Below are 72089 nucleotides of genomic sequence, written 5' to 3'. Positions count from 1 at the left end.
TTACAGTCACTACAGTTGGTTTCAGGTGTTACACCCATCTTTCGTAGAATGTAACCAGCTACATATGCTAGTGCTTGTCTGTCATTTCTTACATCAGCCCCACCACTACCAGCAACAGCTTCATTATCAGCAAGGGCACAGTATAAAGCACTTTGATCCATAATGGAATGGTCTGTTGCGGAGTCAAGAAAAGTTGTCATCACTAGCTCCCAAAAATTGCCTTAAATTTTTTAATGACATGCGTCTATCATCCTCATAATTACCTAGTGAATTTGTAGTTAAGGGCATGTTATTGACTATCACTGTTTTCAATGCTGCTTTGAACTGAAAGCAAGTTGGGTTGGTGTCTGCAACACCATTCTGCCTCACACAACAAAATACATTCTCCACTGGGTCTTGATTGAAAGCCCTCATGCTTAAAAAATTAAAGCCATTATTTTAATCTGTTCCAAATGAACATCAGTGATCTTACTGTAGTTTGCCACCCACTTATGAAACTGAACATATTTGTCTTATCTCTCCCTGTGCCTAGCTCCAACACATTCGAATTTTCCATTTCCTTTAACAGACTGTACCACATTTCAATATGTGGGGACTCTGCAGAGAGGGCACACTTATAAGACTTGCCATCTTGTGGATAACAATAGGAACTGTTCAGTGAATCAAATAAAAAATTCATCTTTTCAACAAATTCTGCAGTGTATATTGCTTTAGCAGGTAAGATATTAAATGCCACCTAAGTTTCAATAACTGCAGCAACTGTATGAATAAGCTGGGCTGCAGCTACCTTGACTTTCATTTTAGTAAAAGAATCCTTTAATTCAAAATGATTCCTATGTAGTTTTGGCAATGTCTTAAACATCTTCTGCTGGTCCAGAAGAAAAGCCCTGTGAATATATTCAAAACTGGCCTTTTTTTTAAACCCAAACTGTATTTTATTTCCTAGCAGATCATTTCTAGTATTTTTTAATAGATGTGGGACATCATAAATGACTGCAATAGGTTCATCTCTTACTACAAAATGAAATGGACTAGACTCAGTAGATTTCTCACAGCGGAGTTCCTTCAGTGCTCTCTGGTTGGTTGCACCCTGGTCACAAACTGTACAAACTACCTTGCCTTATGCCATAGGTAATAAGACTTTTTAAAGTGATACTTGAAACTGATTTGTGAGTGAAATAATAAGCAACAACCTGCTTCCAGCTTTATGTATGCCTCTAACCATGAAAACTAATACATGATTTGCATGAACATTTGACGTCCCTAAATGCTCTAAACCTTGAAACCCTGAAATTTCTTGTTTGCTTGCATTATAATACAACCCTCTTTCTAAAGACATTTCATCAAACAACAAAGCACAATATTTGTCACTGTTGTTCATTACTTCAACTTCTGCTTTCAATACATTCATGACTGAAGTATTCAATCCTGGTTCAAAAGGTACAGAAGACAACAGACATTTCAGATACCTCACAGAAGGAAGATTAAAATGAACTGACAAATATATGTACAGGTGGGGACTTCGTTTGTATAAGGATAAAGCAAATACTTTGTCCTCCAGTGTCCATCACTTTGCTTTTGCTGATCGATGAGCATTTCGTAATTGGCTGTTTATGAAATTTTTGACAACAGAGTTTAAATTAGATTCTATGAAAGAGAAAGCATTGCTGTCATATAAATCTTTAAGTGCTATCCGTTCTGATTTTTCATGATGTAGCTTTGGTTTCAGTTTTGATAGCCTTGTTAACGTATTCCTATGAATCTTGTACATTTTTGATTTTGTTGGAGTTAAGTCTGCTTTTGAAACCCATCTACCTAAAACCCCACTTTCCTCATTACAAAATGTTTCACATAAGAATGTGTACTCACTATTTGCAGATTCATTTTGAGAGGAGATAAAAAATTTAAGAGGTGCATCACTCAATGGATTACTCTGCTCAGCACAACCAGTGCTGGGTAATTCTCTGACACCAGTTTCACCCCTGATATTGGGACCTGTATAATAAAGATTTTCTATGGTACCACTAGTGCTTGGTAAGTCTAATTCACTATTAACACCAGTTTCACCTGATCCACATATGGTACAAACACCTACATGAGAACTACTTGCCACAGCACAACTAAGGCTTTGAAGTTCATTAACACCAGCTTCACTTCTGGTATTGTTGTTGTTGTTGTGGTCCTCAGTCCCGAGACTGGTTTGATGCAGCTCTCCATGCTACTCTATCCTGTGCAAGCTTCTTCATCTCCCAGTACCTCCTGCAATCTACATCCTTCTGAATCTGCCTAGTGTATTCATCTCTTGGTCTCCCTCTACGATTTTTACCCTCCACGCTGCCCTCCAATACTAAATTGGTGATCCCTTGATGCCTCACAACATGTCCTACCAACTGATCCCGTCTTCTGGTCAAGTTGTGCCACAAACTTCTCTTCTCCCCAATCCTGTTCAATACTTCCTCATTAGTTATGTGATCTACCCATCTAATCTTCAGCATTCTTCTGTAGCACCACATTTCGAATGCTTCTATTCTCTTCTTGTCCAAACTATTTATCGTCCATGTTTCACTTCCATACATGGCTACACTCCATACAAATACTTTCAGAAACGACTTCCTGACACTTAAATCTATACTCGATGTTAACAAATTTCTCTTCTTCAGAAACGATTTCCTTACCATTGCCAGTCTACATTTTATATCCTCTCTACTTCGACCATCATCAGTTATTTTGCTCCCTAAATAGCAAAACTCCTTTACTACTTTAAGTGTCTCATTTCCTAATCTAATTCCCTCAGCATCACCCGACTTAATTCGTCTACATTCCATTATCCTCGTTTTGCTTTTGTCGATTTTCATGTTATATCTTCCTTTCAAGACACTGTCCATTCCATTCAACTGCTCTTCCAAGTCCTTTGCTGTCTCTGACAGTATTACAATGTCATCGACGAACCTCAAAGTTTTTATTTCTTCTCCATGGATTTTAATACCTACTCCGAATTTTTCTTTTGTTTCCTTTACTGCTTGCTCAATATACAGATTGAACAACATCGGGGAGAGGCTACAACCCTGTCTTACTCCCTTCCCAACCACTGCTTCCCTTTCATGTCCCTCGACTCTTATAACTGCCATCTGGTTTCTGTACAAATTGTAAATAGCCTTTCGCTCCCTGTATTTTACCCCTGCCACCTTTAGAATTTGAAAGAGAGTATTCCAGTCAACATTGTCAAAAGCTTTCTCTAAGTCTACAAATGCTAGAAACGTAGGTTTGCCTTTCCTTAATCTTTCTTCTAAGATATGTCGTAAGGTCAGTATTGCCTCACGTGTTCCAGTGTTTCTACGGAATCCAAACTGATCTTCCCCGAGGTTGGCTTCTACTAGTTTTTCCATTCGTCTGTAAAGAATTCGTGTTAGTATTTTGCAGCTGTGACTTATTAAACTGATAGTTCGGTAATTTTCACATCTGTCATCACCTGCTTTCTTTGGGATTGGAATTATTATATTCTTCTTGAAGTCTGAGGGTATTTCGCCTGTTTCATACATCTTGCTCACCAGATGGTAGAGTTTTGTCAGGACTGGCTCTCCCAAGGCCGTCAGTAGTTCCAATGGAATGTTGTCTACTCCGGGGGCCTTGTTTCGATTCAGGTCTTTCAGTGCTCTGTCAAACTCTTCACGCAGTATCGTATCTCCCATTTCATCTTCATCTACATCCTCTTCCATTTCCATAATATTGTCCTCAAGCGCATCGCCCTTGTATAGACCCTCTACATACTCCTTCCACCTTGGTATTAGCAGCTGTAAAATGAACAGTTGCCATAGCACCACTAGTGCTTGGTAGGCCCAATTCACTACTAACAACAGTGTCACGTGATTCACTACCGATTTTGGCAATTTCACCAGGAACACCTGTCACATGTTTTGGAAACACACCCCTGTTTAGCCTATGCCTACTTCTACTCATAAAATCTTCTTCGAAAAAATGATCTTCACAAACAAAATAAGAAGCACAGTTCACATCTGATGACAGTTTACAAACATTCTTCCACTTTAGAAGCAATTCTTGAGGTTGTTTTGGAAACCTGTAGAAATGCTTGTAGCAAATTTCCTCCGTTGAACCCACGTAATAGCCAGATGAACAGCTGGGGAACATGCAGGAGTATTTCAATGTCAATTTGTTGTGTTGAATTTTCTGAAAAAAAAAAACATAAAAGTCTTCATTAAATAAAACTACTACAGACATATCAACGTTATTTAAATAAACAAACGGAAACCACACTGCTTAATTCACGATAGAAGAGAATACATTTCATTTATAGGCTACGAGATTATTTAATGAAAAATTAAATGTCTTACCTTGCAATTAATTGTGGACATTTTCCAGCAGGAAATCTCTTGAATTCCACGGTGAACTTTATGAATTAAAAGTAAAAAGTATGTTTCTAATGAATATAAGTAGTATGTAAATATGCAACAAATACAAGGACGACTACAACCGAGGACCACAGACTTCAGTGCAGAGCAAGACGATATAATATTTCAAAACAACCACCATTGGAGTTTAGACAGCTCTCATTGGTCAATTCCAGCTTCGTTTGGCCCCTAGCGCCTGTAGTGGTCTGGAATGGAACTACGTGGCTTGTTGCCTCTTCGCCCATACAGCTTTCACCCCCGTGGGACGGAACTCAATGTGTGGATGTGCCTCAGCAAACAGTGGTCACCGACCCCGGCGGCAGGCGGAACTAAGTAAACACAGTAATGCACTTGAGTGGTCTCGCTACCGCAGCTTGCTGCAACCTATTTGACATTCAGCCGCACTTACAAACCGGAATCCCTATTACTCTTATGCTCACAGGTTAGCAACTACTGAAGTACAAAATCAACACCAGCGTACAGTCTACGCTGAACTCACAGCTATCATACCAAATGTTATCTGACCTTGTCCTTCAGAATGTGCGCCAAAACTCTATTATGAGCGATAACGATAACCAGAACCACATAACAGGAACGTTTCATCCTCCTTCTGCCCAAACTATGAGACCCATAAAATTATTGTAGTGGAGCCCGCCTGCTTCGCTGGATGGTAACGTGCTCGCCTCCCATGCAAGCGGGCACCGTTTCGATTCCCGGCAGGGTTGGAGATTTTCCCCGCTCAGGTACTAGGTGTTGCGTTGCCTTCATCATCATCATTTCTTCCTCATTAGTGGTGCACAAGTCGCCCAGTGTGCCGTCGACTTAAATAAGACAGACTTCGCGGCAGAACTTGCCGGGATGGGGCCTCCCTGTCAACGATTCCATACGCTCGTTTCATTTTTATTGTAGTGGAACGCTGTGTCATCTAATTCCAGTAGAGAAAGTTTGCAAACAGAATTACTTATTACTCTGCCAGGTACAATCCTTTTACGCGAAACATGGCTCAAGTCTCACAGACTGTTCACTTAAAAATTACTTCATAATAAGAGAGGACCGTCTCGACGGGAATGCTGGCGTTGCTATCCTTACATATAAAATTCCGTGTCACAGTGTTAGTTGCCATACTCCTCCGAAACGGCTCGATCGATTCTGGTAAAATTTTACATGTATATTCGGTAGAGTTGAGGATCAGTCGTCATCTGTTTTTCATACCCCTAAGTGATAAGGGTGATCCACCCCAAAAATTTTTTCTTATTTTTGGGACAGAACTTTTTATTTTTGTTTTTTTATGATGTGGCATTAAAAATCCACACAATCCTAAATTTTCACCCTTCTACCACTAATCTCTATTTTTAAATAGCGATTTTAGTCATTTAATAATTTTCAACCCCGATCGACAACTGATCAATTATCACTTGATCAGTTATCCCCGCCAGGTGTCTACCGGCGATAGTCTTTCATTATTCGATAGATAAGTAATTGAAGAAAACATACCAAAAGCAACGACTCGAATATCCCTCTTTCAATCGACGTAACTAGACCGAGAAGTTTAATTAGGTAGCTCGCGTCATTCGCCAAACCGTCATTTAGGCCTAGCGCACACGCATCCATTTTTATCGTACGGAGATATATCGTACGATCAAATTCTTTTAGTGGAACAAAGATGCTCCTATGCTCTCCTTTGTTCCTCTAAAATAATTTAATCGTACGATACATCTCCGTACGATAAAAATCGATGCGTGTGCACTTGGCCTTCTTCATAATGCTGGCGAACACATTTCGACACGAAATTGCCGCTATGTTTGAATGCTCATGGACGAGCCGTGTATCGGCTGTAATTGTTAAATCCGCGCGATCTACCGTAAAAACGCTAGAACTAATGTGGGCCGATACTGCCGGCCTTCCCCCTAAGACTTTTCTCACTTCCTACACAGTTTTCGGCCATTATTATTGTTTGTGTCACGAGCTACCGCCAGCAACGGCTATTGTATTACACTTACACATTGTGTTACATGTATACATTATTCTTACAGACTAGAGATAATTTACATGGCAAAACAACGTTTGCCGGGTCGGCTATAAAATATAAAGATTTTCAGAGGCGGAATGAAGTTCGTCAGGTATAGCTAGTAATGGTATAACATTCGCTGTTGCATCATGTATACTTGCTCAATGTAAGAAAAAACTACATCTAATTAGTTGTTGTGCTGATACAGTCTGTCCACAAAATCTTTACAATTGTCTCGATGTATAAAACGTCCTATTATTTTATAGAGCAAGACGAACGGCGACACTCAATAAGCCAGTCTCGGCATCCCTTTAGAGAAAGCTGGAGACTTAAATTCCCAACAGCTAGTGTGGGGAGGAGAAATGACAGGCAGAAACGGTAGGGCTTTGATAAATGTTATTGAAGATAATAACCTAGTGTTCGTCAATGATGGAGTACCCACCATGGTATTTTCATCTTTCAGTAGATGTTCTGCAATAGATGTAAACCTTTGTACCTCCTATTGTACTGAACTTTCTAACTGGCACATTAAGACAGGTTCCATTGGATCCGATCATCTTCTAATAGAGTTCAGTATTAGCGTTGACAGCACAAATATGTTCGCTAGTAATAAGTGTACTATTGCGGAAGTCAGCTGGAACAAATAAAATGGTACGATGACTTAATGGAAGACTCTGTTTGCCAAGCTTTCACAAATGCTATGGAATTGGCAGTGGAGATCAGCATTCTTAGGAGACAAGAGTTTACTGTTATGGAGCTGCATTCCCCTCCTAGGTGGAATCCCGAATTCTCTCGAATAGTAACAAAACAAAAACTTCCTTTGAAAACATAAAGCTAGAATTCTACACTGGATAACTTCTTGAACGTGCGAAGTAAATGTTCGTGTTAGCGTATTCCTCAAAAGGAAGAACAGATGGATTAAATTTTATTGTTTGCTTAATAAAGGAACAAGTATGACGAGCATTTGGTACAGTACAAAGGCTGTTAGAAATACCCGACTAGCCTGTCCCTCCTCCTATTACCACTGTGTGGTTGGATGAATTTATCTATACGTTCACTCCTCTCATGGTTGCTTTCCTACATCATCCGTTTTCTGTTCGAGGTAACCGGCATTATGTCCTACTTCGGCCTTTCTCTCAAGAACTCAATAAATGTTTAAATCATAGAGTAATTGCTTGCAAAACTGCTGATGGAAACAAAAGATATGCTCTTGTACATCGTTACTTGGTATTGGGTACAATACCACCACATGGCCGTATAAATGACGAATATCGTAATTAGAGTTCTGGGAAGTGGGAAAGATCCATATATTAGCTCTAACTATCGACCGATCCTGTTTCTTCATGTGTTCAAAACAAATTGTAGAGAATTATGAAAAGTAAACTGGAATTGTGGCTTGAAAATAGTAATTTAATGGTTTGGAGTCAGTACTGGTTCAGGAAAAGCAATCTGTATAGGCTCGCTATGGATATGACATGGGCGTTTGAAATGGAACTAACGGTTATCATCGTCTTTCTTGAGATTAAGGAACTTATTGTCACGTAAATATACCGATTCTCTTAGACAGGTTGGAAGAATAGGGAACTGCTTCAAGGATCATCTATGGTAACAATACCCTAATGGCTGAAGGAACAGATTACGTCAGATTCAAAGCCAGGGTGCTTGGAACTTTTCTTGTCTCCTTGGGATTGCACAGGCTTCTATTTCAAGCCCCCTTTTGTACATATATTTTGAATACTCTGATTTACAATGAGTGACCACTCCCTCAGCTAAAATATTACACTGTGCAAATAAGGTATGCTTCATTCCACTGCTGTGTGGTACCTTCAGGAAAGAACGTCCTTACTTACTACCGTAGCACACACTGATGAATGGCTGCATACTAACGGGCTGGAGGGTTCGGCTGAGAAACCGATGATTCCCCGTGTTTAAAAATCGAACGCTGTTGGCATTAATTGTCATGTCACGTGTCGAAAGTACACTTTCCAGGGTGAAATCTGATACTCTATTCCTAGGAATTATACCTGACTCTTGGATAATACTGTTATTATGTGTGAAGAAGGTTTAAGTGTAATTCGCTCACTCGGTCATGTGTGGTGGGAAGCACATGAAAGTATCTTACTTACCATTTACTGAGGAATTATTCGATCTGGACTAGATTATGGCTGCCTGCTGTATCAAAATGCACCTAATTGGATATTCTTCAATGCAGAGCCATTCGAACTTGTCTTGGAGTCGTGCGTTCGATGCACAAAAATGCCCTTTTAGGGGAGGTAGAGGAGGTGCCCTTGAGCATTAGGCGACAAAGTTGTAACATAAATTTTAGCCAACGTGGTCTGTTTTATGTATGAACGTCTATTATTTTCATACGACCTGTTCGAACAATATCGATAACAACTGCAACTTTAGTCATCTCGTAGCATGTCAGTAGCCCCATTACGTACGTATTTATACGAATGGATCTCAAGTTCCACAAGTTGAGTATAGTGAATTTACATATTATGCCTTCAGCTCCATGTCCGGAAACCTTTAAAACTGCTTAAAAGCGGTTCTATTTTTACGGAGGAGTCAGTGGCAGTTTTTGAAGCACTGACGTTTGTATTTTCAACTCCCTTCTCAAAGGTATTAACCGCGTCTCACTCCCGTAGCGTACTTACAAATATTCAACACAGGAACTGGAATAAAACAACCAATCGTTACATAATGGATGTCGTTTTGGAACATGGTTGCAGTATACGGAGGCGGCAGACCATCTGTTTGCTGCGGGTGTTTTCTCTCTCTGGTATCCGCTATTAGGACCAAGTTGGCATATGGTCGAAGCAGTCTGCCACTAAAGGCTGATAAACACTTTGATTATTTTGAAATATAAATACAATTCTACACTGGGTATCTTTAAGTCGTCGATACTAGTAATTTGTTCTCGACTACAGACTGCTTACAAAGTATTTAATGAACAATGGATTTTGGTCAGTTGTAGAATTTTTTTTGGCTTGTATTTTCTTCATTGTTTTAGTTAAGTAATGTTTAAATATCTTTTTTTGTGCATATTCCTCATGAACTACACTGATATTCAATGTTTTTGTCAACGTGATCATATTCGCTCTCATTGTTATATGATCTTAGGGATGTCGAATCTACCATACCTGTCATTCAGTTTTGTGATAATCTACGTGTCTATGTACATCACCCTTATGCACTTTGAGCTAGTATGCTTCACATCATTACGCGTTTTACTGTGCCACATTGTTTAATTTTTTATGACGTGTATGTCTGTGATTGACTCTTGATTTACACCTGTTTTTCGACTGAATGAGCGTAACTGGACATTAGGCCAACTTTAATTGATTATACACTAAACATTCGTTGTTCTGGGACACATGTTTTTGTATGATACCTTCATCAGTTGAAGATACAGCCGGGCCGCGTGTTGGCCTCCATTTTCTCTTTGTGGACGTCTGTCATGTATTTTTTACTGGCCTAGTAGACGTTTTGATTATTGTGGTTAGTTTCATTTCCGTAAAATAATTGTCCGATCTGGTACACTCATTTCGAATGCCTTGGGCAGCAGCCTGGTGCCCAGTTCTTCGAATGTGTGTGATAAACTGTGTGAATAAGTGTGGTGTCCCAGAGGACGTCTCCTTGTCTGTATATGTGTGATGATTGGACAGAGGTTGTCAATTCTTATCCTTTTTTTTCTTTATTGAACTCTTTGCTTCCTTTGGGTATGTTGTGAAACGTTAGAATTAGGTGTGATTTTCTTCTTGCGTCCTGTCACGCTATGCTCATTTCTGAAGTGATGCACACATCTTGCATAAAGTCTGGCTGCAGTTTAATGCAAGCCAGCTGGTCCTCTGGTCTTTTCATATACTGATTAAGGATCTTGAAACGAGTCTGTCTTGCATTAATAAAATCTGAATTAATCATATCGCAACTGTATTACATGTCATGCAAGGCAGGTAATTGGATGCTACGTACCTGCATGTGCATGACTGGGAGTAGGATGCATGAATATCAGAGTTCTGTTTATTTCACACCAGAGATGAGTGGGAACTTTTGGGCTGTGATGAGACCTACCGCTTACAATTGCAGAAGGTGGGGGAATGCCTCCGGTCAAGATTGTATACCAGTCAGGTTCCTGTCAGGGTATGATGATAAAATAGCTCCATATTTAGCAGTTATATACAACCACTCGCTCACAGAAAGATCCGTACCTGAAAACTGGAAAACTGCTCAAGTCACACCAATACCCAAAGAGGGAAGTATGAGTAATCCGCTGAATTACAGGCCTATATCACTAACGTCGATTGGCAGTAGGGATTTGGAACATATACTGTATTCGAACATTATGAAGTACCTCGAAGAAATTGATTCCATATTTTTAGATTTCCAGAAGGCTTTCGACACCGTTCCTCACAAGCGTCTTCTAACCAAACTGCCTGTCTGTGGAGTATTGCCTCAGTTGTGGGACTGGATTCGTGATTTCCTGTCAGAAGGGCACAGTTCGTAGTAATAGACGGAAAGTCATCGAGTAAAACAGAAGCAATATCCGGCGTTCCCCAAGGAAGTGTTATAGGCCCTCCATTGTTTCTGATCTATATTAACGACATAGGAGACAATCTGAGTAGCCGTCTTAGATTGTTTGCAAATGATGCTGTCGTATACCGTCATGTAAAGTCATCAGATGATCAAAACGACTTGTAAAATGATTTAGATAAGATATCTGCTTGGTGCGAAAACTGGCAATTGACCCTGATTAAAGAAAAGTGTGAAGTTATTCACATGAGTACTAAAAGAAATCAGCTTAATTTCGATTATGCGATAAGTCACACAAATATGAAAGCTGTAAATTCAACTAAATACTTAGGGATTACAATTACAAATAATCTAAATTGGAACGATCACATAGGTAATATTGTGGATAGAGCAAACCAAAGACTGTGATTCATTGGCAGAACACTTAGAAGGTGCAACAGGTCTACTAAAGAGACTGCTTACACCACGCTTGTCCGCCCTATTCTGGTGTATTGCTGTGTGGTGTGGCATCCGCATCAGGTGGGACTGACGGATGACATCGAAAAAGTACAAAGAAGGGCAGCTCGTTTTGTATTATCGCGAAATAGGGGAGATAGTGTCACAGGCATGATACGTGAATTGGAGTGGCAATCATTAAAACAAAGGCGTTTTTCGTTACGATGGGATCGTCTCATGAAATTTCAATCACCAGTTTTCTCCTCCGATTGCAAAGACATTGCGCTGGCACCCACCTACGTAGGGAGAAATGATCATCACGATAAAATAAGAGAAATCCGGGCTCGCACAGAAAAATTTAAGTACTCGTTTTTCCTGCGTTATGTTCGAGAGCGGAACGGTAGAGAGACAGCTTGAAGATGGTTCATTGAACCCTCTGCCAGGCACTTTATTGTGAATAGCAGAGTAATCACGTAGACGTAGATGTAGATTTAGAATATCTGGTCCCTGGGAACTGTGGGTGGAGACCGTGCCATCGGTGGTGGTTTTTTCTTCTGATGTCGTGTCTCAGCGGCCAGATCGACTGATGGTCGCTATTTTTGCAATGGGTGGGGGCTGTTTCCTCGCGGAAGCCTGATGTGTTGGGCAGGAACGCGCGAACTCGGTGCTACAGTTGTGCTATTGTTTGGGACGTTTCGGAAAAACGGCCTCTGATATCCATGGGATAGCCGACGGGACGGCGCCGTACGAAACACTCCAATTATCATATTCTGTTGGCACCCGTCTCCAGAAACCTTCCTACATGAAGTCCTCGAGGAGGCTGTGGCAGACCGGCCGACTGGTATATCAGCACACGTTTGCAGTCACCGTCGATAATTGGCGGGATGGAAAGGTATTTGCGACTAGGTTGTGGAGTATGGTAGTGGAAGTCTAGACGAATTTGTTGTAAGGCCATAATTGGCGAAAGCTTTGTTAATCGGGAACGACTGTTCGAGTTCTAGCATAACAGAGCAGTCGCTCTCTGGCCGCGGGGAGGAAGAGAATTTGACGTGCTGTTGGCTCGCGGCCGCCGCAGGAGTAGGTTAAGTTCTTTGCTCCCTTCCTGCAGAGTAATTCCATTCGCACTTTCATCTGTCCAGCAACCCCGAACTAACAGTTGTAAGGTTTTTCTTGCTCATGCTTCGAACGGTCTCCAAGGCGGAGCTCATCTCTGTGCAGCTGAACCGACCACGAGTAGCAGCCTAGCGCCGTGCAGTTGCTAATATACGCAACTCCGGCCGGTACGGATTCAGTCAATTTGTCAGCCACCCAAATTTCGAAATGCGGTTTCTCAGCAGCTGCATACGTAGAACCACGTTGTCTCCTTGGGTGATATCGTGTACTACATCCTATCGCCAACTTGTTTATCGTTATTATACATTTGACACGTTCTCTTTGCTCACCCTTCAAGTGGTAGAGAAGCTCATTAGACTCCATGCAGTCTCGTTTGTAATAGGATCTTGCCAAGACCTGTAGCAGTTGAGGACTATTTGCATGTTTAGTTTACGTTCACATACATGATTCTTTCTTGTACAAATTCCTGATCACGTTTGTGTCTCATTTAAAGAACATAAATGTAACTGTAATTTTTTAGGACGGCAATTATCTGTTAAACATTCACACTCACCAGAATCCTTCCCCATTATCGTTTACGGAGGTGAGCCTTGATCAGTATGAGGGTTATTCGGAAAGTAAGGAACAATCGGTCGCGAAATGGAAAATAGAGTGAAAATCTGAGGAAGCTTTGCACAGATGCCTTGGGCACTGTGTCTAGTACGCCCATCGATCGCATCATGTCACTCTTTTCAGTTCTGAGCTCACAGTGAGAACGTAAAGGTGGCTTGAAATTAGCCAAGTATGAGAGCCTGGGGAAAGATTTCGCCTGAAGCTATGCAATCCACATAGCATAACTGTCATGAGTTTCGTTCTACACGACGATTCTCGGCCGCACTCTGCAGCGGCAATGAAGATGCTCCCGCAGCGTTTTCGATGGGAAGTGTTTCATTGCCCACAATACAGCCCTAATGAACCGCTGACTATGAAGACAATATTTCGACACAGACAACAAGCTGCAGTCCAGAGCAGAAAATTGTCGAAAAGCGCTGGCGGCTCTCTTCTATAATGAGGGAATTTAAAAGTTGGTACAACGCTACGACAGATGTCTAAGTCTGAGCGGCGACTGTGTAGAGATGTTGCTGGAAGGTGTATTTTTACCGTTGCAAAGAAAACAGTTTTGATTTTAACTGTGGTTTCCATTTCGCAACCTATCGTTCCTTACATTCCGAATAGCTCTCGTAATTTAATGAGTAAATTATAGGAGAGGCTAGTCACCCCACGTAGGTTTTATATCAGGTCCATTGTAAGATCCGTTGCACACCTTGTTCAGATTCAGTATCCACCAAAAATAAACGAAAAATATATCTATTCCCAAACAGAGATAAAAATTCGCTTGATGCCTTCCTGAGAGACAATCTCCATTCCTTGCAAGTTAGCAATGTAAGAGTAGACGAGATGTGGCTTGAATTCAAAGAAATAGTATAAAGAAATAATACTGACAGCGGTTAAGAGATTTATACCAAATAAATTAAAGGGCGGGACTTATCCTCCATGCTACACAAAACAGTTCAAAATATTGTTGCAAAAACAACAGAAGAAGCATGCCAAATTCAAACGAACGCAAAATCTCGAAGATGGCGATCTTTTACAGAAGCTCGAAATTGACGAGGGACTTCAATGCGAGATGCTTACAACAGTTTTCGCAACGAAACTTGGATTTGAAACGTGCCAGGAAATCCAAAGAGATTCTGATAGCAATGTAAATACTGTCGATGACGGAGCTGCTAAAGCAGAGTGATTTAGAAATACAACCTTGCGAAATTCCTTCACCAAAGAAGACGAAGTAAATATTCCAGAATTCGAATCAAGAATAGCTGCCAACGTGAGTAACTTAGAAATAGATATTCTCGAGGTAGTGAAGCTACTTAAATCACTTAACAAAAACAAGTCCTCCAGCCAAATTGTATACCAGTTGCGTGCCTTTCAGAGTATGCTGACGCAATAGCTCATACGCAACCGTTCTCTCGACGGAAGATCCGTACTTAAAGACTGCAAAGTTGCACAGCTCACACCAACATTCAAGAAAGGCAATAGGAGTAATCCGGCCCATATCATTAACGTCGATAGGCAACAGGATCTTGTAACATATATTTGTTCGAACATTACAAATCAGCTCGAAGGGAACGGTCTAATGACACAAAGCGAACACGGATTTAGAAAATACCATACTTGTGAAACACAATTAGCTCTTTACTCACACGAAGAAAAGAGTGCTATCCGCAAGGGGTTTCGAATTAATTCCGCATTTCTAGACATCGAAAATCATTTGACACCGTACCTCACAAGTGACTTGTAATCATATTGCGTGCTTATGGCATATCTATGTTATGCGACTGGATTCGCGATTTCCTGTGAGAGACGTTACAGTGCGTAGTAACTGATGGAAAGTCATTGAGTACAACAGAAGTGGTTTCCGGCGTTCCACAAGTTAGTGTTATAGGCCCCCTTCTGTTCCTTATCTATATATACGATTTAGGAAACAGTATGAGCAGCCGTCTTAGGTTGTTTGCAGATGATGCTGTCATTTATCTTCGTTTAAAATCAGCGGAAGATCAAAGTCAATTGCGAAGCGCTTTAGATAAGGTATCTGTATGATGCAATTAACTCTAAATAATGAAAGTTGTGAAGTCATCCATGTGAGTGCTAAAAGGAATCCATTAAATTTCGTTTACACGATAAACCAATCAAATCTAAGAGCCGTAATTTCAACTAAATACCTAGGAATTACAATTATCAACAATTTAAATAGGAAAGAACACACAGAAAATGTTGTGGGGAAGGCGAACGAGAGATTGCGATTTATTCGCAGAACACTTAGAAAATGCAATAGTTCTACTAAAGAGACTGCCTACACTACGCTTTTCCGTCCTCTTTTGGAGTATTGCTGCGTCGTGTTGGTTTCATATGGTTCAAATGGCTCTGAGCACTATGCGACTTAACTTCTGAGGTCATCAGTCGCTTAGAACTTAGAACTAATTAAACCTAACTAACCTAAGAACATCACACACATCCATGCCCGAGGCAGGATTCGAACCTGCGTCCGTAGCGGTCGCTCGGCTCCAGACTGTAGCGCCTAGAACCGTACGGCCACTCCGGCCGGCCGTCTGGGTTCCTTACTATATATGATTAACGGAGTACATCAGAAAAGTTCAAAGAAGGGCAACACGTTTCGTATTATCGAGAAATAGAGGCGAGAGTGTCACGGACATGATACAGGATTTGGGGAGCACATCATTAAAAGAAATGTATTTCTTGTTGCGGTGGGCTCTTCTCACGAAATTTCAATCACCAGCTTCCTCTTTCGAATACGAAAATATTTTTTTGACGTCTACGTATGTGGGGGGAAACGATAATCATAACAAAACAACGGAAATCAAAGTTCGCACACAAAGATATAGATGTTCGTTTTTGCCGCGCGTTGTTCGTGAGTGGAATAATGGGGAATGGGTGGGAGGGTTGTTCGATGAACATTCTGCCAGGCCCATGAGTGTGTTTTGTAGAGTAGCCATCTAGATGCAAATGTAGATGAATATGAGCGCAGTTGGATGTGACCCTGTCCCTCAACTTTCATATCACTTAGGCGTCCCACACTAGCAAACACTCTGCTAGTTTCCAACCATACACTCGGTTCTTGAATCTTTCCCATTGCATGCAAATGTCGGTCGATAGTGGACTGATAGCATCTGCCGGTTCTCTAGTACAGTGATGTGGCTCATTGTGGATTGATCTGTTTAAACGGTCATCGTCACACCGCGAATGTCTTCCTGAACATCAAGAGTCACTAATGTCAAAACGATCTTCCATAAAACGAGAAAACCATTTTCTTGCCGTGCTCTGTCCAGTGGCATTATCCCCATACACGGCGCAAATGTTTCTGGCTGCCTCAGCTGCTGTCACCCTTCTGCTGAATTCAAACAGAAGGATACGTCGGAAACGTTCCGATTTCTCTACTTGACACTCCATTTTCTAGCGCCCAGAGCTCCACTCACTATCTCCAAATCACAAAATGACAATATCTAAACCTAAATAGCAACACTGAACTACAAATAGAAAATGATAATCGATAAATAAACCCAAACCAACCAGAATACCATCAAGAAAAAAAAAGAGCGTTACGTGCTTATGCACCAACATAATATATTGTAACAGATGTTTTCATTTTGTAGAATTAATGAGTGGTGGGGGTATGTTGCAAAATTTCAAATTATTACAGAAATTGATTTTACAGCCTCAAGAACGTTAGTTACGTGTCAAATTTTATATGGAAAACATTATATATATATATATTCATTCTGAAGCTAGTACGCCAAGTTATAATTCGGGGTGTGTTTTACTCCTTAAAAGTGAAATTTGATGGAAATAAAAAAATACATATTGCATTATTTTGCCACTCCTGCACTCCCACAAAGTTTCATCAAGACCATTTATTTACACTTGGTAATGTTCCCTTATGTGATACAGAAAAATACGTATGGGTAAATGGAGTCTTCATCAACCGGTGTTGATGATACACTACTGATTGCTGATAATTTAGATCACCTTCAAGAACTCGTCGAGGTAGTAGGAGATGGCAGCAATATTCTAGGTCTGAATATCAACACCAAAAAGTCGCATTTTATGGTTGTCACACGACAGCAGAACTCGTTTATAAATGCAAAGTAACCATTCAGTGCTATGTGAAAATTGGAGATCAGAGATGCAGATAAATATCGTGCGGAGGACCTTCATAACGCTTTCATAAAATTTAAGAAACTTCTCTCAAGTACATCCCTAGACTTAAACCTTACAGCACCTCTGTATGGTTCTGAAAGATGAAAACTAATTGTACCAGCAGTATAGAGGCCTTTGAGATGTGGGTTTCTTGTTTAGTGCTTAAAACATCATGGATCAACAAGAATTACTAACACTGAAATGTTGTAAAGAATACACAAACTGCAAGGAACGTTAACAACTTTTAAAAGAAGAAAACTTCATACCTAGGACATATTTTACGGAACACCAAATATGTACTTCTACAGTTGGTAATAGAGGGAAGATCGGGGGTAAAAGAAGAAAAGGGGCAAAGAAAAGTATCCTGGCTATACTGCAAAAATCCGCGTATGTTGTATGTGAACGAAACAGACAGATTTCAGGGCCACAGCTAAATTACTGTACGAAAAAAGGATTTACAAGAAATCTGATATTAGTTGTTTGGCTTTGGAGACTAAGAGGGGGAATTGTGTAATATAAGTATGGAAATGTTTATGCTGTTAACAAAAATACGATTTGAACGATCATATTAATTTACTGAAATAAGGTAGAAATACGGGAACGCATTTGACTATCTGATATTAAAGCTAAAAAACGTGAATTGTATTAAGAACTCCGAACAAAATAAACCTGAAACTTCCTGGCAGATTAAAACTGTGTGCCCGACCGAGACTCGAACTCGGGACCTTTGCCTTTCGCGGGCAAGTGCTCTACCAGCTGAGCTACCGAAGCACGACTCACAGCCGGTACTCACAGCTTTACTTCTGCCAGTACCTCGTCTCCTACCTTCCAAACTTTACAGAAGCTCTCCTGCGAACTTTGCAGAACTAGCACTCCTGAAAGAAAGGATATTGCGGAGACATGGCTTAGCCACAGCCTCAGTTGGTAGAACACTTGCCCGCGAAAGGCAAAGGTCCCGAGTTCGAGTCTCGGTCGGGCACAGAGTTTTAATCTGCCAGAGTGAAAATCTCATTCTGAAAATAAACCTTACTGTTTAAAAGCTGAGAATGGCAGCTATAAATGCATGTGGCGTTCTGAAGATAACTCGAAATTTCCTACAGATCGATTACAGTGACTGCTTAGCTGAATGTTAAACTGAAAAATATGCATGTATCTACGAAGGCAGTGCTGGATGTAGAGGAGATCCTTGCAGTGCTCGGACTGAATTCTCATGAGAGTTTATCCTAACGTGTCCGTGCTGCTTTATGCTCACCATAAATTATCAGCAGAAGACAAGCAGCGTGCTGACTTTTTCCCTGTCTCTCTCAAGTGCGACGCAAGAATTGCACTGCAGCAAACTCGAACACTGGTCCCCCAGTCAGCTGCTGCAGTGGCTATTGCAGCCTAAAGAGTTAAGTTCAGCTCCAAGGCTCGTTTCGAAGTCCTTTGTTCTCGGCGAGAATAGAGCAGTCTGCTCTTTCCTTCTCACCAAGACAACATGACCACCATTCATTTTCAAGCCCTCATTCTCCAAAACTGGCTTAATCATTTCCTCAGAAAAAATTTCACGAAAAAAGTGTCACATAAAGGACACCAATAAGTTCTCTGACTTGCCTCCTTCTCTAAAAAAAACTTGCCTCTACGTGATGTGGCTCATGACGTCACATATACTTTTACCAATCGGTGCTCTTCGAATCCATCAGTTAGCCTTACTTCCAAGGTCCTAGGAAAGTTAAAAATACTGGGCTGAAGTTAACCTCTAATTCTACAGCCTCCTCACGATTTTTAGAAAATTGGAGGTCGTTATTTGGTACAAGCACTATACTAAACAAGACATAACGCCGCCCTCCAACTGACGCAGGTTGTTTCTCTCACTCCACAGCTGCGCTTTCCCAACCAGAGTGGAGCTATAAAGACAAACAAAAGCTCACTCCCTGTGAGGTCGCTTGGCGACGCAGAGAACACAACAGAACACACCGCTCCCTACACGTGGCTATGCACAACGCCATTTCTGCGAATGCACGAGTTCCTCTGCTTACCAGGCCCTGCTTTTTCGTCTGGTCCTGCAGCTCCTGCCCTGAGTCCTTCGTGCGAGTGATTCCGAAAGAGTCTCATAAATGCTAATTGATACAAGAAGTAATTAACGAGTTAGCACTTACAGTCAATATAGTCATTTTTACTCTTTAAAGCTAGTACTGTTCAATCATTTCTATTCATTATCCTCTCATTGAAGCTACTTATCACACTGATTGAAAAGCTACAAGCCGAATGGCTTTTGCCTTTCGGGATAACATGTAGCAATATACAGAATTACAAAGTGCAGAGCAAATGCTACATATCGCGGTTCACAGCATAAAGAAGCCACGTGTGGTCACCGACATCTATTAATGGATTGTGCCACTGTTCAGCTGTACTATTCAATTACAGCTCAATAACAATTAACTAGAAACAATAACTAGCGTCAAATACCTAGGAATGACTCTTTAGGGCCACCTAAAGTGTAATGATCACATAAAAATAAATGGTAAAAGCAGATGCCAGGCTGATATTCTTGGGAAAATCTTAAGGAGACGTAATTCATCCGCGAAAAAAGTCCCTCACGAAACGATTATTCGACCGATTCTTATTGCTCATCAGTCTTGGATACTTCCTAGTTTGGATTAATAGAAGACATAAATAAGACCCACTGAGTAGAAGCGCGTTTCGTCACGTGATCATTTAGTCGGCGTGAGAGCGTTACAGAAATACTGAGCGGATTCCAATGGCAGCCGCTGCAAGAAAAGAGTGGCTTATCACTGGAAGGTTTACTAATCAGACAGAGTATGTTTCGGTTATAGTTGGACAACATACTACTTCCTCCCACAAACGTTTCGCTACATGCTAAGGACTACAAAATCAGAGGTATACAGACAATCATTCTTCCCATGCACCTGTCGTGAATGGCGTACGGTTCAAAATGGCTCTGAGCACAATGGAACTTAACTTCTGAGGTCATCAGTCCCCTAGAACTTAGAACTACTTAAACCTAACTAATCTAAGGACATCACACACATCCATGCCAGGGGCAGGATTCGAACCTGCGACCGTAGCGGTCCCGCGGTTCCAGACTGTTGCGCCTAGCAAATGGCGCACGGAAAAAGGGTTCAGCTAGTGATACCAGATGTACCCTCTGCCACACACCGCAAAGTGACTTGCGGGGAACAAATGTGGATGCAAATGTGTATGTAATTATTAGTGCCTAATTATGGTCATTTTCATTGTGTGGATACCGGAGGATGGTCTGGTGTTGAGTGTTAGTGATAAAATGTCTGCGAAGATCTTCCGCAAGTCCTGATCATTCAAAAATAAGAAAAACCAGAGAACGTTAAGTCAGTGGAATGGCTACAGAACTATGGAGGATGCAGTAAGGACTCTGTTACAAACCCTATATTTAAATGTCGGTTAATATTTAAGTGCATTAATGGTTATGACTTATTATTTACCTCTAAAACTTTTATTTCAAAATAATTTGAAATATTTCAGTACTGCAGAAAATCTTCCTGTGCACATAATCTGCAGTCAAAATTCACCAGCATGCTGAATACACAAATTACATGCACTGCTGGAATGCCGCAGTACTTTATCTATCTCACGCTCTGTGCTATTCGTAAACATACATACACATTCCATCATGTTAAAATGCTACATTCTGATCTATCGTCTGGCAAAACAGTAAATGTTGCAGTTCCGCTTGTGATGCGGACAACTATCGCACATGTTGGTCGAGTTATTCACGTCTAGCGAACAAGCGAAGGACTCTCCTCGCTAGTGTGTACGCAGTAGTTTTACTTTTGGTACTGTTATCTGTAAGAAACTTGAACATTTGGTTTTCCTCCTTGTCGTGACAAGCCCCGCCATGGTGAAGGTGGTGGTAATCTTCATGCCCCCACCGGAAAACGTCAAAAAACGACTGGCTACCCGACGACTACATCAAGATGCAAGCTCCTTTCCCGCTTCTCCAGGAACTACTATGGAGTCCACGATGGACGCTATAAGCCACACGTTGGCAGTCGTTCGTGATGAATCTGGAATATCCTCTGACGAAGAAAAGATGCAGTTGTCAGAACAGGATCCCACCAGCGTCTCAAGTACAAGAAATAAGCGGCAAAGCGAACATAGTCTGGATTTAATAAATTCAAAATACTTCATACCAGAAGATAATGCAGTCTTATCTGCTACTGATGTTTCAAATGTTTCTTGTTCCCTTGCAGCAGTAGCTTATTGTTTCGCTCCCAAACAACAAAAAGTTAGCAATACCATTCCCGTGGCGACTGTAACAACTCAGCGATCTCCTAACTTCTACAAACGGATAGATACTGGGTCGTATCTTTTCCGTATGGAAACTTTGGATAAAAAACATATACTATCTGCACCGTATGGCTCTAGGGAAAGTCTTGCACCTTTCCTTACTAGAGATTAAGAACGCTATAGTTAATATCACTTCTGTGCCAAAAACCGAAGTGAAGATCGAAGTGGAAACTCCAGACAAGGCTATTTTGTCAATCAACAGCGAGGTATTAAAGTCTAGAAATATAAAAGATTTCATTTCTTTTTTCTTTGTTCACAAACTGACAGCACTAAGAAAAGCTGATACAGAAATTGAAGCACTGGATATTTTCGTAGAGAGGAATTTCTCTTCCCCGTTCTCTTCGCCGCTTTATGAAAGATGTAAAGAGCAAACTGTCCCTGCAGACCTGCGTGCTAACGTTTGACTCTGAAACTTCACCGGTAGCTACGGCGTCCATGGAACTACACTACTGGCAATTAAAATTGCTACACCAAGAAGATGACGTGTTACAGACGCGAAATTTAGCCGACAGGAAGAAGACGCTGTGATACGCAAATGATTAGCTTTTCAGAACATCCACACAAGATTGGCGCCGGTGGCGACACCTACAACGTGCTCACATGAGGAAAGTTTCCAACCGATTTCTCATACACAAACAGCAGTTGACCGGCGTTGCCTGGTGAAACGTTCTTGTGGTACCTCGTGTAAGGAGGAGAAATGCGTACCATCACATTTCCGACTCTGATAATGGTCGGATAGTAGCCTATCGCGATTGCAGTTTATCGTATCACGACATTGCTGCTCGCGTTTGCTGAGATCCAATGACTGTTAGCAGAATATGGAATCGGTGGGTTCAGGAGGGTAACACGGAACGCCGTGCTGGATACCAACGCCCTCGTATCAGTAGCAGTCGAGATGACAGGCATCTTATCCGCATGACTGTAACGGATCGTACGGCCACGTCTCAATCCCTGAGTCAACAGATGGCGACGTTTGCAAGACAACAACCATCTGCACGAACAGTTATACGACTTTTGCAGCAGCATGGACTATCAGATCGGACACCATGGCTGCGGTTACCCTTGACGCTGCATCACAGACAGGAGCGCCTGCGATGATGTACTCAACGATGAACCTGGGTGCATGAATGGCAAATCGTCATTTTTTCGGATGAATCCAGGTTCATGATGGTCGCATCCGTGTTTGGCAACATCGCGGTGAACGCACATTGGAAGCGTGTATTCGTCATCGCCATAATGGCGTTACACCCGGCGTGATTGCTTACACGTCTCAGTCACCTCCTGTTCTCATTGACGGGACTTTGAAGAGTGGACGTTACATTTCAGATGTGTTACGACCCGTGGCTCTACCCTTCGTTCGATCCCTGCGAACCCTACATTTCACCAGGATAATGCACGATCGCATGTTGCAGGTCCTGTGCGGGCCTTTCTGGATACAGAAAATGTTCGACTTCTGCCCTGGCCAGCACATTCCCCAGATCTCTCACCAATTGAAAACGTCTGGTCAATGGTGGCCGAGCAACTGGCTCGTCGCAATACGCCAGTCACTACTCTTGATGAACCGTGGTATCGTGTTGAAACCACATGGGCAGCTGTACCTGTACACGCCATCCAAGCTCTGTTTGACTCAATGCCCAGGCATATCAGGGCCGTTATTACGGCCAGAGGTGGTTGTTCTGGCTACTGATTTCTCAGGATCTATGCACCCAAATTGCGTGAAAATGCAATCACATGTTAGTTCTAGTATAATATGTATGTCCAATGAATAGCCGTTTATCATCTGCATTTCTTCTTGGTGTAGCATTTTTAAAGGCCAGTATTGTAGATGTCCTCTAGATACTTATTTGCCAGCTGTCTAGCAGCGCTTTAATTGCCTTCGTTGCGCGCGCGCCGGTAAACAACGTCGGTTCCAGATGAGATACGTTAAATGTGGTAGGCCTCATTCTGTCATCGTAAATTGATGGTGGTGACGGGAGAAGGGAAAAGAAAGGAAATGAAATAATATTATCAGCTGCTTCGGGATTTCTTGCGGAATCAGCGGCGACGAATAAAAATGTGTGTTCGACCAGGATTCGAACCCAGAATCTCCTACTTGCTAGGCGGTTGCATTATCCACTGCGCCATCCAGACACAGTGTTCCGCTCTCCCCGTCCGTATCATATTGCCAGTTAGCGCCACCCACCCGCAGGCCCTGCATGTGCCTCCATGCTCGCTGATTACAGATTCCCACTGAGTTCGAACGTAAATATTCATCCGCACTGAACATTGTGGATTCCTTACCTATCGAGACGAACCAATTATATGAGTGCGTGGTGTCCGTTCATTCGGACATGTTCGGAACACATAACGTTTACAGCTGTTGCCCGCCAAAAGCATGCAAGGGTCAACAGTGCGCAAGCAGTGTCGGAAGTGAGGATGTGCCTCAGCAGACAAGCACCTCTCACTGACCCAGACCGAACGGGGAAGTAAGTAAAGGACGAATTGCTCATGAGTGAGCTCATTACAGCAGCGTGCTATATCCCACTCACCATTCAGCCGCACCTGTAAGCCAGAGTCCTTATCAGTCTGGTGTTCATTGGTTAGCAACTACCCAAGAATAGTAACGACAGCCTCCAGACCGAGCTGAACCCATCGATAAGATAATAAATGTCATTCGTGATTGTCCCTCAGAATGAGTGACAAAACAGTTTTAAGAAATGATACAGATATCTGGCACCTCCTTACAGACATATTTCGATCACCTTCTGCCTAAATTATGAAGACTATAAAAGTATTGCAGTGGAACGCTATATCAGCTGGCTTGAATACAGAAATTTTGCAAAGTGAGTTATTCATTAGTAGGCCTGATATGGTCCTGTTACGCGAAACATGGTTCAAGTCACCGAAGACTGTTCGCTTTAAAAATTATTTCATAATAATGGATCACCGTCTCGATAGGAAGGTTGGCGTTGCTATGTTGGTAAAACATTCAACTATACCCGCTCAGTGTAAGAAACAACTACACTGAATGAGGTACTGTGCGGATAGTTGCTTACGATATCTTTACAGTTGTCTTAGGATATAAAGCTCCCTACCATTTTATCGTGCAAGACGACTGGCGATAATTAATAAGCCAGTTTTGGCCTTCATTTAATATAAGATGAAGACTAGAATTCCCATCTTGTAGCATGGGGAGGAGACATGACACAGAGAAATAACAGGTTTTTGTTGACTGATATTGAATATATAATAACCTAGTGACTGCCAACGATGGAGCTCCTATCATGGTTCGCAGGAGAGCTTCTGTTAAGTTTGAAAGGTAGGAGACGAGGTACTGGCAGAAGTAAAGCTGTGAGGACGGGGCGTGAGTCGTGCTTGGGTAGCTCAGTCGGTAGAGCACTTGCCCGCGAAAGGCAAAGGTCCCGAGTTCGAGTCTCGGTCCAGCACACGGTTTTAATCTGCCAGGAAGTTTCATATCATGGTATTTTCAGCTTTTGGCATATGTTCTGCTTTCGATAGAAACCTTTGTTTCGCATTGTTGTAGATGTCGCAGCGCTCGTTTGTGGTCTGGTATTGTCTAGCTGAAGGAGAGGGTGCACCATCTGCGGAAGAACTCTTTGAACTTCCAGTTATCTAGGGGATTTCGCAGCACAACTACATCGCTACATTGCACACCGCCATATTACACGCTTCAATCTGGAGCCGTCTAATAGCAGAGGGTTGCAACTTATGTCAACGGAGAGCGAAAGCCGACCGAGCAACCCGCATGATATGAAATCGCTTGACTGACAATCAGAATAGAATAAAAAATTCAGAGGCATTAGTTTTCAGTACACTAGGCTGACCAGATTTCCAAAATCAAAATACGGGACATGAAGATTATGAGTACCGAAGATTGCAATACCAAGCCTCGACTTTAACGTGTGGCTTCATCAACATGGCGGTCAACCGTTTAAAGTTATACAATATGGCCGATCTTGACGACACTCATTAACGCAGGCAGAGACAAACGCGGGAATTAATACACCCGCAGTATACGAAGACACGAAGCTATTTTTTTGGTTTCCAAAGCTAACGTGATGTATATAGTAGCTCTCGTACCTACACTTGCTTCATGTGTCCACCATAACTGAAATATATTTCGCCTCTTTCAGATCCGCACATACAGGGTGATCAAAAAGTCAGTATAAATTTGAAAACTGAATAAATCACGGAATAATGTAGATAGAGAGGTACAAATTGACACGCATACTTGGAATGACATGGGATTTTATTAGAACAAAAAAAAAAAATACAAAAATTCTGAGAGATGGCGCTTCATCTGATCAGAATAGCAATAATTAGCATAACAAAGTAAGACAAAGCAAGGATGATGTTCTTTACAGGAAATGCTCAATATGTCCACCATCATTCCTGAACAATAGCTGTAGTCGAGGAATAATGTTGTGAACAGCACTGCAAAGCATGTCCGGAGTTATGGTGAGGCATTGGCGTCGGATGTTGTCTTTCAGCATCTCTAGAGATCTCGGTCGATCACGATACACTTGCGACTTCAGGAGGCCCCAAAGCCAATAATCGCACGGACTGAGGTCTGGGGACCTTGGAGGCCAAGCATGACGAACGTGGCGGCTGAGCACACGATCATCACCAAATGACGCGATCAAGAGATCTTTCACGCGTCTACCAATATGGGGTGGTTCTAATAAAACCTCATGTCATTCCATGCATGTGTGTCAGTTTTTACCTCTCTATCTACATTATTCCGTGGTTTATTAAGTTTTCAAATTTATACTGACTTTTTGATCACCCGGTAATTGATGCAATGCGTATGGAGCCAACACATTCACTATCATGGATTCACACTTTGTTCTCGAATTAGTAAACTTTTTCTCAAACAGCTTCCTGATAATTCGCAGCAGTGCGGTCCATTGATATGCAGGAATGGTTGTTTTTCATTGCATGAAAAGCTACCAAACCTTCCTCAGCAACAAGACGGTTTTCTCATCATTCATAATAGCACTCTTCTCACGTTTAATAATAAAAGACGTCATACTTCGAGACGAAGTTTTGCTTGAAACAGCTAGCTTGTGTTTCTTCACATTAATGTGTTGCACAGCATCAGCGCGACCCCCATGATCTACTGAAAAAGTACTTTTACACAATGTGCAGGCCGGCCGGTGTGACAGAGCGGTTCTAGGCGCTTCAGTCCGGAACCGCGAGACCGCTACGGTCGCAGGTTCGAATCCTGCCTCGGGCATGGATGCGTGTGCTGTCCTTAGGTTAGTTAGGTTTAAGTAGTTCTAAGTTCTAGGGGACTGATGACCTCAGATGTTAAGTCCCATAGTGCTCAGAGCCATTTGAACGATTTGAACCACAATGTGCAAAACAATTTCTGGGTATGCGGTCCTAATTTGAAATATGGAAATTCAACTTTCATTTTGTCGGTAAATACACACTTCCTTTTTGGCATTTCTGAGAAATGTAAAAGTTCGCAGTATGTTACACCAGGTAACGTAATCTGCGACTCTAACCGTCTAGAATCAGTTAACTCACACTTCTAAACGCTGTAACCTGAGGCAAGAGACAACGCAAAAAGAAACACAAAGTAATAAAGTACTCGTGATTTAGTGCCCGGCGTCGGCATCGAAACAAATGAGGAACGAAATAGGGATTGGTCGTCTGGATTTCCCGTGATACATCGCGCCGTTACCAAGTCCTGCACGCCACGGAAAAGCTGCCATGTGAAAGCACTACGTAACACCAACCATAGGGTACAAATATTTCTGCTCTATGACACCAACCAAAGAACATCTCATTGAGCTTAATTTAATCAGACTATTTACTTTTTTCTTTGGTTATGACAACAGTTATTCTCCATATGGTTACGCTACACGTTATTTAAAAACACACTGCTTCAAAATATACGGGACGGTTAATAAAAAGCGGAACAATGTAGGACAACGGGACACTTAAGCTAAATAAGAGACGATACCGTAAAATACGGGACGTCTGGCCACCTACAGTACCCCCTCGCAGAACGGATTATACTCTCCCCACCAAAATATTGCTGTATGCGGACAACGTATGTGTTTATTACACTGCCGAGTTATTATTTTCAGCTCAAAGCGACGTTACTTACTGCCGTATCACGTATCGATGAACGGCTGTCGACTACCAGGCTGGACGTTTCGGCTAAGAAATCTGTGACTGCCCCTTTTTACAAATCTATCGCTGCTCACATTGATGGTCATGCCATGTGTGGAAAGTACGCTTTCCAGCTAAATCTGATGCTCTTTTCCTAGGAATTACATGTGACTCGGTTAATACTGTTACCAAGAGTGAGGGAGGTTTAAGTGTAATTCACTCGCTCACTTTTGTATAGAGATGAGCGCATCACAATACCTTACTAACCGTATACCGAGATCGTATTCGATCTCTACTAGATTATTTCCGCCTATTGTATCACAATACAGCTAAGGTTTATCTCTCTAAGTTAGATACTCTTCAATACAGAGCCTTTCGTACATGTCTACGTCCACAAATGCCCTTTTAGAGGAAGTAGGGGAGAAGCCCTTGGCCGGCCAATGCGACCGAGCGGTTCTAGGCGCGTCAGTCCGGAACCGCGCTGCTGCTGCTGCGGTCACAGGTTCGAATCCTGCCTCGGGCAAGGATGTGTATGATGTGCTTAGGATTGTTAGGTTTAAGTAGTTCTAAGTTCTAGGGGACTGATGACCTCAGATGTTAAGTCCCATAGTGCTTAGAGCCAATTTGAGAAGCCCTTGAGCATTAGACACCAAATGTTGTTACACGAATTTTACGTTCAAAGTATGGCCTCCATGGAGAGATTTTTGTCTTGAGACAGATTTATCGATTATAGACTGCCTTCTACAGAAGAAATTAATTTGCGGCCGTCTGAATCAGCTTTTATCTTTTAGGTCTCCAATGCTCTGTTCGATGTTCTTCGCATTTGCGTTTATCTAAATATGATCACAACACACTCTGCTGCCGGATTCCACTCGATTATTTTCATACGCTCAGCCGGGACAGTGCTGGTGTCACTTAAAGTCTTAGTTGCCTCATTGCAGCTCAATGATCTGTTATCGAAGCATTTCTACCAATGGATCGAAAACTCCACTACAGGAGTATAGTGGATTTGCTTTTTATGCCATCTTCTCCAAGTCCGCAAAGTGGACAGTCTTGCACAGTGACGCCTACGCCTCAGTTTAACAAGACGCAATATATCTTATAGGAAAGAGATGAGTTGTTGCCTCCGATCAATTTTAAAGTTACTGTAGACCCCATCACTTTGTTAACGTTATTTATGTCACCGTCTCTCAGAAAAATCTCAGACGCCCCCCCCCCTTCCCCCCTCCCCCTAATGGAAATTTAGGCAAGTTCAAATAGCTAAACTTTCTATTATTCCCCATTAGATATCTAAAATACACTCCTGGAAATGGAAAAAAGAACACATTGACACCGGTGTGTCAGACCCACCATACTTGCTGCGGACACTGTGAGAGGGCTGTACAAGCAATGATCACACGCACGGCACAGCGGTGTTGGCCGTCGAATGGCGCTAGCTGCGCAGCATTTGTGCACCGCCGCCGTCAGTGTCAGCCAGTTTGCCGTGGCATACGGAGCTCCATCGCAGTCTTTAACACTGGTAGCATGCCGCGACAGCGTGGACGTGAACCGTATGTGCAGTTGACGGACTTTGAGCGAGGGCGTATAGTGGGCATGCGGGAGGCCGGGTGGACGTACCGCCGAATTGCTCAACACGTGGGGCGTGAGGTCTCCACAGTACATCGATGTTGTCGCCAGTGGTCGGCGGAAGGTGCACGTGCCCGTCGACCTGGGACCGGACCGCAGCGACGCACGGAAGCACGCCAAGACCGTAGGACCCTACGCAGTGCCGTAGGGGACCGCACCGCCACTTCCCAGCAAATTAGGGACACTGTTGCTCCTGGGGTATCGGCGAGGACCATTCGCAACCGTCTCCATGAAGCTGGGCTACGGTCCCGCACACCGTTAGGCCGTCTTCCGCTCACGCCCCAACATCGTGCAGCCCGCCTCCAGTGGTGTCGCGACAGGCGTGAATGGAGGGACGAATGGAGACGTGTCGTCTTCAGCGATGAGAGTCGCTTCTGCCTTGGTGCCAATGATGGTCGTATGCGTGTTTGGCGCCGTGCAGGTGAGCGCCACAATCAGGACTGCATACGACCGAGGCACACAGGGCCAACACCCGGCATCATGGTGTGGGGAGCGATCTCCTACACTGGCCGTACACCACTGGTGATCGTCGAGGGGACACTGAATAGTGCACGGTACATCCAAACTGTCATCGAACCCATCGTTCTACTATTCCTAGACCGGCAAGGGAACTTGCTGTTCCAACAGGACAATGCACGTCCGCATGTATCCCGTGCCACCCAACGTGCTCTAGAAGGTGTAAGTCAACTACCCTGGCCAGTAAGATCTCCGGATCTGTCCCCCATTGAGCATGTTTGGGACTGGATGAAGCGTCGTCTCACGCGGTCTGCACGTCCAGCACGAACGCTGGTCCAACTGAGGCGCCAGGTGGAAATGGCATGGCAAGTCGTTCCACAGGACTACATCCAGCATCTCTACGATCGTCTCCATGGGAGAATAGCAGCCTGCATTGCTGCGAAAGGTGGATATACACTGTACTAGTGCCGACATTGTGCATGCTCTGTTGCCTGTGTCTATGTGCCTGTGGTTCTGTCAGTGTGATCATGTGATGTATCTGACCCCAGGAATGTGTCAACAAAGTTTCCCCTTCCTTGGACAATGAATTCACGGTGTTCTTCTTTCAATTTCCAGGAGTGTATATATGGACTTACATTTACTGTCTGCACCCTTAACGTACGTCCCGCTCATTTCGACGTCTGATTGTTATTTATATTCTTGATGACACATGGCCAGCCAGGTACATTCGCCACAATCAATCGCCAGGCGTCCATACCTCCGGTAGATACAACGAACTGGTGGTAAAGATTGATCGAAAGGAGCACGATGTCCCGTCCTGTTACACTGTGTATATATATAATTTGGTACAAACTGCTCTTCTTCAAATGCCGTCTAAACTCTCTGTGTATGTCGCCAGAATCCCGTTTTTTCAACTTATCGCTGAGCCCTACTTGTCGAGACATCGTTACTCCACCAGAACTGAGGTTTCGCACTTATTCTTTTCTGTTCTAGTACGAAATCCGTGTACAATCATTTAACATGGGCACAACTCTTATTTCAAACCTATTGCAACTGACACACTGTCCACACAATATCCCAATTTTTCACGTATATAGAACCACTCGAAAAGTTTCGCCCCTTTAATACATATGCTGGTAATCAACAAGAAGTGGAACAGAATCGACAAAAACATAAAACTCAAATAAAGACAAAAAGTATATTGTTTACACCAGCAATTGTTCTAAAATTACTGCGGTTCTAACTGTTCACAAAATTTTTAAAAATGAATCATTGTAGAAACTTAAATTTTCTGACTACCTTACAGAACCTTCCTATTTTAATTCGATTGTGGCAGGGTAAATGCCGGTTTACGTGAAACCTCAGAGTTGTAAAAGAAAGTAATCGATGTCGGACTGAATAGTGAGGCAGTTCCGCCCCTTTCCTTCTCCAACGCCGGACTGATCATGTTATCCCGACCTAAGAAAGAAATACGGTAAAGAGTAATGATAATCACGTATATCAGAAATGTTTAAAATAACAACGTAGAATGTACTAGGTATGACACACAAAGAAACAGAACTGGAACAAGAACTAGGAAAAGCTTTTATCGATACTGCTGCCATCACTGTAACTAAAAAGAAATTGCAGGGAACGATCACGTTTCAGAATTATGTGATGATCTGCTGCGGAGTATCAAAAGAACGAGGAGCTGCTGCTGGAACCCCATGTAGGAAGGGAAAGCATTACTGAACAGAACACTTTAATACATTTTTATAAACACTTTTATAAATAAAAGAATAATAGCGCTGTTTCTTAAAGCTGAGAGAGGATTCGTCTCCGTATTGTCCTTGTATGCGCAGGAAGAAGGAAGAAAAAATACTAATGAATTTTATGACCTGTTACAGAACACTGTAGGAAAAATAAATAAAAATGATTATATGTTTCTGATGGGAAACTTAAACGCCTGAGGGGGTAATATAGCTACTAAGTATGTAGTAGGTATAGTGGGTGAAAATACATTGAATAACGATAGAAGAGGCTACCACAGCTTGCTGCGCTTAATGAATGAAAAATTACAAACACATTTTAAAACATCGTGACGTCCATAAAATTACCTAGGTAAGTCGGGAGAGAGCTTCAATAATGGATTCCATATCTGCAAATACAACCGCGCAACTAACAATCAAGTCTAGAGAAACCTGGATGTATTATTAGATCACTTTTTAGTAGGAAGTACGTAACTTTTTTAAAAGATGGAACAAAACCACACAAAAACACAGGGTTTTAAGTAAGAATGGATTAAGCGTACCTGTTCCAAGAACACAGTATCGGTCCATTGTACCAAAAGAGACTAAATGAGAAATGTCAAATGGAACTCATAGGTACTAACATAAATGGAGAATACTATTAAATAAGACATGACGCAAGCAGCCGCTGAAGCATTAAGAATGAGGAAAACGGAAAATTCTAAAATGGGATTAACGGTTTGGAACGTCCGAATTAGGAACCAATAAAAGACAAAAAGAAAACTCGTCTAAAGACCTTGTATTCACCTTATTATTCGAATTACGGGGAAAATTACAAAAGTAAAGCTGCTTCAACAAAGAAAGAAGTACAATAAATTAAACGGGAAGTTTGGGTCGATATGGGAGTGAGATAGAATCTGATATTCATGGAAGACAAAATGAAGTATATAAAATTATTAATTACTTGAATAAACAAGAACGAGATATTTTACAAATAAATGTAATATACGGAAAGGTACTGTAAATATTTATGGGCTGATAATGAAGATGAACCAACAAGAAACACCAGTATCGGCGACTCTGTAGATTTGATAGCAGTGGAACAACAGCAAAAAACGATCCAAGAGAAAAATGGCCATGGGCACTTCTAGTACAAAGATGGTGATGATTAAGAACGCAGGTGGTTAACTAAACCATAGACTTTTAAGTTTTAGAAATGTTTGTTGACTAAATTGATGGCTCTGAGCACTATGGGACTTAACATCTGAGGTCATCAGTCCCCTAGAACTTAGAACTACTTAAACCTAACTAACCTAAGGACATCACACACATCCATGCCCGAGGCAGGATTCGAACCTGCGACCGTAGCAGTCGCGCGATTCCGGATTGCGCGCCTAGAACCGCTAGACCACCGCGGCCGGCGACTAAATTGACATGTACCAGACGACGGAATGAAGCTTTATTATCTTCAAGAAAGACAGTATATCACAACGAACAAAGTACCGAGAAATAAGTCTGCTAAATTCCTGTTAAGCTGTATGCTAAAATTATAAATGAGAGATTAGTGCCGATGGTGGAAGCACGTCTGTTAAAGATGCAATGTTGTTTTTGGAAAGGCAGATGATATGGAGACTCTCTCTTCACCTTCACACAAGCAATTGATGAAAGAAGAAAATTTATATTACCAACTTATGTTTCGATCGACAACGAAAAGGCGTTTGACAAGGTAAAGCGTAAAGTGGTATGGAAATCACTAAGTGAGTTGGGAGTTCCAACACACGTGGTTACCGAAAGTCAATCATTGTACAAAAATAATAAGATAAAAAGATCCGTACTGCAAGGAATGGTACGTAATCTGCCAATATCAGTCAAGGATATTGGTATTGGTAGTGTCAGACATAAGTGGTTGCTTATATCAACTGACACATTAAGAAGTGATCATTTTGATTCAATGGCTATGCTATTGCCTGATGATGAGCTTATAACCGAAGAATCTGAAGAAAATGTTCAAATTACAACACGTCAGTCGAGTAAAATTGCTGCTACGTATCGAATTGCAACATCGACGGGTAGACGCATTTCAAGGACTACGACTCATAAGGGCTAAAATTGACGTAGATGGACTGTACTACCCCACCGCCTACCCCTTTTAGTAACTAACCTGTATCATTATGTAGATGCAGAATGAAGACCGTAAACTACCACTTGTATCACAAGGATTTTTTTTGAAGCTAAATTATGACCTACTGACTTCAAGAGGGTTGTGGAACAGTGACATCGTAATTTCATTTTGTGAGCAGCTGAGATATGTACGTAATGAAAAGCAAAGTTACTATTACTTCTATTGTTTATTATAAATCCTCGCAGAAAACGAGTGTAGTAGGTGCACTGTATGACACGAACATGTTTAATAACATCTTATTCACTGACAAATTGTCACAAGGAAACGAAACAGCTACAAGTAACTAAGTTTGACAGAGATTCAAGACAAGGAACCGATAGGTAAGTTACTATATTTTCAGTACACTGCTCCGTTTCCGCTATCTGAAGACAGTGCTTGGCAAAATTTGAGTTCGTAAAATTAAGAATGCTAAAAGGGCGTCTTCCTCCTACTTATTACCTAACATTTACTGAATACATTGCGACCTATACACCCGAAGACGATTGCAGATCTTAACATCCTTTTGACAGGGTCGTTGTGCTGCTGTCGGTGCCACTTTATCGGATACGATGCCTGTGAATCTCGAAAAGCTACCATACGCACACTTTTTATCATGCTCCAATTGGAGCTGGGGTATGATGTAAAATTTGCCTTAGGTAGCTGTAAAGTGAAATGACTGCTTTTCACTCAGAATTTTACAAGAAAATTTCAAAGTGTTTCTCTCACTAGCAGCGGACGAGGTATCTCCTTAGTTCCTCTAGTCTTCCCTCGTAACATTCGCCCCTTCTTCGGGATCAACCGTAGCCTCTCACGAGGAATCATCTAATGAGAAGCGCCAGTTCTCCTCGAACGTCCTCCCATTCTCAATAATTTTACAATACTACTATGTCAGGTCAGGTTGACCAATGAAATCACCTCATGTATGAAAAACGCTGTTCATACATGTGTAGCTAAATGCAGTGCACTCGGTGGATGCTTCTTGAATACCTATTGTGAATGTATTGTGAAATTTTATGTACACTGTACAACTTCCTTAACACTGAGCTTTGTTTTTTTCCGGTTTAACATAAATTCACGTGTGCTGTGGTATTAATAAAAGCAGATTATCTCACATATTGATACAGTTTCAGTTAACCTCATTGCCATCATTTTTCCACAATTAAATTCTCTACAACGTCCGTTGAAAACTTTGTGCACTCGTCTGGAATTTAAAAAAACAAATTGGGCCAAGTACTTAATAAATTAAAAATTTTACGAAATCGCTTCTTTGGTTCTCTGGATGTTCTGGAAAACTACTGGAGATGCACGTCTGAGACATGTTTCATTAGATTCACCACATCAATAACAACAAAATAAATGGAAATCGTACTTTACTTTAACCGTGTACAGTTCTTCGATGGATTCATATTAACCAAGTTGCTAAATTTCAGGCAAAATCTTTTATTACCCGTAACTCCGTAACTAAACATTTGCGGACCTATGCTTGATTGAACTTTCTTCTTTCGTTTTACTTGTAGAATAACATATTAAAATATTTGCATATCTTTATTATTTGACCATAAAAGAAACACCGATATTACACAAGAACTAAATGCCGAACCCATCACAAACATAATTCGGAAATACCGACTGAAATGGAAAGACCATTTCCAATGTGTGTAAAACCAGGGTTACTAAAGCTGCAGTATAACATTTATTCAACAAAAAGAGAAGTTTTGGACAACGCTTATTGAGATGGCGCGAACATTTCCGAGGCAAAATATGCGGCAACGCTTAAAATTTGAAGACGATGATGTTAATGATGATGATTTTTAGATCAGGTTAGAATAGATTAATATTTGTTACACATATAGTGAATACGACACTTAGTAATAATGTGGAATGTGTCGGTTCAACGAAAGGTTTCTGTAGATGCCATAAATCAAGATTTTATAGCCAACTGGCCGAGTTTGAAGGAGTGGGACAAAAAGCACGCACATCTGTAGCCCGTCTTCCACGTATGCCACAGCATCGATATCGATGTGCACTGTGCGATTGGTGCCGCCAGAGGATCACTTGGAAGGAGGAATGGCGAGCCGTGGTCTTCAGCGATAAAAGCGTTTTGCCCGCATGCAAGTGATGGTCGTTTGCACATCGACGTAGATCTGGTGAGCGCTGTCTGGTAGAGAGTATGCGTCCAAGACACACTGGCCTCACCACAGGCCGTATGGTCTGTGGTGCGACAAGCTACAAGTCTCGTCCATCTTTGGTGTCTCTGGAGGGGTCGCTAACGAGCGCTCGGCATGTGGAGAATATTGTTAGACCCCTTGTTTTAACAGGAAGTTGATGTGTTGTTCCAAAAGCTAATGCTCGCCCATAAGCTGCCCGCAAAACTCAACATGCACTGCAAGACGTGAAGTAACTTTTCTGGCCAGCACGATCTCCGGACTTGTCTCCAATCGAACACTTGTGGGACTCGCCGATCAACAACTCTCACTTAATTGCGTCAACAAGTCGAGCAGGCATGGCATACATATCCCAGGAAGTATTCGCCATCTGTACTATTGACTGGATACCAGAGTCTGCATCTACATCTACATCCACACTCCACAAGCCACCTGACGGTGTGTGGCGGAGGGTACCTAAAGTACCTCTATCGGTTCTCTCTTCTATTCCAGTCTCGTATTGTTCGTGGAAAGAAAGATTGTCGGTATGCCTCTGTGTGGGCTCTAATCACTCTGATTTTATCCTCATGGTCTCTTCGCGAGATATACGTAGGAGGGAGCAATATACTGCTTGACTCCTCGGTGAAGGTATGTTCTCGTAGTCATCGCCTGATTGCGGCCCGTAGTGGCTACACCACGTACTAATATGGGTGTTTCAGCAAGGCTCGATACCTGATACTTCAAAATCGCTTGTACTATAGATTTGTAAATGTAATTATTTCTTGTACTCCGTACGTTCAGTTGCAACAATAAATCTCGAATGAATTGGAATTCTTTAAAAGGCTAGACAAAAATTTTTTCCCGGCAGTGGTTAGTTGTCTATAGGATTTGATGAGAGTTTTTGGGGTATCAATATTGTGCAAGAACCCTACAGCTTACCCCCATTTTTCTTAAAATTTCAAACATATTGCACTATTTGACATCCTGCGAATGTGTCTTGATTTTTCTTTAGTCTGTCTCTCTTAATTACACACTTCGCTGAAGGAATTCCTATAGCTTCCTTGACTAGCGAGTCTCAGAATGATGAGGTTGCCGACATTATCGTACAGCAGAATGTGGCCAGTGTCGATGCAGAATTCTGTCGCAACCGATTTGTTGAGCTGTAGCAGCCGGTGTACCTTCCGTGTTCTGTGCATGACTGTACGATGTACGAAGGGATTTTGTAAACACCCGCTTTGCGGACCCTCAGGTCATCCGTGACGGGACCAAAAAGTGCTGCTGTCTTCGCTGGAGGGCGGAAGATCACTTTATACTCTTACTTGGTGGCGATCCGAACTATTTTTAACGACTGAGTTCCAACACATGGACTGAAGCCACGGATCTAAATCTCTCTAATCTACCTCATTGTTTAAAACACCCTTAGATTTCATACATAATGCTCTGCAGATCTCTTGTGGCTTTCATTTATATCTGCATCACACTCCACAAGCCACCTATCTGTGTACGACGAATCGTACTTCTGGTACCACCAACGGTCCCTCACTTCCCTGTTGACTCGCGAATGCAGCTTGTGAAAACCGATTGTCGGTAAGCCTCTTTATCAGCTCTCACGTCTCGAATTTTCTTCTTATGATTACTTCACCAGATGTATGTGGGAGGTGATAATATGTTGCCCGACTCCTCCCGGAAAGCGCTCTTTCGAAATTTCAATAGTAAACTTCTCCGTGATGCACAACGCCTCTCTTGTATATGACCGTAACTTTTAATTGCATTGACATAGAAGCTTAATTTTTGTACACTGTCAAGGGACGATAGTCCTCAGTATTTAACTTAAATTTCAGCGTGATATCTTTACCCGTTTCTGAGAAAAAGGCTTCTTAACACACGGACACAGAGGCAATAAAGTGATCCTATACGGGTTCCGTTTTAACCGACTGAGGCATTGAACCCTAAGACTGGGCTGATTTATATGGAGATACGCCTGCTCTCGATTTACACCAATGCAAGTGGTGCTCTTTCAGGTGTGGAAGCTGCGGAAGCATGTCTTCAGTCAGTATGCTCCGGTTCATTCGCACTGTGAAGAACGACTCCGCAAATCGCAGTGCGCCAGTGATCAGGTAACAAATAAGATTTTTAACAACAGAACTACTCCTCCGGTTCTCGATAACATCAAGTGAGTGTTGTGCACTGCTATATTTGCTAACGATATCTGAAACCTGAACTTTAGCTTCGTAGACGAATGGAGTATTATATAGAAAATAGTAGTATTCCAGCAAAGGTGATTCGAAACATGACGTGAAATATCGTACGTCAAAGACTTCCTTCTGACATTTTTATGTGTTTGGTTCCTGAAGTTTGCATGCATCCACATCAAACTTGGGCACTTTCTGGGAAAGTGAGGCAGCAGTCCACCGTAAGGACATTTCTTCAAGCTCTATGCAGGTGGTCTGGGAAAGATAAAAAAAGGAAAGGTACAGAGAAAAGTATGTACAATATTAGGGCTCAAGTCAGAGAACAAGGAAAGCTTCGGAGTAATTATCTAGCTCACATGAGACACTTTTTGAAAACTTTGAATTGTAGACCTAACATTCAGTAAAGACCTGGGGAATCTATGATATCGTACGAAAATTATGGCAATCGCCATGATGATGCAAAATAATATAAACTATTTCTACTAAGTAATTATCGAATGGTTCAAATGGCTCTGAGCACTATGGGACTTAACATTTGAGGTCATCAGTCCTGTAGCACTTAAAACTACTTAAACCTAACTAACCTAAGGACATCACACGCATCCATGCCCGAGGCAGGATTCGAATCTGCGACCGTAGCAGTCGCGCGGATCCGGATTGAAGTGCCTACAACCGCTCGGCCACCGCGGCCGGCAAGTAATTATCAGTGAAAAGGAATTTAAGAAATAAAATTGCAGTTCGACTTGCCTTGATGAGTGCGACATCATAATCAACCGTGAGGGGGATGTAAAGTGGGTGCTCGTACATCTCAGCTGCGAGCAACACGACACCGCCGCTCCCCCTCGTAGATGTACCCGCACGCAGCGAGACGAACTGCAGTATATGCTCGAAAACGCCGCTGAAGCCATCTAGGCACAACGAGGACGTCAGCACCCAGTCGGGACTGATGAGGGACCCTCCACAAGTGTGGTCTCCCGCCGACTCTACAGACACCTGCCAAGGGAAACTGGAGATGCTGGCCTCAGACCCGCCGATGATGCGAGCCTGTCCGGTCCTCCGCAGCCGGCCCCTGGTTGGCGATGCCAAACCTGGGGACAGGAGGCATACGAGCAGTACTGCCAGGCGAAACATCGTGGACTCGGCCTGTACCTCACCGCTCCGTGTTCGTCTTTATACACTAGCTGCACTATAAATAAGTGGAGCTAATGATCACGTTATCTCCGCCCACTTGAAATCAGACGTCAAGTGGTCTTAAGATTATATATCACATCACTCATCTCAGCACGGAACAGTCATAAGCAGTCTGTTTTTGATGTCGTAATCCATTAAGCTGACGCCACACCACACGATGGTTAACTTCGATGATGGCTACGCTAGTATACTGCCGGAAAAATATCTCAAGGACCATGTAATTTTACTAACAAGTGAAGTGACAGATAGTTCATCATTAAGGCGGTAAATGATGATAAATTCACATCAACGGAAACGCACATGCCACAGTAAACAGTGTCAACACAATCAACACATTGTGCACCCCCATCTGATTGCAACGCGGGCCTATATTCTCACCACCCAAATCATCATGAAGGTGCCGAATGGCATCCTGCGATATGTTGTCGCAAAGGTCTTGTGCCTTTTAGTGGTTCTTGTAGACCCTGGTCAACTAATAACTTTGGGATTCATCATATCCCATAGGTGTTCAATCAGCGGGATGTCTGGTTATCTCGTTGTCTAGACCGCTCACTGTACACCACGAAGAGCACGTTCCATCACAGCAGCCGTACATGGACCTGCGTTGTCCTGCTTCAAAAGCGCATCGCCTTCCTGTCCAAGAAATGGCAGTAGCACAGCCTCTGAACTTAAGTAACAAACACTGGTTCCCTTACCCTGCAGAATCACCGAATGTGACTGCGAGTCGCAACTGACGCCCCTCGTTCCCATCATTCCCCCCCCCCCCAACCCACACCACACCCACACACACACACACACACACACACACACTCCTTGACTCCTTGAAGGCCGGGATAGGAAGTGCGTGTCGTTAGCAGATGTACTCTGGGATAGGCAGATCTACGCCACATACGAGTACGTCGACCACTCGCATACAAACAGAGCCTACCCTCGTCACTAAGGACAACAGAGTACCATTCCAGCCTCCAGTCAACTTTTTCACGACCACAGAGTAGCCATTCTGGGCGATGTCGTGGTATCACTGGTTGCCTGGCCAGTAACAACGTGAACTTACTCTTCCAATGGTCCGTGATAGCGCAGCTGGTTCAATATGTCCCATATCCCGTCCCCGGTTGATGTTCGCTCAGCCACCGCTGTTCCCAGAAGGTATCGATCTTGACATGCGTCTGTACTACGCAGACGTCAAAAACCTGGTTTGCAGGTGTGGCAATGTTCCGCAAGCAACTGTTGAGAGCAGCGACACACAACCGATACATTGTGCCCAGCATGTGCAGCAAACCGTCGATACGTCCATTTCGCTTCTCGCAGGCCTAGAAAAGTACGTTTCCGTCGGTGGGCGTGGTTGCATCCTAGAAGAAAAGTTGCAAACACTGTTCGTCTCTAAACTCAGCAAGCAGAGTCAAAACAAAGTGTACAAACAGGCCTTCTCAGTGCCATCCGACCGCTGATCTCCGTGCAAAAAGAATCTCTATCACTACAACCTTTCACTACGGACGTATTACATCCTGGTGCCAGTGAACACAGTTCTTGACAATGTTTTTTTTTTAATTTTTTCAGGCACTTGTACACACAGTGTCTCTCTCTCTCTCTGTCTCTCTCTCTCTCTCTCTCTCTCTCTCTCTCTCTCTCTCTCTCTCACACACACACACACACACACACACACACACACACACACACACACACACATACACACAAAGCACACAAAGTCATTCACAAACTCTCACAGTCACTGTCATTCACACACTCGTTCACACATTCATCCACACTGTCACACCGACACTCTCCCACTCGCACAGAACATCCAATAAATTACAAACCGTTTATGTAGTTCCCTCATGCATAAGAATACAAAATTTGAAGATGTTGTGATATAAGCACCGAAAAAATTGTTCCTTCAAATGTACAATTGTAATTGCTATTTGGTCAATGACGAATGTCTGTCCCCAGAATTACGCTGTATTGATTCTCAGTTGGATAGAACATAATGAAAGGAACTTTACAATCTCAAATCCTTCCACTGGAGTGAAGGATGCATTTTTTACATCCACATCTACGTGATTACTCCGCTATTCACAGTAAAGTGCTGGCAGAGGGTTCAATGAGCCACCTTCAAGCTGTCTCTCTACCGTTCCACTCTCGAACGGCACGCGGGAAAAACGAGCACTTAAATTTTTCTGTGCGAGCCCTGATTCCTTTTATTTTATCGTGATGATCATTTATCCCTATGTAGGTGGGTGCCAACAGAACTTTTTTTCACAATCGGAGAAGGAAACTGGTGATTGAAACTTCGTGAGAAGATACCGTCGCACCGAAAAACGCCTTTGTTTTAATGATTGCCACTCCAACTCACGTATCATGCCTGTGACACTATCTCCCTTATTTCACGATAATACGAAACGAGTTGCCCTTCTTTGTACTTTTTCGATGTCATCCGTCAGGCCCACCTGATGCGGATCCCACACCGCACAGCAATGCTCCAGAATAGTGCGGACAAGTGTGGTGTAAGCAGTCCTTTTGGTAGACCTGTTGCACCTTCTAAGTGTTCTGCCAAGGAATCGCACTCTTTGGTTTGTTCTACCCACAATATTATCTATGTGATCGTTCCAATTTAGGTTATTTATAATTGTAATCTCTAAGTATTTAGCTGAATTTACAGCCTTCAGATCTGTGTGACTTATCGCGCAATCGAAATTTAGCGGATTTCTTTTAGCACTCATATGAATAACTTCACACTTTACTTTATTCAGGGTCAATTGTCACTATTCTCACCATATCGATATCTTATCTAAATCATTTTGCAAGTCGTTTTGATCATCTGACGACTTAACAAGACAGTAAATGACAGCATCATCTGCAAACAATCTAAGACGGCTACTCAGATTGTTTCCTATGTCGTTAATATTGATCAGGAACAATAGAGGGCCAGTAACAGTTCCTTCGGGAACGCCGGATATTACTTCTGTTTAACTCGATGTCTTTCCGTCTACTTTCCGTCTATTACTACGAACTGTGACCTTTATGACAGGAAATCACGAATACAGTCGCACAACTGAGGCGATAGTCCGTAGGAGCGCCGTTTGGTTAGAAGACGCTTGTGAGGAACGGTGTCGAAAGCCTTCTGGAAATCTAAAAATATGGAATCTGCTTTAACGACGATTGACCAGCTATATTGTAGCTAAATGATAAAGGATCTTTCTTTCTATGTATTCGCATCACATTACACTTGTCTACATAGAGATTCAATTGACATTCCCTGCATCATGCGTCAATTCGTTGCAGATACTCCTACATTTCAGTACAATTTTCCATTGTTACAACCTCTCGATATACTACAGCATCATCCGCAAATAGCCTCAGTGAACTTCCGACGTTAGCGACAAGATCATTTATATATACTGTGAATAGCAACGGTCCTACGACACTCCCGTGCGGCACACCTGAAATCGCTCTTACTTCGGAAGACTTCTCTCCATTGAGAATGACATGCTGCGTTGTGTTATCTAGGAACTCTTCAATCCAATCACTTAATTGGTCTGATAGTCAATATGCTCTTACTTTGTTCATTAAATGACTATAGGGAACTGTATCAAACGCCTTGTGGAAGTCAAGAAACACGGCATCTGCCTGGGAACCCCTGTCTATGGCCCTCCGAGTCTCCACAAAATACGACCAGTCTTGTTCGAGATGCCAACTCGGTATTACCATCACTCACCCGCTGAACGGTTGGTTTATAGCGAAACGCCCGTCTGACCCGTCTTTTACTGTATCCATTCTGACGGGAGGTGATCTCAAGGTGAGTGACCTCAGCCGACAAACTCTCGGGGTGTGAAATGACGTGGGCCCTGTGAACCAAGAAACGAAGAAACCCTTCAGACTGAGTCTGAAGATGACAACAATCACCCTGTAGATAGAAGTCAGTGTGAGTAGGGCACCTATAAGCATGTCCCAGTGTAGGATCATCCTTCCTCCTGACTAACAGTTCGAGGAAGGGAAGGCACCCATTCTTTTTCACTCCCATCGTGAAACAAATATTCGAGTGGATTGACTTCAGATTCTCTAAAATTAACTGCAATTCTCACTGTATGCGGTCAAACAACGAAAGTGTAGGCTTCATAACTGAAAAAAGACGCAGCTTCCAAACCCGCCGACTCTAAGGCACGTTCCACGAAATCTTCCATAAACAATTTTGCAGTAGTAAGTGACACAACGCGCTTCCCATCACAACTACGTCTGCTCGTAGTACTGGTCATTGAATAAAAGTTAAATGGAAGTCAACACATGTCGAAGAATATTCGTTAATTCAACACCAAACCTAACCTCAGTTAACGCAACGAATCATTCAGAAAAAAAATACGAGTGGCAAGAGAGACCTCATCAAAACTTACTAGAATATCAGAGTCTGTGAAACGCTTTCCCTATAAGCGACGTAACTAATCCTGAACAGATTAGCAAGGTGTTTTACCGAACTATAACTTGTTACCGGCAGTCGGACGATGAGGAACCCCTTATTTCTGCATTTTCGGCAGGCCATATAACCTCGGGGGAACACCACAGTTAGTTTTAAGGTTCTTGACAGTCTTCTGCGACTAAGATCTTTTCTTCAAGAGGCTGTCAGTCTTTCTCTCAATTCATTTTGTGGGGTCGGCTCCGATGTTGCCACACACTGAATTAGATGGCAAACACTGCATCTTTTGAATGTAATCCTGCTTTTCCAGAACAACTGTAACATTTCCCTTGTCCGCCGGTAAAATAACAATATCCGAATCAACTCTAAGTGAACGTACAGGAGCCCTCTCTGCCGCTGAGATATTACTGTTGAGTGGACAAGCTCCAGTCACCACACGATATGCCTCCCTCCTACCCTCCCCTGCAGCCTCAGCAGGTAATTTAAAAAACAGCCTGTTCAATAGAAATAATAAAATCATTCACTTGCAAACGCCTGGGCGTCCGTGCAAAATTTGAACCTTTCCCTACCAAAGATATATCTGCATTTTTAAAAGGTTTCTCCGTGAGATTTATCTCAGAGGTTCGAGATATAGTATTAGATACCGAGCCACGGAAACATTCAGACTTCGTCAAACGCCAGGCAGTCACAGAATGAAATTATCACTCAGATTGCGACCATGAAGCACAGTTCAGCCTGTCCCAACCCGCTGCATTCCTGTTGAACACTGTATTCGCCGGGAGAAACTCAGGTCTCAGGTTACCATGGTTACGTGGCGATATGTATAGAGACTTCCATATTCTATGTTTGCTCCGTCATAGTCTCAGTCATTGCACTCCCTCTTATTTGCCTTCAGCTCTTACACTACTATCGACCAGCACAGCAAAAATGCTCTTTCTCAACAAAGTAAAGTCCTCTCTGTGCCATCACGTAACACTCTCATGTTCCCTAAATCAATTTACGTATCAGGAACACGACAATGGTACAATCGTCCTCAAAATTTCAAACTAATTAAATTCTTTCCAAATTTCTTCTGTCACAAAAGCCATCTCTTCCACATACCAGTCAGCAGTTCATACTCAGCAATACCCAATTTTCTACAACTTCTCCCTCCCCCTTGACAGTACGGCTCCTTATTTAAATGCTGTCTTTTCATAACAGCTACTTCACTCTCCCTTCAATCTTCTCATCTTCCTGTACCCCTCCTGCTTCTGATAATGGTAAATGGCTCTGAGTACTATGGGACTTAACATCTGTGGTCATCAGTCCCCTAGAACTCAGAACTACTTAAGCCTAACTATCCTAAGGACATCACACACATCCATGCCCGAGGCAGGATTCGAACCTGCGACCGTAGCGGCCGCGCGGTTCCAGACTGAAGCGCCTAGAGCCCCTCGGCCACAGCGGCCGGCCAAAGGGAAGCAAGAGAAGACGTTATTAACTGAGCAGTCACTGGCAGTATTGAATACTGCCTGCAGTTATGATTCAGTGTTAAAGAGTCGACTGTTAATTCAAGAGGACCACTGGTTTCGAATAGACACTTCACTCTGTTGCACCATAATTTAAGAAAGGAATTAGAGCTTAAAGTTGCTTTTCCAAACTTTGCTAGCATGTGCTTTAGTGTATTAATTTGTAAACTGTCAAATCTCAAAATGGTTCAAATGGCTCTCAGCACTATGAGACTTAACATCTGAGGTCATCAGTCCCCTAGAACTCAGAAATACTTAAGCCTAACTATCCTAAGAAAATCACAACATCGATGCCCGCGGCAGGATTCGAGCCTGCGACCGTAGCGGTCGCACGGTTCCAGACTGAAGTGCCTAGAACCGCTCAGCCACACCTGCCGGCTAATAGTAAATATGGTTTCAAATGTGCTCAACTAATCTACAGGGTGGTCAGAAACAGCCTGAAAGGCTTGCAAGTGTGTTGTAGAATTTTTGCTGGGAAATAATACTGTTAGAAACAAATGGTATACGTTGCACCGTCTCCAAGTTACACTGGCAGAAAAAAAAAAATCGCAACACCAACAAGGAATGTACATCTGGAAGATGATGTCTCTTCAAATTTCGCGTCAGACGCGGCTCTAGTAGCGCCATTGTGAAGATGTAAACCAGGTTTGTTTTAAATACACACTATAACGGTAGAGCAGTAGTTGCCTTTGAGACTGGACATGGTGAGTTGATGTTTTACTCAAAAATGCCTTTATGAAGACAAAGAAAACCATTAGCAACACATTACTAAGTTTGAATGAGGTCTTATAACAGGGTAACGAGGAGCTGGACGTTCCTTTTGCGATATTCCAGAAAGATGATGCAGAAACGTCGTCACATTACATGACTGCTGGCAGCGGAGGTAATGAGGATGTACGCTCACAAGAAGACTGGACTCCGGACTGTCATGTAGCACTACCGAGAGGGAAGACCACAGTGTTCTGCGTATGGCTCTGGCGCATCGTACTGCATCTGCAGCAACAGTTTGAAGAGCACATGGCATCACATTGACACAACGAACTATTACAAATGGCTTACTTCAAGGACAGCTCCGAGCCAGTCATCCTGCAGCGCCCATCCACTGAACCCAAACCACAGCCATTTGGGGCTTCTGTGGTGTCAAGCGAGAGCTCATTGGAGGACATTTTGGAGGGCAGTTGTGCTTTATGGTGAAAACTCGTTCTACCTCGGTGCCAGAGATTGCCGTGTGGTGGTTAGAAGGAGATCAGTCGAGGATCTGCAACCAGTTTATCTGCATGCTGGACACAGTATACCTACACATGGAATTATGGTTTGGGGTGTGATTTCGTATGACAGCACGAGCACTCTTGTGGTTATCCCACGAATCCTTACTGAGTATATGTCAATCTGGTGGTTCGATCTGTTGTGCTGCCATTCATGAAAAGCATTCGAGAGGGTGATTTCCAACAGGATAGTGGCCTCCCACATACCGCAGTTGTAGCGCAACATGCTCTGCATAGTGTCGAAATTTTTCCTTGGCCTAATCGGTAACCAGATCTTTTCCAATCGGGTATATATATGGAACATCATCTAACGACAGCTCCAGCGTCACCCACAAACAATATTAACAGCCAATGTATAACGGACCAAATGCCACAGGCATGAAAATCTGTCCCGCTAGCTGACATCCGGCACCTGTACAACACAATGCATCCACGTCTGCATGCTTACATTCAACAATCTGGCGGTTACACTCGTTATTACAGCACCAGCATTTCACATTTGCATCGAATTATCTCGCGCCTACTTTAACCTGTGCTCTTGCAGTGTTAACCACGTAAATGTGTTACGTAGATAAATGTATTCCCATAACTTCGTTACTCTACGTTAATTATTTTTTGGTGTTGCGATTTTTTTACCGTAGGTGTGTTTAGGACTGAAGTTACCTAAACAGTTCGTAGCGCACGCAAATGAAGGGAGCCTGAGGTGTCGCCAAACATTTACGAGGTTTGATTTTCTCAAACAGAAGAAACGCAAGTTCACATAGCTTACATCTATCACTTCCAAAAGAGGCACATTTTTACTGGTAATGAGCATTTCTGTATGTGGTAACTTACGGGCCCATCGCATTTTAGCACATGAAGCTTCATGTTGTTTTCTGTTTACAACTATATTAATGTGGTTAATGCAATTGTCATGCTCTAATGCTGGAGTGAAGTTGATTTTAGGGTGCTTGAAACTTACTGTCTGTGCAAAGTTATCCATCTCTTAATTAGTGCCTTTAAAGTGGAGAATTTTATCATGTAGGTATCGTTTGTAATAAATGATATTCTGCTGTAAGTTATCGTATTTCTCAAGAAACTTGTTCTTCAGATCAGTTGTGTAATACATCTTATACATTGAAGGATTACTTAGATAAAACAGAGTAGGGGTTTGACAAAAAATGTTGTACAAATAAATAATAACAATAATGATTATAAAATATCCAACATTCCACATAACACCTTTACTTTATGTGTTTTTGCTTCTTTTTTCCTTTCAGGAAATACTTACCCCCAAACTATGCATATCACGATACTAACACCTCTTCCTCTTTGTGAGCTCAATATCTCACTCATTATGGAGGGATGCTGACTCAGTTTTTCAGGATAGAAAATGGGAAGTTGTGGTACAGAAAATGGCCCAGAGATCACCAGTGTGTGTGTGTGTGTGTGTGTGTGTGTGTGTGTGTGTGTGTGTGTGTAGTGGGCGAAGTGTTATGAAACAATGTGTGTATAGTGTGTGCAGTGACTAATAGTGAGATATGAGTGAACAGTGTGGCATTACATTATTTAATAAGTTATCTGTAAAAAAGGTATTGTATACCAGGAGTAAATCTAATGATAGTGTCTAACTAAAAGTCTGTAAATATATGTGTATACGAATTAGCTGGTTTTACATTGATCTGAACTTGCAAATACTTTGACATGTCATATATCCTTGTAAAAAGAGAACTACAGATGAATAATGCTACTACTACTACTATTACTACTACCGTAATGAATATTTCTGCTTAAGCTGCTGCCCAGTGCAAGACCCTTCGGGCATGGATGTATGTGATGTCCTTAGGTTAGTTAGGTTTAAGTAGTTCTAAGTTCTAGGGGACTGATGACCTCAGATGTTAAGTCCCATAGTGCTCAGAGCCATTTAAGATAAAACAAGAAAGAGACTGATGAGTTATTACAAAGCGAATAACAGAAAGGTATAAACGACAAACGAATAAGAAATGAGTCAAGGCTGACCACCTGACACGTTTCGCAGCTTCATATAATATATTCATTATTCAGTTTCTCTTTCATTGCCTTGACGTCTTTATTAGCAAAAACGATAATTAAAGTTAAATAGGTCATCTAAACGCCAATAAGCAATTTCAAACAATTATTCCATTATCCTTCTGGCGTGTATCTGGGATGTTATCTGTTCTTGTTCCGATATGTCACCTGACAACCTATCAGCTATTCTCAAGGTGAGTCGGCTTGACAGATCTTTAAATCACTTTGCACAATACTGTAGAATAATTGCGTGTGCATCAGAGATAACACCTCTGGTAAGATGTAGTGGACCTGGTAACAAGATAGATATAATTTGACGCGTCTAACACTCAAATTCAGCAACGACAATGTCAGTGAATTCACAGAGCTTACGAAATATTTGGTTGATTATCATGCATGGCATATGTTGAAATATCGGGGAGTGATGACTTACAATAATAGTTCCTTTGAGAGTGCATATGTGATATGAGTGTTTTTCGTGATTTGTTGAGCTGCCAACTTTCATGTTACTGCCAAGGATTACGTGACCATTTTGGCTGATCACATTCACACCTTGTGCAAGGTGCCATTGGGCTAAGGCTGTAGCTGATCTGTTTTGTCACTGTTTTGCAGAGAGTGTCGCATCTCAAGGTGCCAGCCCCCACTACGGTCCAGGTGTATACAAAGGAAAATGTGTACACGGAAACACAAGGAAAGGGTTGGCACTAACACACGAACTGTAGTTGCGTGTCCTGATTAAACATTAATGATTACTAAGTAGTGACGGAAACAATCAGCTACTGTAATGAAACTAGAGTTGCACCTTATGAACATTTATTGTCATGACCTCAATGATTGCTCAGAACAAACAAGGGTCAAATACTCATCATGATAGAATGAGTGCGTATACATGTATGAGTGTGTAATAATTGCTGATTTTCAGATAGAAAGGACTGGAAAAGTTCTCGTAAAATAGACCTAACGAATAAGAAATCGTTCTAACTTTCTCAATCTCGAAATTGAAGTGTTGGTGATGATTGCAGCGGAAGGTTAGTGAGTAAAGAGAAATAGAAGCCCAAAGAGGAAACTCATGGCCCAAAGGGCACCAAACAGTGAGTGGTTGATCAATCTGAATCCTCGTTCCTATCACCCTCTACGAATTATGTACACCTTGGCTGCGACTCTCGCACCATCTAGGGAAGACGAGGAGCGGTGAGATGGCAGGTAGACTCGGGCGCTACCGTGGCACAGCCCGCCTACTCCTGAACTGTCTTCTCCTCTAGCGGTGAAAAAGGCAGTTCCCAGACCTCTTAACGACCAAGTCCGTCTCCTACGGCTCCCGGCGAAGCAGGGATCTCAGCAAGGAAGCCTCTGATACTTTAGTCTACTGATCCTTTTCGATGTGAGCCCTCCAAAACTATCATTATGACCAATGTGAGACCGTGTACTTTATTTCACCAATCCGAAACCTCCTAACAGTTTTCTTCTGGAAGGTTCGGCGTGGATTCTTTTGAAAGATTCCCGACGCTGATTTGTCCGGACTCCTCTTTCCAGCAACCTGCCAGTAATTCCCTAAGCCACATCGCCGTTCCAAAAGATTCCGAGTTCCGGCCTACCAAATGGAGTCCCGCCAAAAACTTTCCTCAAATTTGCCTTCTCAGTTCTTATGCTCAAGGGGTCAGCGTCCCGTCGGCACTAGACAAAGAACTCGCTTGTGGAGAAGCCCCACAGTTACTGCACAATACTGAGATGTTGTCGCACGGAATACACCATATGCATGGGTGGTCTGTCTTTGAGAGAAATCTCTCTGAAGGACGTAAGCCACCCTCCGCCGCAGTGAATGCGACAGTGGGCGGTCGCTCACAGGTGTTTGGTGCTCCAACCAGCCTGCTGAAGGTAGGTAAAGACAGCATAAATTGCAAGGGCCATGTTTTCACGCTCTGATAACCATCAGAATAAATTCACCACCCACTATACAACTAAATGAAATTAAAGTAAATCTACAATCATCACACCCTCTCATCGATATTACTGTTCTTTTGCTTACATATCAGAATTTATTGGTTAATTAGACCTATCTTATCGATGTATTAAGTGTGCTGAGTAAAAATGAGAATGAAGCATCAGGCTCTCTACAACCTGATTCGTTTCACATGGTAAATTTTTTGTTCCTCAATGGTAATTCTGGCCGCACAGTTCGTGTCGTTCAGGACTCGTTTTATGAGTACGAGGATGAATTGTCGTATCTCCCCCGAGCATCACAGTCACCAGATTGCAGTGTAATTGAAGCTTTGTGGTCTACTTAGGAGAGAAGCTTGCGTGATCGGTATTCACTTTCACAATACTTGATATTGCAAATGTTTGCTAGAATATAATACATAAAATTTCCCCGAAAACGATACAGGATCTGTATCAATCCATTCCGAGAAGACTGGAAGCTGTATTGAAAGTGACCTGTTTTTCTAAACCCTGTTAGGCATGACAGTGTGTTATGTTTATACACTGAAGAGCCAAAGAACCTGGTACACGTGCCTAACATTGTGTAGCCCCACCCCCCACCCTAGCACATAGAAGTGCCGCAATAGGACGTAGCATGGAGGCGAGTAATGTCTGACGTAGTGCTGGAGGAAATTGACACCATGAATCCTGCAGGGCTCTCCATAAATCCGTAAGAGTACGAGGGGGTGGGGGTCTCTACTGAACAGCACGCTGCAAGGAATCCCATATAAGCTTAATAATGTTCATTTCTGAGGAGTTTGGTGGCCAGTGGAAGCGTTAAAACTCAGAAGAGTGGTCCTGGACCCACTCTGTAGCAATTTTGGGCGTGTGGTGTGTCGCATTGTCCTGCTGGAATTGACCAAATCCGTCGAAATTACCATGGACATGAAAGGATGCAGCTGATCAGATGTGATGCTTACGTATGTGTTCACCTGTCAGAGTCGTATCTAGACGTGTGAGGGGTCCTATATCACTCCAAGTGCACACGCCCCACACCATTACAGAGCCTCCACCAGCTTGAACAGTCCCCTGGTGATATGCAGGATTCATGGGTTCATGAGGCTGTCTACATACTCGTACACGTCCATCCGCTCGATACAATTTGAAACGAGACTTGTCCTAGCATGCAACACATTTCCAATCATCAATAGTCCAATATTGGTGTTGACGGGCCCAGGCGAGGCGTAATGCTTTGCGTCATGCTGTCATCCAGGATACAGAGTGGGCCTTCTGTCCGAAAGCCCATGTCGATAATATTTCGTTGAATGGTTCGCAGGCTGACTTGCTGATAGTCCAGAATTAAAATCTGCAGCAATTTGTGGAGGGCCTTGCACTTCTGTCACGCTAAACGATTCTCTTCAGTCGTCGTTGATCGCTTCTTGCAGGATCATGTTCCGGCCTCAGCGATCTAGGAGATCTGATGCTCCACCGGATTCCTGATATTTACGGTACACTTGTGAAATGGTCGTACGGGAAAATGCCCACTTCATAGCTACCTAGCTTTGCGTCGACTGTAACACTTAAATCTTGACAGTCTGGCATTGTAGCAGCAGTAACCGATCTAACAACTGCGTCAGGCACTTGTATTATACAGGGAGTTACAAAAAGGTACGGGCAAACATTCAGGAAACATTCCTCACACACAAATAAAGAAAAGCTGTTATGTGGACATGTGTCCGGAAACGCTTAATTTCCAAGTTAGAGCTCATTTTAGTTTCATCAGTATGTACTGTACTTCCTCGATTCACCGCCAGTTGGCCCAATTGAAGGAAGGTAATGTTGACTTCGGTGCTTGTGTTGACATGCGACTCATTGCTCTACAGTACTAGCATCAAGCACATCAGTACGTAGCATCAACAGGTTAGCGTTCATCACGAACGTGGTTTTGCAATCAGTGCAATGTTTACAAATGCGGACTTGGCACATACCCATTTGATGTATGGATTAGCACTGGGCAATAGCCGTGGCGCGGTACGTTTGTATCGAGACAGATTTCCAGAACGAAGGTGTCCCGACAGGAAGACTTTCGAAGCAATTGATCGGCGTCTTAGGAGCACGGAACATTCCAGCCTATGACTCGTGACTGGGGAAGACCTAGAACGACGAGGACACCTGCAATGGACGAGACAATTCTTCGTGCAGTTGACGATAACCCTAATGTCAGCGTCAGAGAAGTTGCTGCTGTACAAGGTGACGTTGACCACGTCACTGTATGGATAGTGCTACGGGAGAACCAGTTGTTTCCGTACCATGTGCAGCGTGTGCAGGCACCATCAGCAAGTGACTGGCCTCCACGGGTACACTTCTGCGAATGGTTCATCCAACAATGTGTCAATCCTCATTTCAGTGCAAATGTTCTCTTTACCGATGAGGCACCATTCCAACGTGATCAAATTGTAACTTTTCACAATCAACATGCGTGGGATGACGAGAATCCGCACGCAATTGTGCAATCACGTCATCAACACAGATTTTCTGTGAACGTTTGGGCAGGCATTGTTGGTGATGTCTCGATTGGGCCCCATGTTCTCCCACCTACGCTCAATGGAGCACGTTATCATGATTTCATACAGGATACTCTACCTGTGCTGCCAGAACATGTGCCTTTACAAGTACGACACAGCATGTGGTTCATGCACGGTGGAGCTCCCGCACATTTCAGTCGAAGTGTTCGTACGCTTCTCAACAACAGATTCGGTGACCGACGGATTGGAAGAAGCGGACCAATTCCATGGCCTCCACGCTCTCCTGACCTCAACCTTCTTGACTTTCATTTATGGGCGCATTTGAAAGTTCTTGTCTACCCAACCCCAGTACCAAATCTAGAGTGTCTTCGTGCTCGTATTGTGGACGGCTGTGATACAAAATGCAATTCTCCAGGGCTGTATCAGCGCATCAGGGATTCCATGCGACGGAGGGTGGATGCATGTATCCTCGCTAACAGAGGACATTTTGAACATTTCCTGTAACAAAGTGTTTGAAGTCACGCTTTGACATTCTGTTGCTGTGTGTTTCCATTCCATTATTAATGTGATTTGAAGAGAAGTAACAAAATGAGCTCTAACATGGAAAGTAAGTGTTTCCGGACACATGTCTACATAACATATTTTCTTTCTTTGTGTGTGAGGAATGTTTCCTGGAAGTTTTGCCGTACCTTTTTGTAACACCCTATATAGGTGTTGCCGACTGCAGCCTCATATCCTGCCTGTTTACAAATCTCTGTATTTGAATACGCGTGCCTATACCAGCTTCTTTGGCGCTTGAAATCAGCCCTCGAATAACATGAAATTCCGTTAGAAACAATACAGAAACGGACCAAATTGCGGCACATCAATGTACAAAGGGTATTTCCAGTGTCCCTTGCCAGCAGAAAGGGACGGAAGAGAGAAAGCTTGCCCACAGGCTGAAAATAAAAGCTTTCTTGGCTAAGAAGAAGGAGAAAAAGAAGCCTCATGGTCCTCAGTGGGCTTAAATGAATAGAAGAAGGAGGAATTTAATATAAGAGCTATTCAGGAAGATGATCATACAAAAGATCTTATGCTGAGGTTACAACAGTCATAATATCGTATCAGATCTCTCTTTGCCCCTCCTGGTGCAGCAACTCGGCGTGGCATGGACTCAACAAGCCGTTGGAAGCCCCGGAAGAAATACTGAGCCATGCTGCCCCTATGGCCATCCCGTAATTGCGAAGATGTTACCTGTGTAGGATTTTGCGCACTAACTAACCTCACGATTATGTCCCATAAATGTTCAATGAGATTCATGTCGTGCTATCGGGGTGGTGGCAGATCATTCTTTCGAATTGCCCAGAATGTTCTTCTAATCATTCACCAACAGTTGTGGACTCGTGACATGGATCATTCCCATCCACAAAAATCCCCTCGTTGTTTGGGAACTTAAAGTCTATGAATGCCTACAAATGGTCTCCAAGGAGCCAAATATAACTGAGGACCAAGTCCATTCCATTTAACACAGCGCAAATCATTATGGAGCCATCACCCGATTGCAAAATGCCTTTTTGAGAACTTGGGTCTACGGCTTGGTGGGTTATGCGCCACACTTCAACCCTGCCATCAGCTCCTACCAACTGAAATCGGGACTCATCTCACTACGCCACGGTTTTTCAGTCGTCTAGAATCCAACCGATAAGGTTACGAGCCCAGAAAAGGCGCTGCAGGCGATGTGCTGTTATCAAAGGCACTCGCGTCGGTCGTCTGCTGCCATGGCCCATTAACGCCCAATTTCGCCGCACTGTTCTTGCGGATACGTTCACCATACGTCCCACATTGATTTCTGCGGTTATTTCATGCAGCGTCGCTTATCTGTTAACACAAACAACTCTAGGTTGCTCTCATTCGTGAAGTGAAGGCCATCGGGCACAACGTTGTCTGTGGTGAGAGGTTATGTCTGAAATTTCGTATTCTTGGCGCTCTCTTGGTAGCTTGTATATCGGAATATTGAATTTGACTTCCGAAATGGAATGTCCCACGCCTCTAGCTGCAATTATCATTTCGCGTTCAGAGTCTGTTAATTTCTGTCGTACTGCAGTAATCACGTCGGGAACCTTTTCACGTGAATCAACTGAGCACAAACGACCGCTCCGCCAGTTCACTGTCCTTTTATACGGTGTGTACGCGACCTTTATTGGTATATGTACACTACTGGCCATTAAAATTGCTACACCAAGAAGAAATGCAGATGATAAACGGGTATTCATTGGACAAATATATTATACTAGAACTGACACAAGATTACATTTTCACTCAATTTGGGTGCATAGATCCTGAGAAATTAGTAGTCAGAACAACCACCTCCGGCCGTAACAACGGCCTTGATACGCCTGAGCATTGAGTCAAACAGAGCTTGGATGACGTGTACAGGTACAGCTGCCCATGCAGCTTCAACACGATACCACAATTCATTCAGAGTAGTGGCTGGCGTACTGTGACAAGCCAGTTGCTCGGCCACCATTCACCAGAAGTTTTCAGTTGGTGAGAGATCTGGAGAATGTGCTGGCCAGGGCAGCAGTCGAACACTTTCTGTATCCAGAAAGGCCCGCACAGGACCTGCAACATGCGGTCGTACATTATCCTGCTGAAATGCAGGGTTTCGCGGGAATCGAATGAAGGGTAGAGCCACGGGTCGTAACATATCTGAAATGTAATGTCCACTGTTCAAAGTGCCGTCAATGAAAACAAGAGGCGACCGAGACGTGTAACCAATGGCACCGCATACTATCACGCCGGGTGATACGCCAGTATGGCGATGACGCATACACGCTTCCAATGTGCGTTCACCGCGATGTCGGCAAACACGTATGCGACCATCGTGATGCTGTAAACAGAACCTGGATCCATCCGAAAAACGAGTTTTGCCATTCGTGCACCCAGGTCCGTTGTTGAGTACACCATCGCAGGCGCTCCGGTCTGTGATGCATCGTCAAGGCTAACCGCAGCCATGGTCTCCGAGCTGACAGTCCATGCTGCTGTGAACGTCGTCGAACTGTTCGTGCAGATGGTTGTTGTCTTGCTAACGTCCCCATCTGTTGACTCAGGGATGGAAACGTGGCTCAACGATCCACTACAGCCATGCGGATAAGATGCCTGTCATCTCGACTGCTAGTGATACGAGACCGTTGGGATCCAGCACTGCGTCCCATATTACCCTCCTGAACCCACCGATTCCATATTCTGCTAACAGTCATTGGATCTCGACCAACGCGAGCAGCAATGTCGCGATACGATAAATCGCAATCGCGATAGGCTACAATCCGACCTTTAAGAAAGTCGGAAACATGATGGTACGCATTGCTCCTCCTTACATGAGGCATCACAACAACGTTTCACCAGGCAATGCCGGTCAACTGCTGTTTGAGTATGAGAAATCGGTTGGAAACTTTCATCATGTCAGCACGTTGTAGGTGTCACCACCGGTGCCAGCCTTGTCTGAAAAGCTAATCATTTGCTTATGACAGCATCTTCTTCCTGTCGGTTAAATTTGTCTTCTGTAGCACGTCATCTTCGTGGTGTAGCAATTTTAATGGCCAGTAGTGTACATACCGTTGTTCCATGACGTTTGTGTGACTTAAGGTAAATAAAATTCTCCTCTGCCACAATGTGCTTTAGACAATCATGTTTTACTGCCTTGCGAAATGGTCAGACAAGAGAGATGTAAAAAATACGATAATCTGTGTGATATCAGTGCAGTGCCACTTATGATCTATATCGGACGGAGATAAGGCTGGGAGTGGTGTCATCATTTTCTCGGCCGGCAGGAGTATAAAGAGGGCCGGGACAGGAGGCATGCAGCACAGCCCAGGATGTCGCACCCCGCCACAGTGACCAGGTGCCCTTGTCTGTGGCTGCTGCTGCTGTCGGCGGCTGCGGCGTGGCCGTCCGCGGTCTGGCATTGGACCGGCGCCCACGACCGCATCGTCGGCGGCCACGAGCCCAGCATCGCCGACCACCCCTGACAGCTGGCCTTCGAGCTCAGCGGCGACCAGTCGTGTGGTGCATCGCTCATCGGCCCCTCCTGGGCGCTGACCGCCGGCCACTGCGTCGAGGACATCAGACTAGTCTACATGGCGCTGCGAGCGGGCTCCTCCGTCCGTGGCAGCGGCGGCACAGTGATAGAGGCAGCAGCCGTCTTCCTGCACCAGCAGTACGTTAGCCGCACCGCCGACTACGACATCGCAGTCGTACAGGTTAGTGAAGTTTACTTTATTACTACCTGAGTACCCAGCGCTGCACCAGCAGTCCAGCTGCTCTTTTCCCCCTCTCTGCCCATCTCGTCCTCCCCCTCTCACTGCCCATCTCCTCCTATCCCCTCTCTCTGGTCACCTCATCCATCGCCCACTCTCCGTCCACCCCTTCTATTCCTCCCTTAGTCCATCTGCTCCTCCTTCTCTCTCTGTCCTCCTCCTCTTCCTTCGTCTCTGTGTCCATCTTCGCTTCTTCCTTTCTCTGACTATCTCCTCTCCCCCTCTCTCTGTCTATCTCCTCCTATCCCCTCTCTTTGTGGCCACCTCCTCCATCACTCTCTATCCATCCCCTCCTATTCCTCCCTCAATCCATCTGCTCCTCCCTCTCCCTGTCCACCTCCTCCTCCTTCGTCTCTCTGTCCATCTTCGCTTCTTCCTTTCTCTATCTCCTCTCCCCCTCTCTCTGTCTATCTCCTCCTATCCCCTCTCTCTGGCCACCTCCTCCATCACTCTCTGTCCATCCTCTCCTATTCCTCCCTCAATCCATCTGCTCCTCCCTTTCTCTCCCTGTCCACCTCCTCCTCCTTCGTCTCTCTGTCCATTTTCGCTTCTCCTTTCTCTATCTCTTCTCCCCCTCTCCCTGCCTGTCTCCACTCTTCCCTTTGTCTGTCCATCTCTTCTAAACCCTGTCTCCATCCAACTTCTACCCTTCTGTTCTCTGTCCATATCCGCCTCCCAATTTCTCTCTTCATCTCCTCCTCTTTCTGTGCCCATTTCTCTGTCCACCCCTTCCTCCGACTGTCTTCTCCTTCCCCCTCTCTGTCTGTCCATCTCCTTCTTCTTTTTCTCTCCCCACATTATCACCCCCACCCCAATAGGAGGGTGCTGGTTCCTAGCCACACATTACTTCTTTCCTGATAGTAAAATAATAGGTGTACAAAGTTTGGTTGAAATTGATCCATGAGTTTGGGATGGGCTTTTTACCTGCGGGTTTGCCCGTGTACGCACGTTTTACATGTACACTGTAGGAAAAATAGTCGCAACACCAAGAAATAATTAATGTAGAGTGATGAAATTTCGATCATAAATCTGTCTAGGTAACATATTTAAGTAATTAACATTGTAAGATCACAGGTTACAGCAAGCTCGCTGTAAGCTACTGCAAATGTGAAATGCTTGTACATTAATAGGTGGTGTAACCGCCTGAATATTCAACGCAAACATGCAGAAGTGGATATATTGTGTTGTACAGGTGCCAGATGTTAGTGTGTGGGATGGAGTTCCATGCCTGTTGCACTTGGTCGGTCGATGATGATGATGATGATGTTGTCTGATTTGTGGGGCGCTCAACTGCGCGGTCATCAGTCATCGGTCGATACAAGGACGATTAATACTGTTGGTGGATGACGCCGGAGTTGTCGTCTGAAGATGTCCCATATGTGCTCGATGGTGACAGATCTTCTGGTCGAACAGGATAAGGGAACATTTCGACACCCTGTAGAGCGTGGTGGGTCACAACAGCTGTATGTGCGCGAGAGTCATCTTTTTGGAAAATACCTCCTGCAATGGAAGCTCAGCAGTTCGAATCACAAGACTGACGTACAAATTTGCAGTCAGGGTGCATAGGATAGCCACGAGATTGCTCCTGCCATCAAATGAAATAGCATCCCAGACCATAACTCCAGTGTATCTAGCACGCAGACAACTTGGTAGCTGGCCCTCAGCTGGTCTCCTTCTAACCAACACTCGGTCATCACCGTCACCGAGGAAGAACCTCTAGCATGCCCTCCAACGAACTTTCGCTTCTCACCACTGATACTGCAAATGGCGGTGGTGTGGGACCGGTGGAATGCACGCTGCAGGGATAACGGCTCGGATCTGTGCATGAAGTAACCGATTTATAACAGTACATTGTCTCAGTCGCTTAGTGTAGTGGCAATGATTCTAGACTGTTGCTTGGAGGTCTGTGGGTTCAAAACTCACCTGAACTGAGAAACTCTAATTTCCATGTGCGGTTCGCATACACTGTAGAAGTATCCACATCTGACAAGAATCATTGTACTGGAATGTTCTGTAGGTGTATATAGACCATATGTGTTCTAGCCGGAGGCAGTTCGCTCCGCGCTCTTGTATGTGCAAGTGCTGAATAAACATTCGTTAAGTGAAGTTAGTGCTCGTCATTCGTCTACTTACACTTTTTTCTATGTGACATTATTCTGGTGGAGGCGCTGGGTATTGGAACTTGTGATGCTGCACATATCGACGACACAGTGGCTCCTATCAGGATGTGAAAGGACAATTTAAGGTAGTTGATGGATTACTTTACAAGAAAAACTTTGATCCGTTTGGAAAGAGGTGGCTACCAGTGCTTCCTAAACACATGCGCTTAGATGTTTTACAGAAATTCCATTACACACCTGAGGACGGACATTTAGGATTTATTAAGACATATGATAGGATCCGGAAGAGATTTTTCTGGCCAGGTTTATTTAGGAGTGTCCGGCACTATGTGTCGCATTGTCGAGAGTGCCAGAGGAGGAAGGCAGTACCTCAGAAACCACCTGGCCAACTCATACCAATTCCACCAGCCGAAACGCCTTTCCAGAGTGTTGGGATTGACCTCCTCGGACGATTGCCAACGTCTGCTAGTGGCAATAGATGGATTATTGTTTGTCCTTATTATCTGATGCGATATGCCATTATAAAAGCCGTGAAAACAGCCGAAGCATTCGAGGTAGCCAAATTCATCGTATAAGACATTGCATTAAAACACGGTGCAACAAACTCGTTAATTACGGATCGAGGGAAAGTTTTCAATCGAATCTTGTGACAGAGATAAACTGTCGGTGCAACATTACTCAACACATGACGACTGCCTACCATCCGCAAACTAACGGGCTTACTGAACGCCGTAATAAGACCTTGGCCGACATGTTATCAATGATCGTCAATGTTGAGCAGAGCAACTGGGATGAGGTGCTACCTTTCGTGACGTTTTCCTACAACACCACCAAACAAGATAGCACAGGATTTACGCAATTTTTCCTGATGCATGGGCGTGAGGCGACGGCCACGACGATGGACCCTGTGTTTCCGTTACATCCTGATGACGTGAACGACAACTACATCGGTCAGGTGTTAACCAGAGCTGAGGAAGCTCGGCAGTTAGCTCGACTCCGCACGCTGCAGACTCAAGAAATCGATCGCCGAAGATATGACGCGAGCCACCGCCCTGTCGTCTACCAGCCTGGTGACCTCGTCTGGATCTTTACTCATGTTCGGAAGACTGGTCCCTCTGAGAAACTCCTCAGGTGCTTCTCTAGACCTTATAAGGTTGTAGGACAGTTGTCTGATGTTACTTATGAAGTTGAAGATTTCGACCCCGACACAAGACGCCGAAAGATCAGAGATACGGTCCATGTCCTTCGAATGAAGCCCTGTAAGGATCCCGGAACCCAGGATAAATTCGAAGCTCCACCGGCAGGCAACAAGCGGAAAGCGGGAAGGGAAATCATAAGACTGCCTCCCAGGCGAACATCAACCATTGGGAGTCAGAGTATGCAGGACCGATGACTCGTTCCCGGACTAGGAGGATGTAACACCGAGACGCTGTTCTCTTGAGGCAGCAATGTTGCAGAAGAAGCTGCGTAGCACAGTCGCCGTGGTGTGCCGCCACGGTAGCTCAGTGTGTTCCGTCAGAGGGTTTAGCTACCCTCTGCAATAAAATTTTTTTTAGAAAAAGCAACTGATTGACGGGATCAACGATCAACCTGAATGGGTGACATCGGACGTCCGCAACGGACAAATTCAACGAACAAGATAGAACAGAAAATGAGATAAAAAATAGTGTAGTGGCTATGTTATTTGTTGCATGGAGGGTCGTGTGTTAAAACCTCACCCGAAGTGAAAAATTTTAATTTCTGCGTTCGGTTCGAGTATACTCTAAAAGTATCGACAAAATACAAGAATCATTGTACTGGAATGTTGTGTAGGTGTATATATACCGTATGTGTTCTGGCAAGCCGGCCGGAGTGGCCGCGCGGTTAAAGGCGCTTCAGTCTGGAACCGCATGACCGCTACGGTCGCAGGTTCGAATCCTGCCTCGGGCATGGATGTGTGTGATGTCCTTAGGTTAGTTAGGTTTAAGTAGTTCTAAGTTCTAGGGGACTTATGACCACAGCAGTTGAGTCCCATCGTGCTCAGAGCCATTTTTTTTGTGTTCTGGCCGGAGGCAATTCGCTCCGCGCTTCTGTATGTGCAAGTGCTGAATAAACCTTCCTTAACTGAAGTTAGTGTTCGTCTTTCATCTACTTACACCTTTCTCTACGTGACAATATTGTCACTGTGGTGCGAGATACTGCTCAGATTGATGCTGCAGATGCAGTACAATGGGCCAGAGCCACACGCCGGACACGATGGTCTTCCCTCTCGGTAGTGCCACGTGGTCATCCGGAGTCCGATCTTCTTGTGAGCTTACATTCTCGCTATCGTAGTTGCCAGTGATCATGTATAGCGGCAACATTCCTGCCACGCCTTTCTGCGATATGGCAGAAGGAACATCCAGCTTCTCATACTCCTATTACACGAACTCATTCAAACTCAGTGGGATCTTGATAATGGCGTCTTTGTCGCCCGAAAAGTATATTTGATCACCAGTAACTCACCACATTGTATCTCGAAGGTAACCATTGCACCGAGTACTTACATAAAACATGATTTGCATCCTCATAGTGTAGCTACTAAAAATTGTTCAAATGGCTCTGAGCACTATTGGACTTAACTTCTGAGGTCATCAGTCCCCTAGAACTTAGAACTACTTAAACCTAACTCACCTAAGGACATCACACACATCCACGCCCGCGGCAGGATTCGAACCTGCGATCGAAGCGGTCGCGCGGCTCCAGACTGCAGCGCCTAGAACGTACTATAGCCACTCTCACGCGACTGGCGCGAAATCTGAATAGACATCATTTTTCGGATGTAGAAACATGCCTACCAGCTTTCGTTTTTGTCGCGCCACTCCTTCTCGGTATTTCGATTATTTTTTCATGTCATTGTATTTATTCTAGTGTTATATAAAGCCAGCTTCTCTTTCTTTCTCTCTCTGTTCACCTCCTCCATCAACCGCTCTGTCCACTTCCTCCTCTCTCTGTCCATCAGCTCCTCCCCACTCTCTTTCTCCATCTTCTCCTCCCCCATGTTTCCGTACATCTTCGCGTCTTTGTTTGCCCAATCCATCTCGTCTACCCCTTTCCTTGTCCATATTGACCTCTTCTCTTACTCTGACCGTATTTTCCACCCTGTGCTTCGGTCATCTTCTGCCACTTCCTTTTTCTGGTCATCTCTGCCTCCTCTCTCTCTCTCTCTCTCTCTCTCTCTCTCCACCTCCTACTCTTAGCCTCCTGTATCCATTTCTCCCTGACCATCTCTCTCTCTCTAACTCTTTCTTCGCCCTACATGAGTCCATCTCTCCTTCCCCCTCTTCGTCTGTCCGTCCCCTCCTCCTTCTCCTCTCTCCACGTCATCACCCCCACCCCAAAAGGAGGTTACTGGTTCTTACCCCTCACACTATTTCTTTTTAGAGAGTAAATAGTAAGTGTACAAAGTTTGGTTGAAATCGACCCATGAGCTTTTTATCTGCGACTTTGCCAGTATTTACACACTTCACATACAGGGAGATTCTTATTAACGTTTAAAAAACCACAAAGCGACGTAGATGACGCTGAGACAAATAATTTCATATAAGACCCATGGAGTCGCAAATGTCGTGAAATACCTCTAAAATGGATGAGAAATGTCGATCATGTGGCGTCACCGTATAACATACTCCGCCACGCGAGCATCTGTTGGGATTGCGCGTGAAGGGATGACTGAGCGACGCAGTACTTGCATTCGAACACTTTTGTAAATGTGATCTGTTGCAACCGTAGAAGTTACCAAATTATTGTCCTCCCTGTAACCAAGTAAAAGCTGTTCTTATTTTGCGTGTCTTTCCTTTGGTCAGTCCCATAGTGCTCAGAGCCATTTGAACCATTTGAATTCACATTGGGTCTAAGGTCTGGGAAGATGAGATTGTTTTGACCCTAAGACTCTCCGTACTGCATCTAAGTGATGCCATTTGTCAGTGGATGGGACAGTGTCTGGTCAGTGTCGTGTGGTTCTGATCGAGAAGTTAGTTTTATATTCCTATAGCGGCGTAAGGTCATGGGATAGTACAAAATAATGGCTAATTGTCGCTTACACTGTTTCGATTTACAGGTGAACGGATCCTTCACGCTGGGTCCCAATGTGCAGCTAGTGGGACTCCCGGCTGAGGGCTACGACCCTCCGAGCGGGCTGCCTGTGACGGTCAGTGGCTGGGGTTACCAGCACAGCGGCAACGGCCCGGCCGATACGCTGCACGCGGTGGACATCAACGTGGTGGACCGTGAGACATGCCGCAAGGTGTTCGTCGCTGTGAATTCCGTGACGGAACGCATGATCTGCTCTGGAGAGTTCACCCGAGGAGTATGCGTCGGTGACTCTGGTGGGCCACTGGTCAACAACGGTACGCAGGTGGGCATCGTCTCGTGGGGGCCCACCTACTGCGAAGTCGGCATCTCCGTCCAGACCAATGTCGGCTACCTGAGAGCCTGGATCCGAGACACCGCCGGCATCTAGACTTCACCAGCTCTCCTCAGTGGATACAATGGTTTAACTCAACAGCAGATACTATCATCCATGCGTTTTTGTTAAATAAAAACACGTTTTTTGCCGTATCCTTATATGGCGTCCTCTAAATAGTCTGTGGGTCATTAAAATCGCAAGACCAGGAAGTACAGCAAACAGCAAATGACGAAATTTTGAAGATGTCTTGTGAGGGAATTTTGGACGGGCCCTGGAAGGGAATTTTGGAGATGTGGTACAATAGCCGTATCCGGCAGCAATAATGTCTCTAACCTAGGGTGGTGCTTATGGCTTTCCCATGGTTCTGTGGAATGATTAGGTAGAAAAACATACAACTACAGTTTCACCAGTTTATTATGACAAATAGGTGTAGTCTGAAAAAGACAAATGCGGCAACTGTTAAAGCCTTTTAAAACTGACTACCACAAGGAAAGCTTTCTTTTAGTTTTAAGAAATAGCGTCAATGAATTGACAACTGGTATGTTAACTGACACATTCCGCTTGCTAACTCCGCAAAACAGCCAAACTTAAAACGTTTTACATTTAAAACAAACAGCAACTGTTAGATAATACAGTCTTTAAACATTTTAAACCTGAAAGTCTAAATGAAAAAATGCTTCTAATTTTAAGAAATGACAGTAACAAGATTGCCAGTTGGTTGTTATCCAGCATCTACTACTAGTTGGCTCAGCAAAGTCCACAACATAAATATCAGTTTTTCTTTTAAGTTGAACAATTCCTTAGCAGTCGAAACACAAATAGTTCAACCAGTTAGTCTTTTGTCAGGTAACAGATAGCATTTCCTGACCCAGCTAAGATAGCACTCAATACAGTCCCCATTTCAGAACTAAACAATTTATAGACACATTACAGACAATATTAACGAAGAACAGTTATTAAACATATTAGGCAATTTAACCAGACCACTGCAATTTTCCTTTTCTGTTGCTAAGTCTAGCTGGGCTGCCAACCCTCAAGTGCTGCTTATATATGAATTCGGCAGGGACCATACTTGCTTATACACTCAGACAGTAAATGGACTGCTACGGGGATTCTTGGAAGGCAGCTATCGTTGTAACTGCCCTGAATCCACATGGAGCAGCATAGTCACCAACAGCTGGCACCTATCCCGACCAACCATCAACAAGGTAATCCCTGTTGCACATCCCATCGGCCACCCATTCCAGGGACCACATAAATCACGTTCTCTCCACACTCAAATTAGTCAAAATTTTCCTCAAGGAACTAACACTGCCAACATCGGCACACTCACCCTACACTCAAGTTAGGCAAACATCTTCCTTAAGGAACTCGTGGTGCCAACACTGGCACACTAATTCCACACTCAACCTGGACGAATTCATCTCAAAAGCAGTCACAGTGCCAAAATTGGTACACTAGCTGGGTATCGATTCGAACTGAACTCAGAAGATGGCTTCTTCAACATTGTCCCAAAATTCATCAATCGTATTGGCTGGTAAGTGATGACTTGCCAGTCTTTTGGCAGCCTGTGACTACGTATATCAGTGGGTGAGAGATTTAGAGAACATGGCCAAGGCAACAGTCAAACCTGCAAGTATTGTGGTCGGTCAGGACAAGAAGGGTAACATGTGCTCTTGCTTTACCTTGCTGAAAAATAATGTCGCAGAGTACCAGAAGATAGGGCAGGCCACTGCCCGTGGTGATCATGTGCGATCGATGGCATCTCATACCATTTCGTCAAGTGATGAGCCCTACAGATGGTGTCGAATGCAGCCTTGCTACATTCACTCTCCATGGAACATCAACACATGGTTGCATCCATCATGATGCTGTGGTTGAGTGAGGACTCGTCTGCAAAGACGACGTGGTGACATTTATGTGTGCAGTCTTATCGTTATCGTTTTATCTTTGGTTATCAACAGTTAAGAGACGTTGTGACAACAATCTTCATATTGACTGTCCTCGATGGTTCAGAAGTAGGTGCCCTGTCCGTTGGGATACTTGTACTGCTACATACAAAGTACTTACCCCGTGTTTGACTCAAAGTAAGTAAAGTGACTCTACGATCCTGCACAGCCAAGCAACCAACACTTCTGTTGTATGGGGTCACTGACATCCTTCATGGAGCTGAGTATGGCCCTTCTGCTCCGTTAGATTCGATATTAGCACCATAATCGTGGGATCCAGGCCCATGCTCTCAGCACAACGTGGAACAATGAACCACACTCTCGATAGGCTATCTCACTGGCAATGTCGAATTCCACCATGTGCTGGTATACGTTTTGTCCTTCTTACACCAGACACAACAACCGACATTCAAATGCTGTTTCTGCGTGAGAAATCACCTGCTTAACCTTGCCTTACATACAGAATTAAGATGACGTAACTATAATGCACTTTGTGCGGTTGTGATGAAATAATAATCATTTCCATATCCAAGCATGTAGTACACTACAAGCCGGTTTGGTGTTTATTGCATGTGGCCTTAGCGCCGGTGAAATTTTGATGACCACTGGTGTATGTCCTGCACTCTCGTTTCTTTACATCATTCACTTATCGAACAGTAACACGAGTCCCACCAGATGAAGCCTAAGGAGTTGATACTTTTTACGAGCGAAACATTGTTAACCATTTTTACTTTGAGTAACATGAGAGGTGTTATTCCCTCTCATTGGTTGTTTCTTCCACAGGTGTTAAACACATCATACCACATCATGAGCATTTAACAGTGAACACAAAACCTCCAGTTCGATAACAAACATATGCATGCTAACGCCATGATGTTCATGCTTCCACCATTAGAAATATTTTTGCTAGTAATAAGCTGACACCAGTCAAAATATTTTCTTTTTTCTTCAGATCCAATGTGTTTCGGAGCTACAACTTTATTTTGAAAGACTACATTATGGTTCTGAGCGTTACGCCTGCTTCGGTTGACATTTCGGTACGTAAAGATAATGTTAGTTTTATAAGAAAAGCGTCTCAGACGAGATTAACGAACAAATGAAGTATTATGAGGATGACTTTCATTTCGAATACTCTAAGATGTTGAAGGCATATATTATTTAGATGAAACATTTCAATCTGTGAGTCTAGATTTTGAGCTCACCGTAGTTGGATTTCGACCTATTCAGCGAAATAGGGTCGATACAATAACAGCTACAATAACCGCGAGTTGCAACAACGAGTGATTTAGCATCCCCTGTTGCAACAACGAATTTCAGTGCCGCGGAGATTTAAACTCGCTGTAGTATACCAATAAAAAGGTGTAGTTAAATTAATCGACAGTCGAGTGGGATATTATCATCTGCGTTCGCGTTTCCGGAGGAATCTGCCAAGTGCCACAAGTTTTGCAAATAGCAATCCGGAAGCTGGAAGTCTCGTTCAAGAGTGAAACGCTAATGAAAGCTATAAGTTTATTTGAGCTTCATGGCACAATTATGTTGCGATAATTTCAGAACCAGTTTCATCACGGGATACAAAAAAATTCTCTTTGAACATCTTCGAGACATGTCCAATTAATTTTTCCTATACGATCATCTTATTATGTTTACTGTCTACAAAAGGTGGAATACTTGTCTGAGAGTGGGGGATGACGTCTCTTTAGCATTAAAAAGCTAATGAGAATCATTTTCTTATACATAAATACAAGAAATAAGATAGAATCAAATCCAATTACTCTGAAGTGTGTCATCTCTTCTTTGACAAACATCGTATGCTTGTTAGCGAACTGTACACCTCTAATTTTTCGTCACCTTTAGTTTTTCAGCTGCAGACATGTAAGTCATACGTTTGAGTTCCTGATCAATAAATTATTAGTTCATGATAACCGATGGGGTGAAATGTAAAAGCCTACAGTGGTGAAATGTCAGTGAACGTTGTATGGGGTGGTGGTGGTGGTGGTGCAACATGGTGGGAGAGTTCGACAGAGTTGAAGGAGGGGGAGCGTTTAATGTAGAGGGGAAGGTGTATTCATGTTTCTGAAAGGGAGAAGAGAATTACGTCCGAGAAGAGAATTACGTCCAGCCATCCTTGTGAGGATACTCTATTGGAAGACTGTCATTGCTGAATGTAGACGGTAGTCAGTTTTATTCACTGTTGATTTGTTCATTCGGCGTGTCACTGGGTTGGAAAACCTGTTGTCTGTGTACTATTAGTGCCTCTAGGAAGTTAAGTTTTATGTTTGTGGATTTCCAGTGGCACAGTGTGAGATGTTTAGTGATATTTGCTCGATTCTGTGTATTATCATTTCTACTTCTCTCGCATGGTCTCATCAAAAGATTTGCTAATAATACTTTTGGTTATAACTAATAATTTTGCGACAGGTAGGCAGCGTTGTTAGGATGTGGATAATCGTCTGCAAAGCTGATTTCAACAACGATTGTAGCAAAAAATTATGTACACAATAACACATTAATTGCGTTTTCTCCAGATGGAGGATTAAGGGGAGTCCCTACCTTTAGACATGTACTGTGGTATTTTTAACTGCTTACAGTTCTGACCACCAAATTTACATGGTTTTCATAAAATACATAAAGATGCTCCTCCACTATCGTGAGTGCCATTGTTTATCAAGGAACCGGTAACGGTTAGGTTGTCAATTTTTTGATTACATCAAGACAATGAATAATAATCTTAATTGCAAAATGCCGAAACTGAACAGAAGCCTAATGATCTCGAACGACAAAGGAGAAAATCCGAAACACAAACATAAAAGCAAATTATATTGGGTGGAAGATCAAGTCAAAGAAAGTGCACAAGAATTCTGGGAAGCGTTAGAAAATTCGCGGAAGGTATAACACCTATATGTACGTTGTGCCAAATATGACACTAACAGACAGTAAGCGTTATCCTCTGGGAGAAATTTTGAAGTTTGACTATGTGTTAACCTAATGGACAGAGGGTATCGAACATGAATTTCGTTACCATGACAATTCATAGAAAGCTGAACAGATCATACTTTGAAGACAAAGAACGTAGTAAACGCATTCAAATGAAACAACACACGGTCGCCAGCCCAGTTAGGCACAATAATTTAAAAACATTAATCTCAAAGAATTTAACTGTAGTTTTGCAAGAGGGACTTTCATTCTTTCACTGTTTGTGAGGTGCAATGAATACACACAACTACCTGAAGAACTGACCAGTGGTTAGCAGTAGTTACCATTCGCATGAATTAGCAATCACAGAAAGATAAATGGTACTTGACTCCTTTTAATGATAATCATCATCTCAACCATTAACCAATTCAGCACCAAAAAGTTATCAAAGACCTTACGAGACTAAATTAAATGTGACAAGAGTCCTCGTTTAACTAACACACACACCACAAATGCAGATAAATAACACTGTACAAACACTTTTTTATTCTCTCTCATTTATTGAAATACTTCAGATTTCTTTAGCAAAACAATCTTTAGATAAACTTTCCCGTAATAGAAAACAATATAGGGGGGGGGGGGGGGGGCATAAACTGTCAGTTACTCTACTGGAAAATTCTGTAACTATTTCAGAGACAAATTACATTACACTATTGTGGATTTCTAACCCCACTTGAATTTGTTTATGTTTTAATGCTTTAAAACAAGTTATTCAAATATTAAGCTCAGTCAGTTTCAGAAAATAGTTCATGATACTAATCAATGCAATTTACTTTTCGTAATAGTCCAATATACGTGCTCTTCTCATTACCTGTGAACCAGGTAACTATAATAACAACATTTAAACATTTTAGCAATGAACTTTAGCACTTTTGGTGCAACAACAAACCATTATATTTTCAGAAACATCCTGTTTCTGTTATCTGTACGTTAAGGACAGTACCCTGCATTGGTTTGTGATTCGGACAAATTTTAATGTGCAGACGCAGCTTTATGTCACTAGAATTATTATTGAAAAACACTCACATCAATATACTGGTCCATACTGTGATACATATCTGAACTCTTGCAGTTGTTAGAGCAGTGGCGCAATAGTGGTGGCAAGCAAGTGGCGACTAAGTGATCCCATGCTCATGAAAGTGAATGCTTTTTATAAATTATTGTTGGCGACGTATTTCCTTCATTTCAGAGCCATTCCATGATAACAAGAGCACCATACGACAGCCAAAACCACATCCGAGGCAATTTCAACATAAATGGGCTTCCAAATGCCTCACTTGGCACCCGCGTTGTTAACAGTACAACGTCCAGCCACTGACTGCGTAATGTGCTCTCTCTCTCTCTCTCTCTCTCTCTCTCTCTCTCTTGCAGCCCCGATTGACCGCCAGATCCACCTTTTTCCGCGCGTGAAGCCCCTTCCGTAGCGGAGGGGGTTCCCTACGTCCTTTAAGTTACTTCATACAATTTCCCTAAGTATGAACCAGCAATCAAATTACAAATTCTCATTTATAAACAGATATATTTTACAAAATTTCATTATTTTTAAACCTTTTTTAAGTTTTTATATTACATTTATTACAAATATCAACTTTTCTTTCAGAACTCAATGAACTTAATCGGTAAAGAACAACCACTTCATAGTCACATACATAGAATTACACAGTATAAACTGTTTGCAATTGAATTTGGTTTTACAAAGGGACTGACTGATACGTTCAAGAAAAAACAAACTGAATCTCATAACAAAATTATGACAGAACAATCCAAGCTCAAATCAGAAGTGAATGGGTTAAACTGGAAAAACAAACGAGCACAGCGCCAACATGACTTAGCGAAAAGTCGCTGTGCACAGCATGGAAAGTCACGAACTAATATGGCAGCTGAATAAATCTGAACACAGACAACAACCCACTTTATACGAACGGGTGCTACAATACAAGAAAGATGCTGCAGCACGAAGAGGGCGACACCGAACATTTCAACTGATGCAATTATAGGTAGACTCAAGATGCTTGAGTTCAAATCAACTCAAAGGCTGCTTTATGTCACTTTTATCTGCCAATTCAAGCGTGCTCTCTCGGAATTACAGCCCTAGAAACACTAGGTGTGTGACCAATCTGAAAGACAATGTCAGACGTGGGACATAAGAGTAGCTGACAGTTGCCGAAATTACAGACCATCTGTTTGAAGAAATTTTTATCTGGCGAACAATAATGAGCAGTCAAGTCAAAGTTGTTGATTCCGTCACAGTACAATCGTAGAGACAGTACCATTCGCGAATTTTTGCAGAAGTACCAGTACCTATGTATGTATGAGCCTTTCAAGGACAAAGACTTAATAATCTCATACAGCACAGTCCTCGACTGTTCGTGAGAGACAGGCGTGAACAAGATGCAAAGGCGTCAAACATGTACATCTGATAGTCGATCGAACTGATGGTAACCCTCCAGAAGAATGGGATGGGGAAGCAGTAGCGGGGACGCTAGGAAGAGAGACAATGACGCACCGTTCAATGATAATTGTAATGAAAGGATTGTCAGGCAACTGAATCCATGGAATGATCAGAGCGAACCAAGAGAGTACGACGATGGTTGTTCACTGTACGATAGGCAGTGTACGAGGGTTGGAACTTAAATAGGGGCAACTATTTGTTCACAACCGATACAAAAGAGTTACATGTTTGCACCTGTTACTGTCCTTCAAAGTAGTCACTAGCGTTGTGTAGAACCCGTTGCCAGCGATGTGGAAGCCGTAGTATACCGTTAGCAGAGCCTGTTCTGTTGATGGTGCGAATTGAGCGGTCTACTGCCTGTCGAATCTCTGGAACAGTTCTGAAGCGAATGCCACGAAGTGGTTCCTTCATCTTCCGAATCAAATCGAAGTCACAAGGACTTAGGTCCGGGGAGTATGGCGGATGGTACAGTACTTCCCAGTCCCATCGAGCGAACAGAGCAGCCAGAGCTTGCGCTGTATGCGCATTGTCATGCAAAACGATGGGTGCGTTGCGCAGTGTGTGTCGCCGCTTCTTTCGCAAAGCTAGTCGCAGGTGATGCTCCAAAAAGGAACAGCAATACGGTGCACTGACGGTCTGCCATGGAGGAACGTAATGCGTTGGGATAACACCATCTCAGTCGTACACGATAATCACCATAACTTTCACCATAGTTGGGCTCTGACGCACTTCCGACTTTCGCGCTAACCCATAATGACGCCATTCGTTGGACTGGTGTTTCAGTTTTGGTTTCGTGGCATTCGCTTCAGAGCTTTTCCAGAGATTCGACAGGCAGTAGATCGCTCCATTCGCACCATCAAAAGAACAGGCTCTGATAACGGTATACTACGCCTTCCACATCGCTGGCAACGGGTTATACACAACTCTGGTGACTACTTTGACGGACAGGAACAGTTGCAAACACGTAACTTTTTTTGTATCGGTTGTGAACAAATAGTTGCCACTATTTAAGTTCCAACCCTCGTACACATCG

At 43.3% G+C, this 72089-nt stretch overlaps 2 protein-coding genes across 2 annotated transcripts; one reads left to right on the top strand and one right to left on the bottom strand.

Annotated features, from left to right (window-relative positions):
- Window positions 1-38143: 38143 nt before the first annotated feature.
- On the bottom strand, window positions 38144-39133 carry LOC124616548 (trypsin-7-like). Its single transcript, XM_047144865.1, has 2 exons — window positions 38750-39133; window positions 38144-38257 (listed from the first exon to the last, which is right to left on the bottom strand). Exons 1-2 carry the CDS (start codon window positions 39131-39133, stop codon window positions 38144-38146), a joined length of 498 nt encoding a protein of 165 aa, XP_047000821.1.
- Window positions 39134-56956: 17823 nt separating this feature from the next.
- LOC124616547 (trypsin-1-like) lies at window positions 56957-63823 on the top strand. Its single transcript, XM_047144864.1, has 2 exons — window positions 56957-57079; window positions 63335-63823. Exons 1-2 carry the CDS (start codon window positions 56957-56959, stop codon window positions 63734-63736), a joined length of 525 nt encoding a protein of 174 aa, XP_047000820.1. The 3' UTR covers window positions 63737-63823.
- Window positions 63824-72089: the final 8266 nt, after the last annotated feature.

This window comes from Schistocerca americana, chromosome 5, assembly GCF_021461395.2.
Source record: "Schistocerca americana isolate TAMUIC-IGC-003095 chromosome 5, iqSchAmer2.1, whole genome shotgun sequence".
Classification (NCBI taxonomy): Eukaryota; Metazoa; Arthropoda; class Insecta; order Orthoptera; family Acrididae; genus Schistocerca; species Schistocerca americana.
This window is presented reverse-complemented; position numbering and strand designations above follow the sequence as displayed.

Coding starts and splice junctions, on each gene's coding strand:
- LOC124616548 (XM_047144865.1), bottom strand. CDS start 39,133: ATGTTTCGCCTGGCAGTACTGCTCGTATGCCTCCTGTCCCCAGGTTTG. Junction 38,258..38,749: donor ATGATGTCGCACTCATCAAG/GCAAGTCGAACT, acceptor TATCTTTCCCAG/ACCACCTGCATAGAGCTTGA.
- LOC124616547 (XM_047144864.1), top strand. CDS start 56,957: ATGGCGCTGCGAGCGGGCTCCTCCGTCCGTGGCAGCGGCGGCACAGTG. Junction 57,080..63,334: donor ACGACATCGCAGTCGTACAG/GTTAGTGAAGTT, acceptor TTCGATTTACAG/GTGAACGGATCCTTCACGCT.